Source organism: Gymnoscopelus braueri, assembly GCF_963280865.1.
Source record: "Gymnoscopelus braueri genome assembly, chromosome: 13".
Lineage (NCBI taxonomy): Eukaryota > Metazoa > Chordata > Actinopteri > Myctophiformes > Myctophidae > Gymnoscopelus > Gymnoscopelus braueri.
This window is the reverse complement of record NC_137615.1, coordinates 32,505,727-32,577,454: the sequence shown is the minus strand read 5'-3', so window position 1 is coordinate 32,577,454 and position 71,728 is coordinate 32,505,727. Positions and strand designations below refer to the sequence as shown.

General features: G+C 43.1%; 4 protein-coding genes across 6 annotated transcripts; 1 reads left to right on the top strand and 3 right to left on the bottom strand.

Annotated features, from left to right (window-relative positions):
- Positions 1-25,793: 25,793 nt before the first annotated feature.
- LOC308098480 (uncharacterized protein) lies at positions 25,794-31,220 on the bottom strand. Its single transcript, XM_080446858.1, has 5 exons — positions 30,859-31,220; positions 29,146-29,327; positions 28,314-28,661; positions 27,528-27,645; positions 25,794-27,280 (listed from the first exon to the last, which is right to left on the bottom strand). The coding sequence occupies exons 1-5, from the start codon at positions 31,117-31,119 to the stop codon at positions 26,849-26,851; spliced, it is 1,341 nt and encodes a 446-aa protein (XP_080302984.1). The 5' UTR covers positions 31,120-31,220; the 3' UTR covers positions 25,794-26,848.
- A 3,301-nt stretch (positions 31,221-34,521) lies between these two features.
- Positions 34,522-40,251, top strand: rpl23 (ribosomal protein L23). Its single transcript, XM_080447304.1, has 5 exons — positions 34,522-34,585; positions 36,700-36,783; positions 37,526-37,654; positions 38,333-38,446; positions 40,114-40,251. Exons 1-5 carry the CDS (start codon positions 34,573-34,575, stop codon positions 40,194-40,196), a joined length of 423 nt encoding a protein of 140 aa, XP_080303430.1. The 5' UTR covers positions 34,522-34,572; the 3' UTR covers positions 40,197-40,251.
- A 1,980-nt stretch (positions 40,252-42,231) lies between these two features.
- On the bottom strand, positions 42,232-45,795 carry LOC308099518 (von Willebrand factor C domain-containing protein 2-like; the record flags this gene model as incomplete). The annotated part of the gene is made up of 3 exons (XM_080448261.1): positions 42,232-42,482; positions 43,914-44,043; positions 45,421-45,795. 3 exons carry the CDS (start codon positions 45,793-45,795, stop codon positions 42,232-42,234), a joined length of 756 nt encoding a protein of 251 aa, XP_080304387.1.
- Positions 45,796-56,929: 11,134 nt separating this feature from the next.
- On the bottom strand, positions 56,930-70,149 carry LOC308098478 (SWI/SNF-related matrix-associated actin-dependent regulator of chromatin subfamily E member 1-like). 3 transcript variants are annotated; one of them, XM_080446854.1, is made up of 12 exons: positions 70,090-70,149; positions 67,658-67,709; positions 67,259-67,302; positions 65,676-65,774; positions 62,965-63,057; positions 62,192-62,323; positions 61,360-61,531; positions 60,726-60,898; positions 59,972-60,073; positions 59,218-59,361; positions 59,025-59,178; positions 56,930-58,263 (listed from the first exon to the last, which is right to left on the bottom strand). In XM_080446854.1, the coding sequence occupies exons 2-12, from the start codon at positions 67,662-67,664 to the stop codon at positions 57,740-57,742; spliced, it is 1,644 nt and encodes a 547-aa protein (XP_080302980.1). In that variant the 5' UTR covers positions 67,665-67,709; positions 70,090-70,149; the 3' UTR covers positions 56,930-57,739. The 3 variants fall into 3 exon arrangements, with proteins under 3 accessions (XP_080302980.1, XP_080302978.1, XP_080302979.1); XM_080446852.1 differs by having other exon boundaries at positions 59,025-59,361; XM_080446853.1 differs by having other exon boundaries at positions 59,025-59,361; positions 62,977-63,057.
- Between the last annotated feature and the right edge of the window lie 1,579 nt (positions 70,150-71,728).

Here is a 71,728-nt window from a genome sequence, read left to right as displayed (position 1 = left end):
ACTCTAGCGCAGATGAAAAGAGCGGATCTAGTTCCACCATTCCGTTTGTGTTTACAGGACCATGGCAGCACAGAATGGCATGAAACTTTTCGGAAATGAGGGCAGTGATCCCTAGATTACCTGGTTACATTTCGGGTCATGGTAAAAGTCATAGCTGACCTTGGATCAAATCTAACCTGAGCTATATGTCATCATCTACCTCCCACCTTTCACTGTCCTATTGAAAGCAGAACCCCCAAAACATTTAAGTCTTTTTGCACTTTTTGCAATAAAATTACTGCAAAACATAATAATTGAATCGATTAGTATTCAGTCAGGAACACTCACGTCAAAGTAGATTTAACCATTTATTGCAACAAATGGAATACAGCTAAACTTAATACAGTTAAAATGTAGAAAAGCGTGACTACTTTGGTATTAATGACCAGCAGAGCGGTGATTGGAGAGTAGGAAAGCTAGTCTGATTGTAAACAATCAGCAGAGACTGACAGCTGATTACAGCTGAGGCGTGTATGACTCCTGTGCCCTGCATGAACTAATGTGATGCTTCATTTTCCATGCCGTCTTGCAGGAGCAGCACCGGTTAACCACATTAACCCTTAATGTGGTTATATATTGTGAATTATATATTCATTAATATTGTTTTTTTCCAAAAATAGTTTTTACACTATTCGATGTACGACAATGTATATACATTTAAGGGGTTAATAGACAGGTCAACTAGCCGCACATATCCCCAGCATTGACACTGCAAAGATCTGCTCAGAGGTATATATATGGGTCTGTAGTCACTCTGTCCTCTCAAAGCCTAAATGCTGCCAGGTTGTAAACTAAAGTGAACTTCTTAGTGGATCGTGCTTCAGTATATGGCACTGGTTCCCACCCTTTTCTGGACCAATCATCAGGGCCCACTTGGAAATCTCAAAAGGTGTCCGCGGCCCACCCATCTGACCACTTAACATGCGTGCATTTTCAGAGCATGTTTAATTTGATGATCAATCAGTCGATTGTGTTCCGGCTTGGATCAATTAAACTAAACATAGTGTACTTTAAGTTCCTATTTATTATCGATATTACGATATTAATTTCCAGGTTCTAAAGTACTTGCAATATCCTCACGGCCCACCAGGGGCTAGCCCACAGGTTGCCTCTATCCTACAGGTTGGGAGTCGCTGGTATAGAGGGTGTACATTGTGCAAGCAATCCCTCTTACACTGTATAGCCCTGGGCATGTTAATGCTGTCCATGCATGTTTCTTCAGTAATTAGTACAATGACCTAGACTAGATGTGGTCTCATAATGATTACTATTATGCAGAGTAGCCCTATGATTGACACCGTTTACAGCCTTTGTCTACATTCCTTTTCACCAATTATGGCTGTTGGTAAATATAATTACAATTCATTTGCCAATGGTGGAAACGACATTGGCATATTAATTGTTGTTCATCCATAGGAGGAGTGAATTACTGATGTAAAGGCTGTTTTTATACAGTATGTCTAGCATTAATAATGCATTGTTAGAACATTACTAATAATGTAATACTGTACCTTGTTGGAACATTAGAAATACATTGTTAGAACATTAGTAATACATTATTGTTACATTATTATACTGTACCTTGTTGGAACATTTTTGTTTCACAATAATTCTCTACCCTTATGACTCTTTTCTTGAAACTGCAAAACATTGAGAGCTTGTACTAAAGATATGTTCAGCTTTTACGCCTATAAACTTGTGACGTGACAATGAAGTTGTTGGAACATCTGGAACTTTTGTAATACTTTGTTGGAACATTAGAAATACCTTATTGGAACATTAATAATACCTAGTTGGTCTTAGTCAAAAAAAAAAAAGAAGCTTCAAGCTTCATGCTTGTCAGGGATTATCCTGTTTGGTTCAAATAACACCATCCCCATCAAGCAAACTTATCAACAGGTCATAGAACATACTGGTAAAGGACATAGTCATACCTAATCAGCATTCATCTCCTGCCTGGAAGCACAGCTGAAAGGCTTCAGGGAAGAAGGGTTTGTTTGTCATTTTGAATTGGGCGTGGTTTCCTTTTCATTAGCGGGTGAGTTCAAGGGTTAATGTTGTATTTCAATGACACTCATTACGAGTGCAGATAGAAGCCCTGATGAAAATCCTTTTCATTATACAGTCCCCCACAATTGATGTGTGGGACGGATGATTAGAGCAGGGCACACGGGCGATAATAGAAAAGGACAGTGATGTCAGCGTATAGGGAGCTTTGAATTGGAAGCTGTCAAACACAGAGGCATCTCAAAGTACCAGACAGCGTTACCAAGCACCAATCAGTGGAGAGAAAGGGGACAGGGATGATAGTAATTGGCTTCTCTGAACACAGCAAAGGAAAGGAATGGAAAAAAAAATCTATTCTATAATTTTTATTGAAATAATTAATAGTTTCTCACCAGTGCTGGAGAGACCTATCTATTAACTGCACAGCGTACTGAACTGAATGAAAGCACTAAATCCCTCTCTTAAGGGGTGGGGGGGGGGGGATAATTGAGCCATTTGTTATCTTAGTGAGACCCAAACAAAATATACAGTGCCATTAGGATAACCTTCCCCCTCTCCCTCTCCTTCACCCTCTCCCCAAACATCTGTCTCTCTGTATACCTGTCTCTCTCTCTCTTTTTCTCTCTCTCTCTCGCTGATCGAGCTCTGGTCTGTTGTCACACACAAACTCCCTCCCCCCTAACTCTCTCCCTCCCTTCTGTATGGCATACTGTATGTCCATATGTCTAGAGTCTAGACATGTGGTAGTCCCACTAAGATAGAGAATTACATTTATTTCTACGTATAGTGACTCTTTGGGGGCATAATCCACCTGAAGTTGTGTGTGTGTTGTGTTGTCAGCGCTGAAAGCGCAAAAAAATTGTCATGTCAGTCTATGTGCCTAACGTAAGAAGTTGCAATCGTTTAATTCTTGCAATTCCTACACTATACTGTTATAATGCCAGTATTGTTTTCTGTTTGTCATGTGCATGTTGAATGGGTATTACAGTAATACCCAGAGAGAGGTCGATCTCAGCTGGCTGTAGTATAACTTGGTTACAAAAAGGTTGTGCACCCCTGTTCTAGACAAACTCACAGACAGACAACTTGAACTGTATAGATGTCATTATAATATGATGACATGTCAAGTCATCATCAGCCACAGGGAATTGTGTCCCTTAGCTCTGGCTTCGACAGGCGCTTGTGTAGTGTGGAGGGCTTATTAGGCTATCTTCCCTACAGTGCAGGATTTCAGATTTAATGAAAGTCTGGCACCATCAACAAGATAAACATGATCACTGTTCTCACTGAACAGCTTTTGTCTTTTTCATGGCCTGCTTTTCCTCTCCTGAGCTTTACACTTCATCATATGCCGGTGTCACACAGCGAAAATAGCGTTCTGCAAGCTCACAATGCATCACAACTTGACTGCTGCTACGTCTCATGAGTCAAGGTGGTATGGGTGCTGTCAAGTGTTCATCTCTGCTGGAACTTTCTCTTGGCCAAGGTGATGAATGAACACAGAACACCTGACTGTATTATATATTACAGCGCTTTTACCTTAGCGCTAGGTATACTCTTGGTTGCTTGTTTATGCAGGAAATGCACTTAAGACTTCTGGTGATTAGTAGTTTTGTTCCCTACCTATGTTGAATGCACTTATTGTGCTTTGGATAAAAGCGTCTGCTAAATGACTGTAATACAACATATTTTTACAGAGGATGAAAAAACATAACAAAAACTAAAAACATTCCATTTCATAAGCTGGGGCCTTTCAGATACATTTTCATACATATTTATTTCTAACATACCCAGCTAACATTTATATGAATGTTTATGTTTACTGTTCAATATTGACTAGTGCAGAGCCATTTTGAATTGAACATACTGTATTGCCGGCCACTTCGTTTTTTTCTTATTTCACAGTGAAATGTGTATTGTGTATTTTATTTACAAGTGCAATGCCCGTTCATGTTAGTTCAGAGTGTGGCCAGTTCTGGGGAACCACTGAGCATGTTCATGGGTCTTCCTTGGCTCATCAGCAATACATCTGCCAAGTATGAAGTTGATTGGATGAGTGGTTCTTGAGATATGCAGACAAAGAGATTTCATGAGTTTGTGTGATAAAATAAATTCTTCAAAAGCCAAAGGTGTAAGCTCTCAAGTACTTTTGGAATTTAGTTTCTATCTGCTACAGTGGATGAGAAATATCAATTTTGGGGGGTTATTTTATTTTATAAAAATATTTTTTTATTTTAGGCGTTTCTTCAACCAGACTCAGGTCTAAATGGATTAAGGGAAAAGCAAGTTTACACTATTTCTATTTATTTATGAATTTTGCACAGCCTATATGCTGACTATATGCAATGCTTTGAAACTGAGAATTGACTTTGTTTTCGTAAATGCCCTACTTCGTCATACAAGAGTATTGCACAAAAGTAGTGAATATAGCTATTTTCACCATATATATATTTTTTTAGAATAATACAAAATGAACTGTTTTGGACATACATTGGACATACAAAACTAACATTTTGGGAAAGTGGAAAAAATGGGCTTCCTCATGCATATGCCAATGGTCAAAGCCTGTGTGCAAGTTCAGATCAATTGCTCAACCCACTGAGAAGAACCATGGGGAACAGTGGGACTGACTGACAGGCAGACAGACGGACATAGATTTCCTTATTTATAAGTATGTCGGATACGGAAATGTAATGTGGAGAAAATAAGAGGAATTGATGGAGGAGGAACCAGACACAGAAAATGTTTAAAGCATATTGCCACGGCTTAATAAGCTAGAATGAGTCACTGTTTTGGGCCACACTATAAATTCTATCATTCTACTTACTAAGGACTTAGAAACAACATATCCATCCAGGGCATATGCACACATACAGTACTGATGTACATGAATGCCACTGCCCTTTTTCAAGGAGTCCAAGAGTGTACCTGCCGTTACTTGGCAACCAGCATTTGGGAGTCCCTGAAGAAACGGAAGGCATCGGTGGGAGACTTATCTGTTGAGGAAATGCATCAATGTAGATTCTTGTACCCCTCACTTCTTTAGAAATGGACAAAATGCCTCCATGGAGCCCAAACCTGCCGGTTAGGGCATACATCAAGCACCTATATGTTCCTCTTCACTATACTCGAGAGCGATTGACTCGAGAACGAAGTCGGGAATGATGCAAGTTGGAAATGCATGCCTCAACCAGTTATGCAATAGGCCTACTCGTTGTCAGAGTACCCATTGTACCGTCTGTCTGTCTGTGTCCCTTTTATGCCCATATATGGAAAAATCTGTATCTGTGTGTCTTTTTCCCTTTTATGCCCATATCTGGAGTTCTGTGTCAGAAATAAAACTGCCTATGTTACATCATGCCGGACTCAAGGGCGGACTTTGGACTTTGAGGTGTGTGTGTGTGTGTGTGTGTGTGTGTGTGTGTGTGTGTGTGTGTGTGTGTGTGTGCGTGCGTGTGTGCGTGCGTGCGTGCGTGCGTGCGTGCGTGCGTGCGTGCGTGCGTGCGTGCGTGCGTGCGTGCGTGCGTGCGTGCGTATGCGCGTGTCGATGTAGATATTGCACTTTCCTGTACCCTAATAAGGCATGTCAAGTTGACATCCCCTGAGAAATTCCATCTGGGCTGTCAAAAACAAATTATCACCACTTACAATTATCACCAATTACAATTCTGTTCCAGCAATCTGTAGCGTTTCATGTAATTTGGTTGCTTCTGAAAGAAGAAGAGATCATTACACAGTAAATGTAACTTACTGTGGAAAAACGTGAGAGATAAGATGTTATTAAAACACTGATGGTCGAATCGAGTCATGCAGTTATGTGTCCATTATAAACACATATTGACTTGTTTCAACAGGCAAAGGCATATCAGTGAAAGATGAAAAACTAGAAAAAGTGCTCCTCGGAGCACAGGTCTCGTCAGATAGGTTAGTGTGGGCCAGCAATGTTCGGAATTCGCCAATCAGGCTGGAGTGTGAAAAATCGTATTGAACTGAATGGACTGATCCGTCTTGATCACTTGACTAAAGAGATAATATATATGTACTGCGTAATGTTTGGACAGCATTTGTAGGAGTAATATAAAAAGTAGTAGGCCTAGTATGTGTTTTGCAAAAATCGACCTCCTGGTGGTGCTATAATAGGGCAATGTTGAAAGGGTACTGTAGCATTTGTTCCTCAACGTAGTGCGAATATGCGTGAAATGTTTTACCGCAATCTGAAGTTCATGATTTGCATGAATTTAGATGTTAATTTTAACCAATCAGGATGGAATATGAAAGATCAAACAGATCCGTCTTGATCACATGGCTATAGAGATCATGTGTACCAATTTGCCTAAAATTTGGATAAAATCTGAAGGAGTAATATCCAAAAATGTGGTTTACATAAGTCGGCCTCCTGGTGGCGCTATAAAAGGCAGATGTGAAAAATGCAGGGCAACGGTTTTTCCTTGGCCCCTAGGGAGTGCGCATACAAAGTTTTACACAGATCAGTTATAGGTAAAAACACGAATCGGCCTGTTATAGCGCCACCATGAGGCTGATTTGAAAAAAAATTCATGGACATTGCATGCTGTGTTCATGATTTGAGGCATTTTGTTCAAAACGGAGCACTCCTGCAAACTTTGGAAGCCATTCTTAGCCAATCAGGATGGAATATGAAAAATCTGAAAGACGTCCTTTGTTTAATGACTATAAAGATATTGTGTACCGATTTGCGTGATAGGGCCCTATCTTCTGCCTGCCGCAAAACGGTGCAAAAGGGCAATGCAATTGTCATTGCTATCTTCTGACCTACACAGATGTCATTTTTATGCCTTGTGCCCCCGTTGTCTAGATAGCAAATGATCTTGCGCCTATGGTGTTGTTCTTTAAATGAAGTATGGTCAGGCGCATAAGGGCTCACTGCTATCTAACACACAGAATTTGCGTTCTGCACTAAGACCAGCTTCAAGGTAGTCCTATCTCTCTGCCGGCGCAGTGACAGCACGGTTATTTCCTTATTATTTAGACATCACATTATTGAGATTAAGATGTGCCTAGGTGGGTTCATAAACATAACAATCAAAATCCATGCAATTTCAAGACCCTGTATTGGAGTGACTGGAGTATTTGGTGAGGAGAAAAAAAGTGGTAATTAAAAGTGGTTAATTCTAACACTGTTTACAGTAATGCATCTATATAGTTGGCATTGCTGTGCACATGTGCACATGTCTAGAGTGAATGTGCTTGTGTTTCTTCCGTAATGGGACTGGTAATGTCATAGCCTGAGGTTGCATTTAACCCTGCCACGATAAACAACCTAGTGTATCTGCATGTAATTGGATCTCAGTGGATGTGAATGAATATTTGTATTAGCTCTGCGGTAGTGTCATGTATTTTATGATCTTCTGTCAGTAACTCACTTATTCTCACACTGGATGTTGCGGGTCACTGAAAGGCACGATGAACAAATGTACACGGCAAATTCTGGAGTGATAATCTAACTCTGAGAGAGTAAAAATGGACAGTGTATATTCTATAAGACTGATCCAAGAGCATTACGTTTGGCTTCTGTGTTGGTGTCTTTCTCACCAGAGTCAAAACAACAGGCCATAGCAGATAGGCCATATTACATTTCTTGTTCAACCTTTGACAACTGAAAAATGGCACTCAGTAACAGCTGGAACCAGGACTGGAATTTCATCATTTTAGGGGCATGGCCACTTGGCCTTTGGTGTTGGCAATTTTCTGAGGGCACAAAGGCCAAATGCCAGGGCAGTAAGGCCATCAAATAAAACAGTCCACGGAAATAAGGAATTGAACTTAAGAGTTAACCCATTAAGACCCGATTCTACAAACTTTGGAGCGCTATACCCAGGTCTCTCTGCTTCCATTCTCTCTGGCGTTGTGTATGTGTATACTGTAGCCCAGCTGGAGCTAGGTCCACCCACCGTCCGGCTGGGTTATGGGACCACGGCTGCGACCTGCAACCGTGACAACAGAGCCCATAGCTTGTGGCAAAAATGCAAATAAATTCCAGAAAATGTATATATTCTTGAGAATTGGGACAAAACCTTTAATTTATTTACATTTTTTTCAATTATGCTGGGATTTCTTTTAAAGAGTGTTAACAAAGTGTTGACAGAATCATAAAAACACGGGACGTGATGTTGATACTGTCCATTGTGCCAATAGATGGTGTGCACTCACATGAGATTTGCCTTGATGTTACGAGAGTGGCATGGGAGGTGTCTTTCTTAGACTGGGGTAAGATGTCAATTTTGGGACACATTCTCAGTAGTGTGCCTTTGAATCAGGGGGTGTTTCGGCCTTCAAACACTATACACCCTCATCAAAGGTGGCCAGCTACAGGGTGATCAAGCCTTAGCTTGTGTCCCATGCCCAATCATTAAGATTTGCCTAGTTGTTAAGTGGCAGACATCCCAAGGGACTGTGCAAGGCAGGGGCGTCCTCTTCCCTGAGCCAACCCTACAGCTGACCGCATACCTCATATGCCCTCCTGAAGTTGGAGGGGTTTGAATTGGGTTCTCAGGTGGGGGGGGGGGGGTCATGTTCTTAGAGCCCAGCAAGGGTCCTTCCGTTTGATCCATAGCCACTGGCTGCCTCTTTCAGCTTCTTCAGAAACTGCTCTGATGGTCTGCCGCAGAGCCTGTCCATGGATTCCAAGTTCCTTCAGCAATCTGATGGTGGAAGAAGCCACAAATCCTCTGCATCCCACTTCAACTGGACAGACTTTTGCGTTCCAGCCACGCTGAATTGCGTCTGCTGCCAGCTCTATGTAGCGCAGTTTCTTGCGCTCATAGGCCTCCTCAACAGAGGACTCCCACGGGACTGTGAGTTCTATGATATACACAGACTTTTGTGAAGGGGACCAGAGTACCATGTCTGGCCTAAGATTGGTGGAAGCGATCTCAGGTGGAAAGATTAGCTGCTGGCCAATATCGACCAGCATCTTCCAGTCCCGGGCCATGGCTAGGTGTCCAGTTTCTGGCTTCGTAGGAGGATGCTTGGGCTTTTTCTGTCCCTCCCGGATGAATGTTGTCGTTTTGATGGGATTGCTTGTTCTTGGGGATAAGGAGTTGGTTGCACTCCTCTTGATTTCAAGTGCTGCAGCCAGGCTCTTGAGGACCTGATTGTGCCTCCAGGTGTAGCGGCCTTGTGTGAGACTGGTCTTGCAACCCGACATGATATGTCTGAGAGTCGCTGGAGCTGGGCAGAGGGGGCAGGTTGGGTCCTCGCCATACCACTGGTGTAGGTTTTTTGGTGACGGAAGCACATCATATACAGCTCTTATGATGAAGCTGATATTGCTGGCTTCCATTTGCCATGCCGTTAACAAAGTGTTGACTATTAAACCATGTAATGGGCCAACCTCCCACAGTTTTTTTATTTAAATAAAACTCCATAAGACAGTGTATATTCTATAAGACTGACGGAGTTGACAAAATGTTATATATTTTTTTCATTCAACAGCACAGTCATGTGAGTATACTTAATGCTGATACAATTACACATTTTAAACCATAATTTTCATTTAATTTGGATGTATAAGGACTTACGGAGTTGACATGTTATGGTTGAGACACATCTGATAGAAATATTATTTAATGCATTTATCAAAAAGAAATTAACAAGGAAGTGAGACAGAGGACCTTAGGATTTAGCTAAGCCTGTTTATGCGTGATTAAATTACGTTTTTGTAGAAATCTAACAGAGTTGACAAAGATCAACTTTAAAGGGCCAACATTTTTACAGAAAATATTTTTTTAAACAAAGATGATAATAATAATACATTCTTACACCTATGTTATCAATATACATGGTTAGTTTTTAGTTTTTGTTTAATTTGCTTTTAACAAAAAAAAATGTGTTTGAAGATGTGAATCCGTGTCTGAGACAAGGGTGTATAAAACTCAACAAATATGTGCAGATTCTGTAACCTGAACTCTATGTTTGTTCTGTTCTCATATCCTGCGACAATTCTCTGCCACAGTTCTCATGCTAGACCTCACAATGTGGCTGTAAATACACCTTAGGAATTGGATCAGAGAGCTTGAAATGAATCAATATTTTCAAAGCCGCCTTTCTTCAGTTCAGCTTTGTAAAGGATCACACTTGCTTGAACTTATTCCATTCTTCAAGGTAGATATCAGGGAACACGCAGGGAATAGTGATGTATGTTAGGGTATCCTTTCCAACCACAATTTATTGCATTGTCAAAAACATTTTGTTTCATACAAAGAACAGAAAAACAATGTATCTTTGAAAATGCACACAACAATTTTTTGACCAACGGCTCATGGGTTTTGTCTTTGTATCTGTTATAGACGTCATTACTTCATCTTGATCTTTGTCCCTGTTTACCGTATTAACGTATAAATGCCAAGCGTTTGTGGAATTATTTCAACCACACTCTCTTGGTCTTGCCTGCAGTAATCAAAGGCTTTGTTGAAAAGAAGAAATGGCCATTTCCTTTTCTTCTGTGACTGGATTTGTAATACATAATTACATGCACTTACAAGTCAACAACCTCTCCTTCCTTCCCTTGCCAGCTATTTTCCCCCTGCCTTTTTTCCTTTGCCTCTTTGTTCATTGCTCAATGATGCTTCCTCTCTCCTGTCTGCCTTCCAACTTTTAAGTATTTAGTATGGATTACTGATGGGATCAGTGCTCTATCCAAAGTCCTTGAGCCTATATATCCTGTGCACTGCAGGATTTCAGTCAACAGGCCCTCACTATGGTTAATTCATGAGCACCAAAACCAAATCCTGTTGCTCTCTCTTCTCTGAAGTTTTTTTTTTTTTTTCAAGGAGATCAGGCCAGCAGGGGTGAGACAGAAACGTCTTACCTTTCTGTGTCACCGCTGCTGCCTTTCAGGGTAGAAAAATCCTGTCATATAAGTCAACCACATAGAAATAAAATCTGGATGTCCTTCTCTGGATGTATCACAAGCTAGAGGGCTCAGCCTGTGATCATATGACTACAGATATAATATATAACTTTTGTTTACTTTAACCTTGAAGATAAATCCTGAACAAAATGACAAATCCTACTACTGTGATTTTTAACGTTGTGTAATTTGGTTAACCCATTAAGACCTGGAACGCATCTGTGTAATTTTTTGATTTGAGCTAAAAAGCATTATTTTACACTTTGGCTATTCAAAAGTAGCAGATATACAAGCTCATAGCGCGGCACCGAGTGCCCCGCTATGAGCTTGTAGATCTGCTATTTTTGAAAAAGCAAGAAAATTAGTGCGAATTAATACATTATTATTATTATTATTATTATTATTATTATATTTTTAACTCAAATCTTTGCTTCTGGGGGTCCCTGGAACAAAATATTTTGAGATGGGGGTCCGCGGCCAAATACATATCATTTTGGGGGTCCTTGACATGAAAAAGTTTGAGAACCACTGATATAGACACATACGTTTTTCAGAAAACTGTTAGGATTTAGAAGACATTAGTAAGAATCGGCCTCACAACCAAAACCTGTGGCAAATGAGTAGATGTAACATTTTTGTTTCATTACACATCTAAAGATGGTCTGTAAAGTGCCATTGTGTGTGCAGGGGTGCTCTCCAGGGTGCTGAAACTGGTGGGTGCAGGGAAGTTGGGACTGTCGATGGCAGTGGTTTTCAACCTCTTTCATATCAAGGACCATTATTTAGTTGGCATTAGAGCTACGGACCACCATTTGATGCCATTTAGTCTCTCAGACCCAAAACGTTGTATATTTTGTTATTGTTGGATAAGATTATCTCCACAATTCCATCAATGCTGTATTGATGTGGTAGACAGAGAGATAACAAAGTTACGATTCTTCTATATTCTCTAATTGTATAAACTTCTTAATTAAGTGATGCAGATGTTTAACAATAATTTAACTGTTGAAACCAAATGGACCTTACGGGTCCATTTGGTTTCATTTTACAATCTCATCAGTTACAGATCTATAAGGGTCCATTTGGTTCCCCAACTATCCATCTTTTAGCTGGGGACCACCTGGAACCCCCTCAAGGACCACTGATGGTCCCCGGACCACTGGTTGAAAACCACTGGTCTATGGTACTGGCCGCAGCTCACACAGACCACCAAAGGTAATGTGTAACCGATGACTAAATCTGAATCATTTGTCTGCACCTGTGTTCAACTCATAACTGCCTTTTCAGTTCATGGTTGCTGAATGTTGGACCTTTCACATGTGATTTTCTGACTTCTGTATTCATGAGTGCTGTTAGTTTAATTGAGTTGTTGTTTTATACACAGTTTTAATTATTTTTCTCTCTCTCTCTCTCTCTCTCATATACTGAAGGCATCTTCTTGCAAGAAGCTTTGTGCTCACAGGCAATGCTTTTTGGTTTTCAGCTGTGTCTAAGTAGCCTAAGTGCCGTCCGTTCACAACTCTCTTTCACGGCCTCCTCCATGTGCAGGATTAATTAGTTCTTGGTGTACTGAGCTCCTAGCAGCCATATAATTATGGTGCACAGGCACGGACGATTGGAAATGAGTCACAGACGATTGGAAATGAGTCCATTCCTCAGAATTCTATAAGGCATGTTATTTTTTGTGAAACTGTGAAATATGCCAATGTATTCTAGAAGAGTTTGCCGGGCTTCCATTGAATTTGTTCTTAATGACTTACATGGTTAGATAAATGTTAAATACACACAGACACACGCACACACGCGCGCGCACACACACGCACACGCACACGCACACGCATACACACACATATGTATGTATGTATATATATATACACGCGGCCCTCACACCTACGTCACACTGCCGATCTAACTTACTGACACATAAATGCCCATATATGGAGATCTCTGTAGCTGTCAGCCATGTCCCTTTTATGCCCATATATGGAGATCTCTGTATCTGTCAGTCCTGGTCCCTTCTACGACCATATATGGAGATCCCTGATGTCATCAGTGTATGCCCACATAGTATGGGCATGCCCCCTTTTGTGCCCATATATGGAGCTGACTGATTTGTTTGCTGATGCCATGACGGCACATTGAGGTTAGACAACACACTCCATATTTGGGCGTAGCTGCATTGGGAACTCCTTATATGGTTATGGCCGAGTCTTGATGACATGTCAGAGGTCTGCCCGCCCACCACCGGCCGGCCCGCCGGCCAGTCCTCCCTTACGCCAATTTTAATGTAGGATATATTTGGCCCAGAGGTAATAGCTCTCCAAGGTCAAAATGACCTTGGGGAGCTATTACCTCTGGGCCAAATGAGGGAAAAAGAGGGGTAATATTTTCATACCTGGTTTTTGAAATTGAGGTCTAATTTTGGGTGCAGGCTGTTCTAGTGGAATGGGAATTTATTTTGGAATAGACTTTGTGTTATTTGAACCACTAGTAGATGCTGACTCACAGCCGTGTTCATTATGACCAACAGCAGAGTGTCTGAACAAACAGACTGCCGAGTGGTTTTAATAGCATATTCATTCACTGCTCCACGCCATAGTCTGTCTGGATGCTGCTATCCGATGGAACCACGTCTCCTATACTTCACAGCCTCATTAATCTAAACCTGCTAGCTGTATGGTATGGTGTTGTTGCTTTTGTCTCCGAGATAAATAAACTGAGTGCTCTGGATCTCTCTGGGTCAATAATGTATACTGTGAACCTCTTTTATTTGACTATATAACATTTTTATCTATTCAACTATATTCAAGTTGAATAGATTACGGAGCTTTGTCTTCGTTTCGTTGATGTCAAAATGGCACACAGAGAGCCACGTCTCTGTGTGCCATTTTGACAGTGTTTGAGACAGCAGCTAAATGTCACAAGTGCAGCTCAGCACGTGACTTGTAGAGGAAAACCCAATTAATTCTGATGTATTCATTTTATTTGAACTACCACAGTGAGACCCAATTTGAGAGAGTGTAGTAGAGTGTTTAGTGAGGGCCTTTCATTTACTCAAGCTGAAGTAATTTACTGACAATCTGTTTGACCCTCTTAGGCTTCCATTATAAAATTAATATTTGAAGAAAATATAAAACATATGAGGAAAACAATGCATGGAGTTTCTTCGAAATGCATAGAGGTACTTCCTATACTACTGGCACCATGCACAAGATAATTTGGTATTGATCCGTCCAGCGGTTTGCGGGATTAGATGGACAAACACAAACACAAACACAGACAGAGGTTGTGCAAGCAACACGATGTCAACCCAGTTAATCATCCTTTCATGTAATCTCGACAATGTCAGGCCCATGGCTCTCCACACAAGCCAGCCAAGATGTCTTCATCTTCTCATGATAAACTGTTTTGTCTGGCACCTCTCCTTTATAATTACTTGGTGATGAAACATTGTGGAGAGGATGTGGCAGCGCTATTATCCTGCAATTTCCCTTTGGTTGTTTCTGTCATTTTCTATGACACTACTGTGTGTGTGTGTGTTTCACAAAGCTGAAGAGGAAGCAATCGTTCCAGTTCACAAAAGCCTCTCCATCTCATCTTTATGAAACTGTCGTCATAAATAGTACATGCCAAGTGGGAGGATTTTTCAAGATAGCTGCATAAATACAAATAGAAAAGTACATACATAATAATGTCCCCCGCCATGCTTTTATCTTTTGAAAACGGCCTATGTTAATACAAGACATTTTGTACATCCAACATGTTAAATGATATATAGTATATGTCTGTATGCATGGATGCTGCTTTTACCATTTGAGTATTTTGATCTGCATGTTTGCAAAGAGAATAAAAGTGTGAGAAAATAGCCCTGGGCTCTCATTATATGGTAATTAAACTCTAACTCTAATGGTGAACTGTGCCAGAAGCTGAATATTTCCCTAAACCAGACACCCAATCGTTATTCCCTGGGCAAGATTTAATTTCATTTGTGACGACTTGTTCTGCCTGAGGAGCTCAGTAAAGCTCCAGTTACCGTTGACCTTCTTTGTCCTTTGGTAAGTTTTATTTGTTCTTATCTATGCTTTGAGTTTCTCTGCTATTCCTTGAAGGGGGTAAGAGTTGCTCTGTGATCTGTTACTTTCGTAACATTCCTCTTTTATAAAAAGGCAGTAAGAGCTTATCTTTTCTTGGGTCAAACCTGAAGGCAAGCATATCTATCAGACACTTGGTCATTGTCTCCGCCAGGCCGAAGGCATGGCGAGAGAGTATGTTTTACCCTCCGTCCGTCCGTGTGTGTCCGTGTGTTACCATCAAATCTCCCGCACCGTTGGCCCGGTCGCTGTGAAACTGTGCACACACACTCCCTGGATCCAATTCAGAACCTCTGCCTCAAATTTTTCACATGGGCCTGTTATAGCGCCACCAGGAGGCCGATTTGTGCAAAACCCATTTTTTTACATTACTCCTACAGTTTTTAACCAAACGTCATGCAAATCGGTACACAGTATCTCTATAGTCATGTGATCAACCCTGATCTGTCCGATTTCCCATATTCCATCCTCATTGGTTAAGGTTGCCATCCAAAGCTTGCGATTTCCGTGAAATTTCACACACACATTCCCACTAGTCTGAGGAAGAAATGCCACCCTTTTCACATTGGCCTGTTATAGCGCCACCAGTAGGTCTAATTTAGCAAAACACATTTTTGGAACAAAATGCCTCAAATCATGAATGCTGTGTCTGATTGTCGTGAAAGACCTAAGAATAAATGGCGGCCTAATTTTAGCGCCACCAGGAGGCCACAATAACGTACCTGACCTGGCTGTGGAATAATCTATGATTATGACGGTGGGGTGTTAATGACATGTACCTACTTATGTGGACTTCTAGCTCCATCCAGTGGTGAATGACCGTTTGTTCAGCTAATTGTAGGAGAAGTGACGCACTTCCGGTCTAACGTGAATAATAATAATACTTTCATTAGATTTAGGTAGATTAGCGGCTTAATCCGCACGTAGAAAGTATTGTCCTAGTAGTGGGGTAATTTATGTATTTACTATCTACTTTTCTGTGGGGTATTTAGTTATTTGTTATGCCTGCCAGCGTGACCAAAAGTACTGCGCATGCGTCAACTTCTATAGGACCGGGGTTTCAGAATAGAAGCTTCAGTAACAAAGCAGAGCCGCGGTGGACAGTTGGTATGTAATCTGAGAGCTAATTTTACACGACTTAACGTATTTTCTCACATATATATTATACCTTGTGAAGATGTATTTCATGTCGGTAATAATTGTTATGTTCTATGTTTTTATCTCCAGGTTTATAACCTAACTACCGTTGTAACAACCAGTATAGTGTTTAGATAAGAGTGTGATTGTTTGCGTGTGAATGAAACAGAAATAAAACACCAGAAAAGACACTTGTTTTGAGTTGTATCCACTGACCACGGCGCTACTACCTTTCCAAAGGGAAATCTACGATTATACAGGGTGTGATTGATTAGATATTTGGACAGTTATAAACCACTCGTCGTCTCCGGAGGAGAACGAAAGTGTGGAACAGACGGACGAGGGGAAAGAGGACGCGACGGTCGGACCACTTTCACTCGACGCTGCACGGCGGAGAAGCTGTTAAAGGGAAGTACAATTGTGTTCCTATTGACTACCAGTAGTAAAGAAGGCTGTGAGGGCCAAAAGAAGAGAAAAGCTGTAAGCTAAAAGAAGTAAAAGTGACTGTTTCTGTGGAAGGATCGCTGTGCACTGATGCTAGCCGTGCTAAAGCTAACCAACAGCTGTTGCTTGCTGAAAGAACAGCTGCTGAGCCACTGTTGCTAACAGGATGCTATGCTACAAGCTACATGCTATCATTCTATTGTCTCTTGTTGATGCTACGATACACTGCTACGTGCTAGAGAGGATTGTCTCTTGGATGTTTGCTAGAAGGCTATGCTGAGGATGCTATGCTACACTGCTGCATACTAAGGGAGCCCTATCATTCTATTGTCTCTTGTTGATGCTACGATACACTGCTACGTGCTAGAGAGGATTGTCTCTTGGATGTTTTGCTAGAAGGCTATGCTGAGGATGCTATGCTACACTGCTACATACTAAGGGAGCCCTATCGTGCTATTTTCTCTTGTTGAGATACAACAACACACTGCTGTATGCTAAGGAGGCTGCAGTAGCGCTCGATTGTCTATTGGATGCTTTGCTAGAAGGCTATGCTGAGGATGCTATGCTACAAAGCTACATGCTATCATTCTATTGTCTCGTGTTGATGCAACAACACACTGCTGTATGCTAAGGAGGCTGCAGTAGCTCTCTATTGACTGATGCTATTGACTTTGCTGCTATTTAACTCTTTGCTTCGGGCTGCTAGCTAGTAAACCGTAATCAAGCTATTCCGGGTCCCTATATCTGCGCTGAAAGCTAGTAAAGGGGAGCCATAAGACGGAAAGCAATATGGAGACAATTGAGGAGTTAAAGAAGAAGCTAACTGGTGCATTGGCCTACTGTGAGGAAATAGCAGACCGGATAGATGATGCAATTGATCGTAAGCCAGCCGGGGAACTGGAGAGAGACAGAAGAGCACTCCTGAGTGAGGATGATAGAGTCTTTACGTACCTGAATCAGTATGTGAGGGCCTTAAAAGAGGACGATGAGACTAGAAATGCAACAGCGATTGTTGACACCAAGGCGAAGAGGAAAGCCTGTAACGAAAGATCCTTGGACACGGATCGGAGGGTCCGGGAAAAGCTATGGTCCCGCTTTGCAGGACGGCATATGGACGACCTAAGGGGGGAGTTCGAGGATGCTTTGGGGAAAGTCAAGCTACTTAGCTTGCAGTCAGCATCCAGGGAGGATCGAGAGAGAGAGAGAGATAGACTAAATAGGAGACTAGATGACTATGCTCTAGGAGTAAATGAATGGAAGTACATTGTCCCTGAGCTCAACGTAGCCGAGATTCAGGGAAGGTACAAGATCCAGAAGGAACAAATAGAGGTGCTACTGGTAGACTGGGCCAGGGAAGTTAATGAAGGAAAGAACCATGGCCAAGAGGTCATTGGGAAAGAGGAATCGTTAGTGGTGGTAGACGAGGATCACGACGACCCGTTAAAGCATACCACAACCCCAGCCAGCCCGCAAGTGCTCAGCTTTAAGGACCGACCTGCCAGATCCAGTGTCAGTGCCCGTGCCCTCCCTAGCCGCGGATATATGGGGCCACCCGCTCCGACCTCCACACCAGTAAGAGAGGGTGGGTCTCCGCGCTTGTCATTTCCAACCACAGGCATACCACCACAGCAGAGTGGCCGCACTGGCGCCACTGATGCATCGCAGGTAGTTTCTGAATCCCACGGCGTGTCAGGCATGGCATATGGAGGAGATGGCAGCGCCCAGTACAGGCCTAAAGTAAAGCTGAGGGCCATGAGTCTGCCTAAGTTCTCCGGGGACCGAAGAAGCTATTGGTACTGGCGGGACAATTGGGAGAAAGTCCAGGAGTTGGCAGAACCCTCTGGATTAGAGGTGTGCAAAAAGGCTCACCTACTTGACAGCCTGGATGGGGCACTGAAGACAGAGCTTCGATTAGATACATGCAGAACGTCAATTGATATCTTTCGACTCCTGGATAACCGGTTTGGGAACAAGGGAATAACTGCTCAGATGATCCTGGGGGAACTAGAGGAAATGCCTGCGGTAAAGAACCACCAGCCTAGGAAGGCCATAACCTTAATCCAGACAGTGGAGAGGGCACTGGTGGACCTAGAAGACCTGGGAATGGTGGATAACATGAAGAATCCATTGATGATCAACAAGATAGTAGGGAAGCTTCCCGGGGATATCAAAGAGAGATGGATCACCCTGGAGCAGGATGCCATGAATGGTGTCAACGCAGGGGATCATTTCGATAGTCTCTTGGAGTTTCTGAAAAAGCAGGAGGCGGTCCTCGAAAGGCTAGCAGAGCTGGATCTTGGAACCACCTATACTAATGAGAGGACATCCCAACGAGAGAAGCCGAGAGAGAGACGGCAGGAAAAGCAGTCATTCACCAAGACAGCAGTGAGTGAGATTAAGAGGGAGTTCCGGCGAGAAGCGTGCACTATGTGTGGAGATGAGAAACATGGAGGGCAACTCTACTTCTGCCCAGCCTTCCGGAGGGCTAACCCGTCAGCAAGGAAAGCCCATGTGAGAAAAGTAAATGCGTGTTACAGGTGCCTGGGCGTTCACGGAGCTGACGGAGCATGTGTACAGGATGCACAGAAGTTCCTCTGCCGAAAGGAAGAGTGTGTAGGGAACGACGCTCCTGCAAGCCATCATGTCTACCTCTGCCTAGCAAGGAGAGGGGCATCAACCAGAAGGGAAACCCGAGTTGAAAAGAAGGGAGGGCCTCGTGGCCTGACAGAGGAACAGGAAGCCTTCAGAGCCGAGTTGGATCCGAAAATGATGGAGAAGTTCAAGAAAGCCTTCACTAACAAAGTAACCTCAAAGGTATGCTCCAGGAACAGTCTGGTGGAGAAAAGTGGCTTAAAGGAGCTACCAGTCCTCATGATGCTTGTGGATGTCACAACAAGAGGAGGAGACTATATCGGAGCCCTGATTGACCTCGCCTCTGACACAAACTATATCACGCACCGAGCCGCTAAAAGACTCGGACTGACTGGAGAACCAATCACGCTGGTGGTTTATGGAGTTGGGAAGATGGAGGCAAGGGTCGACACGAGGAGATATCTCGTGGCAATCAAAGTATGGACCCCAAGAGGAACCTTAAAATCCCACGAGATGATCTGCTACGGCTTAGATGACATCGCCAAAGTGGATCGAGTGGTTGAATCAAAAGAACTGGAGCAGTTCTTCCCAGGGGTCAGGCCAGGAGAATTGGCCCGTCCCGAGAAGATTGAACTTCTCATCAGCACTCACGAAGGCCGACTAGCACCGCAGAGACTGCATAGAATCGGTGATCTAGTGCTGTGGGATGGTCCACTGGGCAAGACCGTGAGCGGTGTACATCCGGACCTCTTTGAAGAGGTGGAGGTGACAACACGCTATTCATTAACACACTTTGCTCGTTCCATGAGGACGGCAGCCATTAAGGTGGAGGAACACCTTTTAAACGTCCTGAAGCCTGTGGACAATGTGAAGGAACACCCTTTGAACGTCCCAAAGCCTGTGGACAATGTGAAGGAACACCCTTTAAATGTCCCAAAGCCTGTGGACAATGTGAGAAAGGCAAATACCGCTACAAGTACTACCGATGCCCTAAGCTGGTGGAAGATGGACAGCATTGGAGCAGCATGTAACCCTGCATGCGGAGGCTGTCTTTGCGGGAAGTGCTCTCCGGGAGGAAAGGAGATGACGCTGGTTGAAGAAAGGGAGATGGAGCGTATCAAAGCAGGCTTGACCTTCAAGGAGAGGGATGAGCACAGTGGAGAGCCCCACTGGGATGCAAAGTACCCCTGGAAGGAGGATCCGGCATCACTCCCCAACAACCGCAAAGTAGTGGAAGCAACGTTCCTAAGAACAGAGAAGCGCCTCGGAAAAGATCCCAAGTGGAAAGAAGCCTACACCAGGCAGATCCACGAAATGATTGAAAGAGGAGCAGCGGTGAAGTTGACAAAGTCCATGATGGAAGAGTGGCCTGGAGCAGTGTGGTGGGTGAGTCATCTGACAGCCCCCAATCCCCATTCAGTTACCACACCAGTGCGTATCGTCTGGGACAGCAGCCAAGAATACAGGGGAGTGAGCCTGAACAACATCCTGATAAAGGGTCCAGACGTGCTAAACCCCATCCGGGCAGTATTACTCAGATTCCGGGAGGGAGAGTTTGCTGCTATCGGCGACATCAAAAAGATGTACAATTCAGTGTGGCTGGAAGAGCAAGAAGTCCATCTTCACCGATTCCTGTGGAGAGACTCACCACAGGACAAGATTGAAGACTATGCCATTGTACGGGTGAACATGGGAGATAAGCCGGCCGGATGCATAGCGCAAGTGGCTATGAGGGAGACTGCTAATCTTCCTCAGTTCTCCCACCTTGCGGATGAAAGAAGTGTCATTCAGGAGAACAGCTACGTGGATGACATCTTTGCATCACACAATGACCCAAGCAGGCTTGAAGAGATCCTGAAGGGGGTCAAAACTATACTGACAACAGGAGGCTTCCACCTAAAGCCCTGGATCCGGTCTGGGCAAAGTGGGAGGATTGATGCTTCAGAATCCAAGCCTGAGACACTGATCCTGCCTAACCAGCTCAAAGAAGAAGACAACAAGGCATTGGGAGTTGGTTACCTCGTCCGTGACGACAAGCTCTTTGTCATGGTATCCATCAACTTCTCTAGGAGAAAGGGGAAGATGAGGACTGGAGAAGACCTGAGCGAAGAGGAAGTTGTGGAGATGACGCCAAACCCATTGTCACGTCGGGTGCTACTAAGCCAAGTTGCTGGACTGTACGACCCTCTAGGTCTCGCAACCCCAATGAAGCAAAAGGGAGTGATTCTTGTGAGGAGAGCCTTCCAGGAGGCCGGCAACCTGACAAAAGACACCTGGGATGAACCACTATCTGATGACCTCCGTGGAAAAGCAGTGGAGCTATTCAAGGAGTATACAAGACTGAGCAGCATCACGTTTCACAGGAGCATCACGCCCTCCGGCTGGAGGGGAAAGCCATGGGGTATCACGTTTTCGGATGGAAGCAGTGAGTCCTATGGAGCTGTCCTGTACCTAAGGTGGAGGACATCTGATGGTGTAGTCACCCGACTGGTAGAGTCAAAGGCGAAACTAGCCCCTCTTGACCAGAAGGGCGACGCGGTCAAGGCCGAGATCTGTGGAGCTGTGTTCGCCTCTCGTCTAAAGGGCTACGTGCTGAAGCATGGAAGATTGGAAGTGGAGAGATGGTTCCATTTTGTGGATAGCCAGACGGTGCTAGGGGCCATCCAAAGAGAAAGCTACGGGTTCCAGACGTTCTTTGCTAATCGAGTCGGGGAGATCCAGAAGGCTGGCCCCGTGGAAGACTGGTGGTGGATACCTGGAACACTAAACGTCGCTGACTTAGTGACAAGGAGCGGCTGCACCCCTGAACTGCTCAAAGAGAGCTCTGTATGGCAAAATGGTCCTGACTTCCTGGCCGATCCTGAAGAAGAATGGCCCATGAAATCCGCCTCCGAAGTAGTGGCTGCTGCTAGAGACGTCGTGAGCAAGCTCCAAAGAAAGTCCTTCTCAGCTGTAACTACAAGAGCACAGGCCAAGCTGATGGCTCCCCCTGTAAGTCATGAGAAGAAAAAGACAGAAGATGGAGTGCCACAAAAATCTTCAGACACAACAGCCTTTCCCTCGGAGGAGAGCAAAGTCCCCCAAAAGCTCTGGGGCGCTGCGCTTGTGGACCAAGTCGACCCAAGAAAATACAGCACGCTGATCAAACTCTGCAATGTGATCGGCTTCGTCAGAAGGGCTGTGAAGTTCTGGTTGCAGCGGAAGAAGAAAACCTGCACACCAGTAAAGTGGGAGGCCTTGACAGTGACTGAACGTCAAGCCGCTTTCGAAGAACTAAGCCTGGCAGCTCAAAAAGGAGTGAAGTTTCCTGAAACTACTCTGAACAGGCTTGTAGTCCGTGAGGAGAAAACTTCTAAACTGTTACTGTGCCACGGCCGAGTCCAGACCATGACTGAAGGACGGACCGGCGTGCCCTTAATTCCCTACGGGGAGTGGGTTAGCATTCTTCTGGCAGAAGAAGCCCACCGGGCCAACCATGAGGGAGTAGCTGGAACCCTCTTACGAATGAGGAAGAAGGCTTGGATTGTGCAAGGACCAAGAGTTGCTCGGAAAGTGATCGACTCCTGCATTCACTGCCGGAAGAACAGGGCAAAGATGTGCCAGCAAGTTATGAGCGACCTCCCGCCGGAGCGCACAACGCCAGCTGCACCATTTGAATACACAACGTTGGATCTCTTCGGCCCTTACACCATCAGAGATGCAGTGAAGAAGAGGACTAGCAAGAAAGCCTGGGGCATTGTCTACTGCTGCATGGCATCAAGAGCGGTGCATGCCGACATCGTAGAAGACCTATCAACAGAAGGTTTCCTGAAAGCATTTCAACGCTTCACTGCCCTGAGGGGCCATCCTAAGAAGCTCTGGTCTGACCAGGGGACCAATTTTGTTGGAGCTAAGCCAGTACTGGAAGAACTTTACAAGTTCCTGGCAAGTGTCGACAAAGAGAAAGTCCAAAAGAGAGCTGCCGAGAGTGGGACAGATTGGACTTGGGTATTCCACCCAGCTGACTCGCCACACCGGAATGGCGCAGCAGAAGCCGCTGTTCATGTGATGAAAAGAGCAATGAGCAGCGTGGGAGAAGAAGGAAACATGACAGCACTAGAGTTCCAAACCCTTCTGTACCTGGCCGCCAACCTGGCAAATGAGAGGCCTATCGGCGCTTTGACCCAGCTGCAAGACGGGAGCGTTGAGGTCATCTCCCCCAACTCCCTCCTGCTGGGGCGTGCGGGACCCAGTGGCGACCCCGGAGGGTTCGAATCCACTGTCTACCCATTCGTCCGTCTGAGAGCGATCCAGATCGAGGTGGACAAGTTCTGGAAGCGGTGGAGCCAGCTGGCGGGTCCAGGACTCTTCATCCGGAAGAAGTGGCACACCCCTGCCAGGGACGTCGCCGTCGGAGATCTGGTATGGCTCGCTGACCAGAACGCACTCAGGGGCCGTTTCAGACTGGGTCGGGTCGTGGAGGCGTTTCCTGATGAGAAAGGTGTCGTCCGAGACGTGAAGGTGAGGACCTGCCACAGCCTTCCTGCCTGCACCAGCCCTTCCAAGAGTGACCAGCTCGTCGCAAGTTGCCCATCCACCATCCTCCACCGGGACGTTAGGAGGCTGGTGGTTCTTCTACCAGTGGAAGAGCAGTAAAAGAAGAAAAGATTCCCCACCGCCATCCTCCCTGGAGGTTGGCGGTGTGTTTCGGTAAGGCCAGTTCCATGCCGGTGCAACTTGGTACAGCTGTGACTGGACATGGCCGGGATCTAAGCCCACCTCTGAGTGGGCTTGGACCCTTGTCTGTATGTTTAGTTGGCAGTTGTGCTTTGTTGCATCTGTAAGGGCTGCGCTTAAAGGATTGTATGCAGCATCAAGGACCACGAGAGGGAACCTACCATTTCGTAACGTATTTTACACCTTTTACAGACAATGTTTTGCGTATTTTGCGCTTTTTACAGACAATGTTTTGCGCCTTTTTACGAACAATGTTGACGGCCTAGTGCCCATTTTTTCTTGCCGAAAGACCTTTCAAACGCAAAGACTTTAAGTGGGTAGTGGGTGGTGGTCCTCTTGGGTCTTAAAGCCAGAGGACCAAGTGGGAGGTGTGGAATAATCTATGATTATGACGGTGGGGTGTTAATGACATGTACCTACTTATGTGGACTTCTAGCTCCATCCAGTGGTGAATGACCGTTTGTTCAGCTAATTGTAGGAGAAGTGACGCACTTCCGGTCTAACGTGAATAATAATAATACTTTCATTAGATTTAGGTAGATTAGCGGCTTAATCCGCACGTAGAAAGTATTGTCCTAGTAGTGGGGTAATTTATGTATTTACTATCTACTTTTCTGTGGGGTATTTAGTTATTTGTTATGCCTGCCAGCGTGACCAAAAGTACTGCGCATGCGTCAACTTCTATAGGACCGGGGTTTCAGAATAGAAGCTTCAGTAACAAAGCAGAGCCGCGGTGGACAGTTGGTATGTAATCTGAGAGCTAATTTTACACGACTTAACGTATTTTCTCACATATATATTATACCTTGTGAAGATGTATTTCATGTCGGTAATAATTGTTATGTTCTATGTTTTTATCTCCAGGTTTATAACCTAACTACCGTTGTAACAACCAGTATAGTGTTTAGATAAGAGTGTGATTGTTTGCGTGTGAATGAAACAGAAATAAAACACCAGAAAAGACACTTGTTTTGAGTTGTATCCACTGACCACGGCGCTACTACCTTTCCAAAGGGAAATCTACGATTATACAGGGTGTGATTGATTAGATATTTGGACACTGGCGGAGACCTGTGCTCCGAGGAGCACTTTTTCTAGTTTAATATCTTTTCCCCAGTTGGGGAAGTCAGATATTTTTTTTAAAGCCATCTAGATGTGTCTGGAGAGGGGGTTGTTTGCTCTATTCACTATACAGGGAGCTTGATCATTAAGCACGTAGAAATCCTTCACTTGCAATCTAATAATGGTGACAGTAATGCTATCACCATCAATTAAACACAATTCATCTTAGAAATTATGTTTTCATTACCATGACTATGAATCTGACATATAAAACCGTATATGGGCAGACAAATTAAGTTTGCTTAATGTTCCTACTCGGTTCATCTTCAAACCTGCCCTGGTAATTTGTATTCCATTAAAGGGCAGACTGTCATTACCAACTATGATTTTGACTATGATGTTCGGTTCCCTTGGCACCACTGTATGCCATCTCTATGGGCATGTGTCAGCTTTGTAATTACCTGGCTGACTGTACACATAAATGCCAGCCACAAAGGGAGTCTGTAAAGGCAGGCCATTAAAAATGTAACACTGCTGCTCATTAATAGCTTCCATTGAATACCACAGACTTGACCTGTAGCACTCCTCTTTCCCTGTGGAACGACCGATAAGAAACACTTTATAGAGGCATCTCCCCAGCTATGCCAGGGAGATGCATTTATAAATACTTCATAAACACTCCCTGGAATATCATCCAGTTCTGCGTTCGTGTTTGATGTATTGTAGATGCATGTGTGTGTAAAATAGTGAGATGTACTGTACCAATTGATCTTAGAAAAGCCAGTCTTCAACTCTAGTTTTATTGATCACTGCTTGAAAGATTGAAATCCAAGCCTGAGAGAAAGTACTTTGCAATAAATAATTAACTGCAACCAAACATAGCTAGCCTGGCATTGCTTGCCCCATCATTGAAATTCATTACGCAAATAGGAGGGTGAAATGCAAAGGGGAAAGTGACTGCGGCTGTAGCCGTCTGACTTAGATCAATCCTGAGTGGCGAGCAGTGACACTAATGGCAGTGGAACATACACCGTAAATCTTCAGTATTAATTTATCCATTTGTAACCCTGAGTGTACGAATGGAACCAAATGGAACCTTGCAGGTCCATTTGGTTACATTTATCCACTCTTAAGTTAACACCGATGATTTTACAGTGTCGAAAAACTAGATGTTGCTCTCAGAGAAATGCCACAGGCTGTGTTAGTAAACGAGACCCCGGTGTCACTGTAGACAAAAGACACAATGCTGATTGATGTCTCTTAATGGCTGCCAGTGAATCAACTAAATTAGCCACAGGTGTGGCACATTCCCCACATGTACTGTATGTATCTGGCTGCACCACTGCACCTCATGGCCCGACCCCAGCAAGTCATAACAAACCACCCCACTGTCGCCGTGACTCACGTACAGTATAAGAATAGGGCTAAACTTTTACCTTGACCGTTGTCTTGTTTGGGGTTGTTACCTTGTTTCAATAGTGAATAGGAATGACATATATTGCCTAATAAATTCGTCAACATCTAAATCACGTGGGTAACATCAGATACAATACAAATATGAACATTTAGGGTGGAATACCTCTTTAACATTTTTGTTATATATACATTATATAACACAATGTCAATATGACACAATGTCAATCTACTCAAGGGAGATTTAAATACAAAACTTGGACCCTACCAAATGGGAACTCATGTTCAAAATCACTAAGGACTGACACTTTTGCAGATCGGCCTTAACTTCGTCAATGCTATGATTTAAAATATACATAAAAGTAGAAATATTCACAACAAATATTCACATTATAAAATATTTCCATTTTTAAGATCCAGGAAAGGCACTACGGTGTATCATTGTAAGCAACAGCATTTACAGTAGCATTGATGATAGGTTGGCTGTAATGGTGTTACGGATAAGTTGGGCACCGTTGAGACCCTCTCCCTCATAAGGGACTGCATTTGGTTGTGTCGGGTTATTGTCTGCGACTTTCCACTCTGGCAAGAAATGCTCTTTCTGTATTTCACAAACATTATGTAAAATGCAACAAGCGGTAACAATATCCGGCATAAACCTTGGCTGAAGGGCAGTCCTCTTGAGTAAACAATGCCATCGTCCTTTCAGACGTCCAATGGCATTCTCAACCACCATTCTGGCTGAACTAAGGGTGTGGGTGAAGAGACTTTGATCTGCAGAGAGTTGACGATGCTCACTGAATCCTGGCATTAACCACTGCTTCAGAGGGTATGCAGCATCACCAATAATGTGTACAGGGATCTCCACTCCATCAACAATCTTTGATTTCTGTAAGGAACGAGAAGAGCAGTAATATAGGGTTTTAATTTGAAGTCATACGTGGCAAGAGTAGAGCAAAATCCCACTCAAGTCGATCACTTTAGAGGAGATTTCTGTGAGTTCATGTTACAAACAGAGGTTTACATACAGGTACAGGTGTAGCCCAAGTGTCAAGAAATAAGCAGCTTGTATGAGTATTCACAATGAGTTACTTTACTACTTTGTTCAAAGGTTATAGCTAATATACTGTAGTTACCTCTCTTGGGAAAAGATAGCCCCCTTGATGCCTCTCTGCATTAAGGAAAATGTCTGAACTTTCTAGAACAGTAGTGTCATGGGCACTGCCGGGCCAGCCTACATAGACGTCTGTAAAACTGAAACAGATAACAAAGATATTTGCATTGTTTTTCATTAATGTCACCGTAATGAAAAGACTAATTCAACACAAAAAAGTTAAATATAGTAATAAATAAATAAAAGTAGGTCATACAAGTTTGTAGTCCATTTGTAACTAACTGAGATCCATTTCAAATGTGTACAAATGTGACCAAACAGACGCTTATAAGTCCATTTGGTCACATTTGAACACTGTTTATTATCATTATTATTGACTAGGGCTAGGCTATGCATTGCAATTTTTAATTAAAAAAAAGTGTGACACTAGGCCTGTCACAATTATTACATAACCGCCTAATCGCAATTATTTTCGCGTAATCGTTTCAATGTTCCATGTTCCAACATTTTCCAAAAATAGCAGACATAGCAGATCTACAAGCTTACAACACGTGACGTGTTGTAAGCTTGTAGATCTGCTATTTCCGCTATTTTAAAAAATATATAAGTATGAACTAATTAATAAAACATTTGTTTTGTCAATTCTGCCCAGTGCAATTTGTGATTATGAAGCCTAAAAACCAAACATACATTTTAATTGTATTTATATGTTCAATGCCAAAAACACAATTAAATCGTTAATCGCAATTATTTGTGTGACAATTAATCGTCAACTTAAATTTGTAATCGTGACAGCCCTGACACTTACCATAATTTGTGATCAACTACAACCTGCAGGATAATTGAATGCCAGCCCGTCCTGTTCAGGTAGTCTGTAGAGGGTCTGTCTCTGGGGCTGGACCAGGGGTTTATCGGGATGTGTGTGCCTGCTATGGCTCCAGCGCATTGAGGGTAATCCCGTTCCAGCTGGAACCCTCTGATTGTCTCATCAAGGCGCTGTCCGCGCGGCAGGGAGATGAAACGCCGGCGCAGGGTCAACAACGCCCTGGTGACCTGTCGCACCAGTGTGCACACCGTCGACACCCCGACTCCGAACAAGCACGCCACCGTGCGGTACTCTCCGGGGGTGGCGAACCACCACAGCACCACGGCCAGCCTGCGGCCAGTGTGTTGCCAGATTGTGTGAGAGAAACAAGAAATCGGCTCTGTGAAAACAAGCCCAAAAGAAGCGACTACATAGGCCACATGAGCATAAATCTATATTCATAAGCTATTTGAAAATAGCCGATCTACAAGCTCACAGCGCGTCATGATGTGTGCGTTTGTGTGCTTGTAAATCTGCTATTTTAAAAAGAAATCTTGGGAGAAAAAGTGAAAAACAAATCTGGTACGGGGCTCCCCTGGCACAAAACATTTTCAGATGGGGGTTTTATAGGGATAAATACATCCTAATTTGGAGGTCCTTGACATGAAGATTTTGATAACCACTGGTTCAATTAAAAAAATGGAAACAAGCCCAAATAAGCAACTACACTTTAGAAACAAGCCCCCCCCCCAAAAAAAACACTAACATTTACAAGCAAATTTACAGAAAAACAAGCCCAAAGTCGCTTAGAATAAGCGGACATGGCAACACTGACCTGCGGCGAGGCTCAATGGGCGCCCGCGTGGTGGTCTGTTTGGACAGGGACGGCGAGATGAGCCCGAGCATATAGTCGAACGTTGCCCGCGACATGCGGAAGTGCGCCCTCCACTGGTCGTCGTCGAAGCGTTCCACGATGGACCAGAACTCTCTACTGTTGGATGTCGGTTGTCGTCGGATCTAGGGATGGGCCGATATGAAAATTACACATCACGATTATTGTGGCAAAATGAATTGCGATTAACGATAATCAAAATAATGCTTAAAACTTAAAATGGCACTTTTGTTAACCCCCAGCATCCCTATTCTAGGGGGTACTTTCGCCCAAAAATAGCAGATCTACAAGCTCACAACGCGTTGTGAGAGTAGATCTGAATTAGAGCTTGTATTAGAGCTTGTAGATCTGAATTGATTTGTTTATGCACAAGCATCACTTTTCCACCGGGAAAGTTGTTGGAAATCACTCAACGGTCCTGCGTTGTGTACCTCCTGTTTCTAAATTGCTCATAATGCAGGAGGCAGCAGGACGTTATTGAAAACGAGCGCTTCCAAACTCTGACACACAAATTATCACCTGCATGGAATGTATCGACAGAAAGTAGCTCATAACATGTCTATGGTGGATTGTCATGAAACAAAAACTATAGAAAGAGGATAAACCAAGTCTACGGACTTCCGATGACTTGTATCTTATGTGTGGATGCACCCATAGCCTCTATCCACAAGTTTCCTAGGGCATTATGGGCATCACTTCCTGTCGATTTGATCCCTGATACCTGATCAAATCGACAGGAAGTGATGCCCATAATGCCCAAGGAAACTTGTGGATAGAGTGTACCAGGTGTGCTCTTTACGGGTCCATTTTATTGCAGCTCAACAAAAGCTAATTCATCCTAGTGTGTGACGGAAGACAATTTCACTCTAAATGTAAATCTCTGCGATACGCTTATTGTGAGCGTTTTTGTATCACGATAAACGATAATAACGATTATCGTCCCATTCCTAGTTGGGCCCACATCAGTGTTGCCATGTCTGCTTATTACAAGCGACTTTGGGCTTGTTTTTCTGTGAAGTTGCTTGTAAATATTGGTGGTTGGGGTTTTTAGGGCTTGTTTCTAAAGTGTAGTTGCGTACCGGTATTTAAGCTTGTTTCCCAATGTTGTTTATAAACCAGTGGTTCTCAAACATTTTCATATCAAGGACCCCCCTTCATATCATATTCATTGGACCCCCCAATATTCAAAGATACATTGTTTCCTCCCCAAGATTTCTTTGATGAAAATAGCCATAGCCTAGGGGTCTTCAACAGGGGGTCCGGGACCCCTAGGGGGTACTCAAGAGTTACTACAGGGGGGCCGCCAAATCTTTGTGTGATATGACTTTTTCACCACTTGAAGCTAGCATCCCTTTTCTGAGGAGAACTTTAACCAAAAATACCAGATCTACAAGCTCACAACACCTCGCAGTGAGCTATTTTTGGCAAAGAGGTATAGGTGTAGAGGGGAAAAAGAGCAGGCTGAGTAAAAAAATAAGTTTAATCAGAAACACAATTTTATACATTATAGTGGGGGTCTCTGCTTCATCTCCCTCTCAGCTAGGGGGTCCTCCTTGGCCTGAAGAACGTTGAAGACCCCTGGCCAAGTCGCTTCTTTTGGGATTGTTTTCATAGAACTAGTTGCTTATTTCTCTCTCAGAATCTGGCAACACTGACCCACATGCTCTTCCTGGTGGTCGTGCCGAGGCTCACTAGCGCCGCCACGGAGGACAGCAGGAAGGCTCTCCTCCTGCGGCGGTACCGACGGCGACTTCTGGCCAGCTCCGCCGTGAAACGCGCTCTCCTGGCCCGCAGAGAGGCCTGGACGTGCTTGCAGAGCGTCGTTAGGTGCGTGACGCTTGCGTCGGATGGCCGGCTGAAGAGGAGAAACGCTATTACATCGAGGAAGACTGGGCTGAACAACACGTCGTCCGCCATGTTGAATCCTCCTCCCCGTGTAAACAAATAAACAAACTTTAGAAAGTAGTGTTGCCAGGTTGTGTGAGAGAAGCAAGCAACCAGGCATATGAAAACATGCCCAAAAGAAGCGAATATGTGCTACATGAGCCCTTTAAACCTATTTGAAAATAGCAGATCTACAAGCTGTGCGCTTGTAGATCGGCTCCCTGGCATAAAATATTTTCAGATGGGGGTCCGCAGACAAATACATTAAGCAACTAGGCTACACTTTAGAAACAAGCCCAAAAAACGCAACCCGCCGCAACTACCAATATTTACAGGCGACTTTACAGAAAAACAAGCCCAACATCGCTTATAATAAGCAGACCTGGCAACACGACTTTGAAACGTCCACTTTTAATGACGTCAGAATTCTTCCTCGCCCTCAGCAATGACGTTACGGAAGGAAGCCACATTTGTGATTTTTTATAGTGGTAAAAAAAAACGTATACATTAATCAGAGATAACAAAGCCAAAAAAAAATCATTTCATTTCAAGTTAGGGAATAAGATGGATAAGGATAAAGCTGGGCCATAGCAGCCTATTTTCTCCATGAACCAGAGAGAGAGAGAGAGAGAGAGAGAGATGCACGCTTCAATAAACCATTCAAATAAGATTTGTCAACCCTGGGTTTTGTGACTGTGTGAATGTGGTATAATAAGTGTCAGCCATTAAACCCGAACAATACTTTTGTGATGATAATACACTACTACTACAAGAAGAGAGAGACCGATTAGGTTTAATTTATGTCCATCCACAAAATTAGACCATATTCTACCAGGATTTACACCTACCTAACTGTATTTTTGTTTTAAATCCAAGTGAAATGTCAGAGCAGGTTCCAGAACATTTGACGGTTATTTACTGATATCTAGTGGTTGAATCAGGAAGTTTTCCAGCCACATCCAGCTGTTTCTACTCTCTTGAGGGATGTTATAGACAAGTTATGCTTTGTTGTCTGTTCTGTTTTCCAACAGAAAGGCCACTGTTACTTTCCATCTTTCTATACATTTTAGCAGAGTCCTATGTGTTGTCTCCCTGAACTGTAATTTGTGTTACATCAAACTATAGTTGCATAAAACATGGAATTAATGTTAAGAGGGAGCTGCTGCTTTAATAATTTTTGTGTTATTAAAGGGATAGTTGACCCCAAAATGACTTTTTTCCTAGCGATTAGTCACCCCATGGAGACTTGAGTTCATGGATATTTTTTGTTTTTGTCGCATTCCTAAGCCAATAATTTGATGACCGAGAGCGGTTCCAGTAGGAGACACAAAGAGTCTCCTTTTGTGTCTCCTACCGGAACCGCTGCCCACTGGTCATCAAATTATTGGCTTAGGAATGTGACAAAAACAAAAAATATCCATGAACTCAAGTCTCCATGGGTGACTAATCGATAGGAAAAAAGATTGTGTGGGGGTGAACTATCCCTTTAACATGTGCAGTTAGATATTGTGGGAAGTTTTTGGTGAAGAGCGCTGCATCACCTAACGTCATAATCAAAGTAATCTATGTATTATTTATGCAGGTGCTTCACCTATATGTGTAGGGGATGGCTCCGAGCTCTGCATGGACCCTGCTGGCATTTCCTCCTCTGAGACTTGGCTGATCTCTCTGGATGACTCACAGTACACTGTTGCAGAGGTCAAACTCAACCTCTGTTCTTCCCCAACAGGGGTGTTGCTTTACACCAGAAGGTGCTGGATAACCATAATGATTGCTCTCCCTCTCCCCTCCCCCCTCTTCTTTTCTTTTCTCTTTCTGAAAATAACAAAAACGATGGAGCTAGCACAAAAACAAATTTCACCCACTTCTTTAAACCTGTGATGTGACAATAAGGTTCATTCTGATTCTGATGATTGACTAATTACTTGCTCGACCCAGGACTATGAATGGACTGTTAAATGGTAAGTGGTGCATTAATATAGCGCGCCTTTATTCACATTCACACACCAACGGCAGAGGAAACCATGCAAGGCACCAACCAGTTCACGGGTAACAGGAATATACCCATGTACCTGTCCGACTACTTCAATAACGTGAAAGACACACACAGGCACAACACCAGAGAGAGCTCCACTGATCTCAGCTCCACTGATCTCATCAAAAAGTGTAACTCCTTAATCTCCTTCAAAACCGCCATAAAAGAGCACCTGTCTGCAATTTGTAACTAGTCCTAGAAAAGTCCTCTAAGCTTAAGACCCCCCCCCTGTACATATACGTTCATTGCTACTAGTGTTGATTATGTCTTGTTTATTATTGTATGTTTTTAAATGTCTTGATGAATTGAATACACTGGACCGCAATGAAAACAAGCGCCTAGGGCTTGTTTCCATTGTTATCTTTTTAACAATCATTGTAAAATCGTATCTCTGTTATTAAAGTATTCAATCAATCAATCAAAAACCAGTTGCAGTTAGGTTTCAGTGTCTTGCTCTTCAGTGCTAACACAGTGGGAGCCTGGGATCAAACCTCCTGAGTCAGGTAGAGGAGGTAGAGCTTTGCACAATTAGGCCTACTGCATTTTTTTCCCTTTCACTAGTCCCTCTCCTTTAAACATGTGAAATATCAACTTGTTTGAATACTTGAATTTGTTTCTAAATATATATTCTTTGGTTTATTCTTTCCATTTTAGAATAATCAACAGAATCAAGAGGGGTTTATTTGTCACTCACTAAGCACCAAAATGTTGATGTGGCATATTCAGCATGATTGTGCTAACAACAATGAAATACAACAATATAATAATAGAGATTAATACTGGGTTGCAATGAAATAAAAAATAACAAAAATGAGAAGATGAACTATGGTTACAAAGTACATGTAAGACACACACTAACTCTATAAACAGCAGCAGCGTTTAATAACAATGATTGATTGATTGATTGAATACTTTATTAGTCAAACTTTTAAACAGCACGGAGGTACAGTAAAACATTTAGGCTAAATGGATAACACAAAAAAGTCCTGGGGACTTGTTTCCATTGTGGTCCTATGATTTGTTCCTTCTTCATTTCTGCATATATCATAATTACAGTTTTCTGTACATGCTAGACATGGCCACCAGTACACACACGTACTCTTTCACTGCTTACTTACAGTTGAGTGAGTCAAATAAAGTCTTTAAATATTTTAATCTAGAACAGGGGTCTCCAATAGGGGGTCTGTGACCCCTAGGGGGTCTGATCACACAAATCTTTGTGTGATAGGGAACATTGTAGCCGAAAATCATATGGGTCTTTAGTAACAGAGACCAGGCTTTCCTCCGAGGTGGAAAGACTGGTGATGCGAGGTTAGACTGGCGCTATCGGATTGCCTCTAGGGGGCAGTGTGAGCACACAGAGAACGTCAACGGTGTGACCCGGATGATATACCTCACATCTTTATATCCCACAATTTCTTTTTCCGTCTTCCTCTTTCCCCTCGGCAGCAATGTCTAAGAGAGGTATGAAAAACATACTCAAAAAATCCTTCTTCATCTACTTGTTTAACCCCGGCATCCGAGTTTCAAACCATTTCTATATTTGACAAGACATGTTAGAAAACATTTCTGTGTGCATATTGTTGAGTTTGCTAAAATGATAATGTATATAAATGATCATGTTGGACGCTAGTTGTGGAGGAAGCCATGTTGGCTAGTTTGGATAGCAAAGTCCGGTGGTAGCCGCTAAATATTCACTTTTTGCTTCATAATAACCGAAGTCATTGTAATATGCAAACAACAGCAATGTTTTAACATCTATTGAATTATGTGAGGATCAAATGTAGAGTATGTATACGATTACAGGCTGATTTCGCCGCTGGGCTAGCTAGACAGGGCTTGTTTCTGTGAATCGTGGTTGTGAGCCGTAGTGGCTGACATTAAATTGACAGTGCGTGTAGATCATTTTACAGCTATTTGTATGAAAACGTACTTAGAGATTTGAATTGACGGTGTTTTATGTACTAGTTTGCTGACAGATAGATGGGCTAACGCGTGCAGGTCTGCGTAATTATTGGAACTGACAAAAGTTTTGGTGTACATAACTTAATGTTACATACCGGTATACCATTTCAGAAAACCATAGCATTAATATTATACAGTGGGCGTCTGACTAGCATTAATATTATAAAGTAGTGGGTGTCTGACTAATTACAAAGGGAGTGACGTGATTTATTTATTTTCACAGGACACTTTCAAGCATAATCTCACATACAGTAGTTTTTGGACAGTATAGTGTGTGGAGGTTATGTTGGTGTCAGTTCAATAGATCAGATCATTTGCACTTTTTGGCCTAGTTTGGTACCAATCACTTATTGCTGAAGGGTTACTAGGCCAGTGGTTCTCAAACTTAAATTTCAATGTCTCCCCTTAACTCTTGACTGTATGATTGGAACCAAATGGGTCCATTTGGTTCCATTGTAAGGGTCAATTTAGACCCTCCTAAAGGAACCCCAAGAGTCTCTGGAATCCACTTTGAGAACCACTGATCCAGGCAATTTATGTGATGTAATTTAAATTAATAGTTACACCCCTTCAACATGCACTTGCTTTGTTTGATCAGTGGCTGAGTGAGTTTCTTAAAGGAAGAGTGAAACATCACTTGACGAGCGATGGCAGTCGATACCATGACTTAACTTATCTAAGCCTTTGATGTGCCACTGAGAAGATACTTGGGGTTTAGATGGCACTGGCAGGAGGTGCTCATCAGTGGAAAATGAAGGCATCTGTGGTATTTTAATCATGGCTGAATTGGTAGTCGTTAACAATGCTTTACAATATGCATGTTTTTTGCTGGATAAATTCAGAAATTAAAGAGGCTCAGACTGAAAGGGCAAGAGCACGATTCCGATTAATCAAAATTGTGAATTATATTCAATGCACTCCGCCGTGCATAAAAAACAGGATGCTTGATTTCAAAGATAATCTCATGCAGTTTATTATTGCATGATTGACAGTGAATATAACTACTTCAGAATATCTGGAAGACACTTAATATGTAATGTGATAGAAATGATTAATTATTCCCCTTCAAAAAAGCACTTGCTTTGTCTGGTCAGTGACTGGGTGAGTTGTCGATGAAGGGAAGAGTGAGACATGACTGTGGGTGAGATGGCAGTGAGTAGCCATGATTGACCAATCTCAATCAGTGATGAGAGACAATGATAAAATCTAATGATGGAAGCGAAGTTGCTGGAGTTTAGATGGCAGGAGGTGCCGATCAGTAGAAAAAACATACCGTTTGGTTCAATTGTTTAGAAATTAAAGAGGCTCAGACTTAAAGGGCAAGAGCACGATTCCGATTAATCAAAATTGTGAATTATATTCAATGCACTCCGCCGTGCATAAAAAACAGGATGCTTGATTTCAAAGATAATCTCATGCAGTTTATTATTGCATGATTGACAGTCTTTCAAAGTTATACCCAGGTGTACAGTTGTGTCAGCCCAATAGATCAGTACATAATGAAGCTTAGCTAACCATGGTTTACTATTACTGAACAGCTATTTCCCAATTATATTATTGCTTTGAGTATAATATTGATCCATTTCCGTTCTCCCCTCTTCTGTGTGCTGCAGGACGTGGTGGGTCTTCTGGAGCCAAATTCCGCATCTCACTGGGTCTCCCAGTGGGAGCGGTAATCAACTGCGCCGACAACACAGGTTCGCTTTGCACACATTTACATTTACAACATCACTGTGGGTGAGATGGCAGTGAGTAGCCATGATTGACCAATCTCAAAACACTGGTTTCTTTGTACAGTGTTAAATGGAAGCTATAAAATGTATTTTAATGGAAACCATTCCTAGCAGTTATTTGTTAATGTAGTTGTCTACAACTTTTATATAATTTTGCTTTTAATTGTCATGTTAGACATAAGTTTACACTGAATATAGTGAAACCTCATCTTGAATAAAGCCACTCCAATATTTTTAGAAGACACTCAAATGAATTGTTATTCCCCTTCAAAAAAGCACTTGCCTTGTCTGGTCAATGGCTGGGTGAGTTGTCGTAGAAGGGAAGAGTGAAACATAACTGTGGGTGAGATGGCAGTGAGTAGCCATGACTGACTAATCTCAATCAGTGATGTGACAAATGACAATTATAAAATGCTATATGGAGAAATGGTAGCTAGAGTTGAGATGGCAGTAGGGCTGTGCTCATAAGTGAAAAATGCCATTTGGCTCCCTAAAAGTTAAGTAATTGTGCTTTTTATATTTGGCAGTCCAGCATTGATCATCATCAGTGTGCCACTAATGTTTTATGTATGCACATCATACTTGAATTGGGAATTTCAGAAAATCGTCAGAATCAACATGTTAATTTGACTATTGCCTCTGAGATTTCATGCCGTCCTCTCTTTCTCCTCTCCCTCCAACCTTTTTCCGTTATTTGTCCCTCCAGGTGGTAAGAACCTGTACATCATCTCCGTGAAGGGCATCAAGGGTCGTCTGAACCGTCTGCCTGCTGCAGGAGTCGGTGACATGGTCATGGCCACAGTCAAGAAAGGCAAGCCAGAGCTCAGGAAGAAGGGTGAGTCCAAGAACTGTCTGCAACTGGTCATACTGTGGCTGCCACTCAACTTCGTATTTATCGAGCATTTGCCCATTCGTTTAAGAGTAAGACTGAGTGTAGTACCTAAAATAATCGCTATGTTTGTATGAGCCAGAATGCAAGGAGTAAACAAAGTAAAGACAAAACATGCATCCCATGAGCTTTGATTCTTAACTTGTGACGGTTAACTATATTTTGAAGCTTCATCTTGAATATAACTACTTCAGAATATCTGGAAGACACTTAATATGTAATGTGATAGAAATGATTAATTATTCCCCTTCAAAAAAGCACTTGCTTTGTCTGGTCAGTGACTGGGTGAGTTGTCGATGAAGGGAAGAGTGAGACATGACTGTGGGTGAGATGGCAGTGAGTAGCCATGATTGACCAATCTCAATCAGTGATGAGACAATGATAAAATCTAATGATGGAAGCAAAGTTGCTGAAGTTTAGATGGCAGGAGGTGCCGATCAGTAGAAAAACATACCGTTTGGTTCAATTGGTTAACATTTTAGCATTGTTCTTTTGGGTTGTCTGTCTGTGCATCAGTGAACCGTTCCCCTCTGTTACGACTGAGTGTAGCACCAAGACTAAACATGCATCCCATGAGCATTGATTCTTAACTTAACTTGCTTTCTTTCTGGTGTGTGTGTGCAGTGCATCCTGCGGTGGTGATACGGCAGCGGAAGTCGTATCGGCGAAAGGATGGCATGTTTCTCTACTTTGAAGACAATGCAGGCGTCATAGTGAACAATAAAGGAGAAATGAAAGGTGGGTTAGTTTGCGCTCTGCTTGTTTCTTATTTATTCTCAGACATTAGCCTGCATTAAGTTACATTTATTCTTGTTTGGAAAAGAAAGGAAAACTCAAAACGTTTGGTGTGTATATAATTTAATTAATCAAGCCAGACTATCTGGAAGACTCTTACTTTTAATTGTCATGTTAGACATGAGTATATACTGAATATAGTGAAGCCTCATCTTGATTAAAGCCGCTCCAATATATCTAGAAGACACTAAAAAATAGTTGTTATTCCCCTTCAAAAAAGCACTTGCTTTGTCTGGTCAGTGGCTGGGTGAGTTGTCGATGAAGGGAAGAGTAAGACATCACTGTGGGTGAGATGGCAGTGAGTAGCCATGATTGACCAATCTCAATCAGTGATGTGACAATGATAAAATCTAATATGTAAGCAAGAGTGGTGGAGTTTAGATGGCAGGAGGTGTTGATCAGTGGAAAAACGCTCACATGATTCACATTTTGGAGTAGTGTTCTTTTGCTTTGTCCTTAGCAACAAACAAACCTTTTCCACCCAGCTATTTAAAATGGTAGTCTCCTAATGTGTCATTCAGTCCTTCTGGCCCAAAACACAAGGGATAATACACAGGGTCCCCACGGTCATGAAATTCCTGGAAATATTTTGAAATAAAAATTTAAAAAATCCAGTACTGGAAAAGGTTTGAAATTGATCAAAGGTCCTGGAATTTATCAAGGGTCCTGGAAAAATATTTGGCTATGCATTGTTTTTGGCTATTGATTTTTTTTAATACAAAACATTTTCATAAACATGTATAACATTACACAAAATATGTAACATAAGTAGTTTTTCGCCGAACGGGCTGTGTAACACCCCATCCGCACTGCCAGCGATGCGACGTGACGTGAAGCGAGCGGGCGATGAAATCTCATTAAAATACATGTTTTTTAATGAGACCGTCCTGACCTACCGCGAGCGACAACGAACCGTGCAACGACGTCGTCCACCCCTCCTATTTTCGCTCGCAGGGTCACTATGCCCTAATTTTGCACGAAATGTTGAATGAAATTGTACTATTTTATATTCTATGCTTTATTTTTGCTACACTGCCTATCTTTGGGCATTGTACATAGGAGTAAGAGACACATTATTGCGCTGAATGATTGTTTTATAGGCCTGGAAATTGGGCTAAATATTCTGGAAAAGTTTTGGAAAAGTTTTGGAAATTCATTGCTAAAAATGTGTGGGGACCCTGAATACAGAACATGATTATTCCCAGTGCTGATCAGTGTGTCTGAGCTTTGTATGTTAGGCATCTTATTTGAAATGATTTGGTTGTCAATTGCCATGTTTCTCTTATGTCCATACCCTGTACACATTTTGTCCAGATTTCTTTTTTGCATCAGCAGTATTGTATCAGTGAGAGGCTACTGTTCCTCTGCATAGGGTCCACAACGTTTTAGTTTCCACTCACAGATGGAATCGGAATCAGCTTTATTGTCACATCACAGGTGTAAAACCATGGGTGATAAAGGTTTTTGTGGAGAATGCAAAGAAAGTTGTAGCTTATTCGTTCGCCATGCCCCATACTTTGAAATGTTTTTTTAAGGACGTTTACAACAAATCAACCATCAGTTGTTTTAATACTAATGGTCTTTTTTATTTCTGTTTTCTCCCATCTCAGGTTCAGCTATCACAGGCCCAGTGGCCAAGGAGTGTGCGGACCTGTGGCCCAGGATCGCTTCCAATGCTGGCAGCATTGCCTAGTCTGGACCTGCGTTTGTTTGTTTTCAAATAAAAAAACTGTTGTAAAGCCAGCCAATTATGTCTTACAGTGTTTTTTTTTTATGGCCACTACCAGGCTTTCTTATGATTCGGTGTGTATCTCCTCAGATGTGCCACTACATCAGTACATTTGTCTTGACGAACATCAGTGGTTCCCAACAATGTTAGTCAGAACCCCTTGTACTGCTGATTTTCCGAGGTTACTTTCACCTGGTGTCCTTGCAGCCTGGTACCCCTGTCCTGAGGACTGCAGTTGTGAGCTACTAGGAAGATCAGGGGTGCGTTCGGAAATACAGCACTGAGCGCACTGGCAACACAAACTAATAGGCGAGTGCTTTCCGGTGTGCAATTTCCGAACGCACCCCAAGATGCTAAGAAAATGTAATTAAAATAGTGTACATTAACTACCCTAACTAAACGCTGCCCCTCGCTGGTATCAACAGCAGACTGGTTTAGCCAACCGATCTGCTCCATTAACAAGATGATAAATAGTGGGGGGCTGTGGATTTGTCATTTTGTTTCCATTTCAAATTCATGCGACAGTTTTGATTTCACTATCAATTTGAAGGTAGAACCATTTTGGTTGCACTCAGATAAGCCTCTAGGGGTGTCAGCAGTTGCCCCCGTAACCTCTATCAGAATAAGGTAACTAGCTTTTGATTGGATTATCCAATATGTATAGATTCAGGATCAGGAGTAACATTTGGTACTTAAAGCATATTACCCATAGATAAGATTGTATATACCAGTATTGGTGTATATCCACAAAAATGTTTGATGCCTGCCTGTCTGAAGGCTACTTGGAGGGCAAATACCATACCTCTGGGAAAATACAGGATGGCCTACTGCTGATTTTCCATGGGGTTGCTTTCACCTGGTGTCCTTGCAGCATCATGGAACAAATGGTGTGTTAGAAACTAGAACAGATGGACGTGTGCACACGGGATGTCTTGTATATTATATTTGATGTGTATCAGAGAGAAGAGGTCTAACCTTTCAAAATGTGGGTAATTCACATTTTTCACACAAAGGGTTATTTACATATTACATCAGTACATGTCGCTGTTCTAAAATTAAATTGCATACAGTTGCACTACTCTCATCAGTAGGTAAACTACAAAATGCTACTACAACATTACCATGCTGGGAATTATTTAAGGAATAGTTCACCCAAAAAATTACTTAATTTCTATCAATTACACACCCCATGAAGCATTGAATTCATGGAGATTCTTTTGTTTTTGTCACATTCCTGAGCCAATAATTTGATGAAAATAAAGATGCTAATGTATCCGGTAGTGTAATGTATCCGACTCTGTCTCCTACCGGAGAGACCGCCCGTTGTCAAATTATTGGCGTAGGAATGCGATAAAAACAAAGAAATCTCCATGAATTCAAGGCTTCATGGGTTGTGTAATAGATTTTTGGGGTGAACTACTCCTCCTCCTTTAAGCTGCTAGTTCAGCTACTTTGTAACTGCTTCTCCCCAACGCCTAACATTACATTAATAAAACAAAAACGTATGCAGTTCAACGCTGTGACATCATGTACATAAAGTTGACTGCTCTAGTTATGTAAAGTGTGCAAGTCACCTTTTCTGCTTACACAGTGTTCACGTGGTCACGTGGGTCATCGCTGGCCCTCGCTCTACCTCACACACGGAGACCAGCGGGGCGACGGAAAAGATCCTAGCCACCATCTGCCCCGACACTTGGCACCCGTTCCTCTTCCTCACCCCGACCAACATATCCACACCATCTCGCCCATCCATTCATTCATCCTTTTTATCGCCATCCCACCCTTCCCAACCTGACTCGTCTTCCCACCATGACTCAGACTGAGGGGGGATTGTAGTGGCAGGCTGGCAGCACATTTGTTTATGTAATGTTATTGTTTTCGGTATTTATGCTTTACTGTGAGGACAGTGAGAAGAGACTGGGAGTTCAGTTCAGCCTATCTAGTAGTACACAACCCACCTAACTTTGTTTAACTCGATGTCCCTCTCCCCGAACTCCCATCATGGTATCAGATCCAGTCTGGGACTGAACTCCCTCCCTTCCCTCCCCCCCATCTCCTCATCCCTGTAGGGGGGCTGGGTGCCGGGGCTGGGGCCAGACGTCAGGCTGGGCTTGGTACTCTGCTCGCAGGTGGCCTGGGGGTGTGTGTGCCAGCTTCCATCGCGGTACGTACAGTAGCACACGGTCTGCTCATCAATGTCCACGTGCTCCCCAGCTGAGATCACCTGGTTCCCGGCAAAACAGTTTGGACCTGGAGAAGACGGGTAGAGGGAGACTAAATGACACATAGGGCTGCTGCAATATTGTTTATCAAGACTTTTGTTTGGCCACACAGAATGGGCTTATGCTTATTCATTGTTCGTGTGGACGCCACTTAAGTGGCCCTCAACCAGGCAAACGGGAACATTAAGACTGCCCTGATAATGAGAAACAAAGACACTGCATGTCTTTGTAATGTAGTATGCTTTACTCATATAACTTATAATCCATTGTTTCACTCAGGTATTTAGGTAGCGTTTATTCTTTAGTTTGGCATATTCTTTACTCAGCAGTATAAATAAATGAAGAGTTCCTCTGAAAAGAATCCTAGAGCTTTACTTCGTAGAAGTGACAGTGTTCAGTTTGGCAGACATGGAAAACTGAGGGAACAGAGCGGCTCAGCACAGTGCCGTGTCCAACCATCTGTGTGCTGTTTTATCCCTCTGTCTGTCTGTCTGGCAGAGAAATCATAATGACTGCTAGCAGAGCACATTGTGGATTACAGGGGACAATGATAGACACAAGACTGGTAGACAACAGAATGGAAAGTGAAGCGCTGCATGTGGATGGATTGCCTAGGAGTTTAAACAGCATGCGGGTCCCTTTATTATAGCTGCCGGTTTTTGTTTATGCAATCTGTTCATTTGATGGTGGCTAGCCTATTTTTGCATACTTTACAGAACTCTGTCGCTTTGTTAGTCACTCTAGCCTTATACCTTTGTACTTGAAAGGCCCTACAGTGTAAAGGCAGTGAGTAGAAAGAAACTACTACAAAAGTTCAGCAGAGTAAATACTACCCATACAAAAAAGAAAATTGAAATATTTAAGTGGGAAAAAGTAATGTAAGAATGAGCATAACGTCTTCACAATGCTGGATTGGTATGAAAGGACATGGTAAATGCCCAGTGCCTTTGTACGTATTATGGCATGAAGAGTGTTGAGTGTTTGAAGCCACAGGGTGTGTTAGATGACATAACAGTAATGGTTGTGGCCGCTGCAGGGTGAATACCACTCACACTGGGATCCTGCTAATTATAGAACCAACGTGACACAGGGGGACACAGGGATGTAGAATATACTGTAGTGTGTGTGTGTGTGTGTGTGTGTGTGTGTGTGTGTGTGTGTGTGTGTGTGTGTGTGTGTGTGTGTGTGAGTGTGTGACGTGAGGCAAGATGTAACAAGATGTTGCCGATGTGACATACCAGCTCCCTGTAGACACATTGGTGATCTGTTAGTCGTGGGTCACTGGACACTGAAGAACAACAATAACCTTCGGCTATAAGTGTGTGTGTGTGTGTGTGTGTGTGTGTGTGCGTGCGTGTGCGTGTGCATGTGTGTGTTTGAAGGAATTAGTGAGGACAGAGCAGGAATGGAGGACAAAGTGAGTGAATGACTGACAGAATGGGACAGACATGTGTCCTACCTGTCTTGCAGACCGGGCAGCAGTGGTTGGGTTCATAAGTAGGGTTGACACAGTGGGGTGCGGGGCAGTCTGAGATGGTACAGTACACCTCTCTGTTCGACTCACAACGACACCTCTCACACCGTGATAACTGGAACAAACACACGCACGCACGCACACAGAAACACACACACACACACACACACACACACACACACACACACACACACACACACACACACACACACACACACACACACACACACACACAGTCACACAGGGCTGATCTGTTGCAAACTTTGTTATACATGACAGGACCTGCTGTGAATGTGCATTGAATGCCCCATACATAATATAGACTATAGTGTGTTGATATGATGACTCACTATTCATTGATTTCTAATGGCCTATTAAAAAACACTTTGTCAGTACTGTGGCAGTCAGCCACTTTACTAGCAGAATAGACTGCTTACATGCAAAATAGACTAGACCTACTATCTGTCTGTCTTCTAGTAATTTGTGGCAGCTCACTTTAGCACCTGAAAATCTATTGTCCACTGGCTGTGTCCGCCAGGCCCGAAGGCATGGCCGAGACTATGTTTTGCACCCTGTCCGTCCGTGTATGTGTGTGTGTGTCCGTCTGTGAACAGCTAATCTCCGGCACTGTTGGCTTGATCGCAGCGAAACTGTGCACACACACTCCCTGGATGCCAGAGCAGAACCTCTGCCTCAAATTTTTCACATTGGCCTGCTCATGTTGAATACACTTATTGTAAGTCGCTTTGGATAAAAGCGTCTGCTAAATGACTGTAATGTTATAACGCCACCAAGAGGCCGATATTTGCAAAACATTTTTTGACAGTAGGCTACTCCTACTGTAGATTAGATTGACATCTAAAGTTTGCAAGAGTGGCCAGTGCAAATCATGAACGCAGCGTCCGATTGCTGTGAAACTTTGCACGCACATTTGCACTACGTTGAGGAACAAATTCCACCCTTTTCACATTGCCCTATTATAGCGCCACCAGGAGGCAAATTTTTGCTAAACATTTTTTTAATATTACTGCTACACATTTTGTCCAAACATCATACAAATTGGTACACGTTATCTCTATAGTCAAATGATCAAGACAGATCTGTCCGATTTTTCATATTCCATCCTGATTGGCAAATGCCGAACATTGCTGGCCCACAATAACCTACCTGACCTGGCGGGAGACCTGTGCTCCGAGGAGCACCTTTTCTAGTTATTATGATGATATTGACTTAACTAAGCAAATGAATAATGACAACAACTGTCCTCTGATGGAAAGAACTGCTGTTTGAGATTCTAGACACAAATAAACATTTGTGCAAATCTTTGAATATATATATTTTAAAGCGAACAATTGTAACTCAAATCTTTGCTTCTGGGGGTCCCTGGAACAAAGTATTTTTGAGATGGGGGTCTGCGGCCAAATACATATCATTTTGGGGGTCCTTGACATGAAACAGTTTGAGAACCACTATAAGGTCTTTACATTCTCACCCTGAATTCCTCGAGGAGCCGGTACGTCCTGCCGCCGTAGACGCACACCTTGGCCACCGCCTCGCACACCGGGCAGCACGCCTTGTACCTGATGCGGGTGCACCGCGGGTGGACGCGCGGACACTTGGGTCGGACGCACACGGGTCCGTCCTCGGTGCACGTGCAGGGGCATCCCGAGGGGCTCGGGTAGTACACCTCCCCGATGCCGTAGACGAAGCCGTGGTCGTCGATGCACCACTTCCCCCGGTAGTCGCCGAACTCGTACTCCTGCAGGTCCGTCTTGGAGTTGGAGGAGGAGGAGGAGGAGTACTCCGCCTCGACCCGGACCTCCAGACCGCGCAGGAGGAGCAGCAGCGAGATGGAGAGGCAGCTCATCGTTAATAATAATTGTTATTATTATTATAATAATACCGTAGTTAAAATAATAATAATTTAAAAAAATAAAATAATAATAATTAAAAAATAATAATAATAATAATAAAAAGAAATAAAAGGTTCGTCACAAAAAATATATACCGTAGTTATGATAGTAAAAACTTCATGTTAACTTGTGTGGCATATCGTTCACGAGGTTCCCAACAACACTGACCATCTGTCCGTTTGTTTGTTGTGACGCACGCTGTGCGCTCTGGTGCGCTTTTTAAGCCCGGTTTACACGTCGTGGTACGACGGCATTGCGCGCCCAAAATAGCGGATCTACAAACTCACAAAGCTGCTATTTTTGGCGTGCTACAGCCTGTAGCCTACAGGCGACACGTTGTATGACCGAGTATAAATTAATTTATTGTCATAAGTAGTAGGCTATTGTGTCAGTATGGTCATCAGTATCATGGTCAGTGCATGTCATCGCGGGGGGCTTCAGTGGTGCGCTCCCCCACTTCCAAAATTAGCACTACAACACTGTTTGTGGGTAATGACAAACATCTAAAAGCCTTTGGACAGAGACTACAAGGAGTGGAGCAGTCCACATGTCCCATAGCCTTTTTGAACGGAACTCAATTCAAAGGGCTTTATTGGCATGAGAAAACATACGTTTACATTGCCAAAGCAGAAAGCACAATACAACAATACAGCAATACAATCAAAACAAAAAATATGTACATTTGAAAGTCAGAATCTTCAATAGATCAATTTCTATGTACTACCAAGATCACTGGGTGCAGGTATAGTGCAGGAATATACACAATGATTAGTCTTTAGGGTGGTTGTGTTCCGTTTGATATCCTTCTCCTATCACAGCAACTCACGAATCTTGCTGCTGTGTTTGCACATTGTTGTACTTCGCCCAGCAGATATGGGAGTTTTTTGTCATTGGTCATGTTTTCAAAATCTCCGTGTGTGGTTGTAATCTGTGGGAAGTATGTGTCTCTGATGTCTTGATACAATGGACAGACGATTAGGAAGTGTAGCTCGGTTTCCACTTCATTATGTGTGCAGTGGGTGCATAGTCTGTCTTCTCTCGGGATACAGGTCTGCCTGTGACGACCTTTCTCGATCGCAAGACTGTGCTCACTGAGTCTGTACCTAGTTAAGATTTTTCTTTATTATGGGTCGGTCACGGTGCTCAGGTATTCTGCCACTGCGTATTCTCTGTTTAGGGCCAGATAGCATTCTAGTTTACTCTGCTTTTGTGTTGCTTCTTTCCAATGTGTCAGGTAGTTTTCCTTTTGCTGTTTTATAATTTGGTTTAGTCCAATGAGTTTTCTATCTCGTGGCTCTGTTTGTGTTTGTGGCCGAAGTTCCAGCTAGCTGGCTGAGGGGGCATCTCTCTAGAGTTTCGCTGTGTGTGAGTGCCTTATGTCCCAGTCATCCCCACCCTAGCTTCGATCTCCAGGCTTTTATTATTGCTAAGAAAAAAAAACATCCCGGTCTGTGCCACTTGAATCTCCTGGCTTCAGACACACACACACACACACACACACACACACACACACACACACACACACACACACACACACACACACACACACACACACACACACACACACACACACACACACACACACACACACACACACACACACACACACACACACACACACACACATACATACACACACAGGTTACAGAAGCTGTCACTGATCATCAACTTCATGTTCAAATGTGTTGTAGTCTACAGGTAAACACATGATCTACACGCTGTAGGCTAGTTCATATGTCACACTAAACAAAAATGGTGCTAAATAATGCTAAAAGTGGTTCTTTGAATCGTGATTATGTTCTACTAGACTCAGGTTCTGGCCGCTACGCTACCCTCACACCTACGTGGCACCGCATATGTATAAAATCTTCATGAATTCAAGGCTTCATGGAGTGTGAGTGTATAAAATAAGTATTTCTTGGGTGAACTATTCTGTGTCTTGTTCAGGGACACTTTGCTGAGGACTGGGATCGACCTTGGGATTTATGGCTTGTCAGGCAGGCTCTCTAACCAAACCATTCAGCTATGGCCACATCATCAACAGAGATTCTAAGGCAGTTCTACGCTGTAACAGTAAAGGGGAAACCAGCAAAATGAGGAATAATATAATAAAAGACGGTCTTGCTAATAAAGCGTCATGTCTCTAATTTTTTACAATGTATTTGGTATTACCTTTATATTATGGCGAAAAAAGATAGTAGATCCATAAGAGCCAGATAGTTCAGATGCCGAAATTCCTGTGCCGATCGAGGTTCGATCCCATGACCTTCTGGTCTGAAGTCAAGAGCTTTTCCAACTGAGCTATGGGTGGAGCAGACGCATGACATGCAGAAAGTGATATGTTCAACTCCCACCCTCGCCAGGGTCAAAAACTTCAAATTTGAAATCCGAACGTTTATGTAGATGAACGGGTCAAAAATGGAGAAAGTGCAAACACAAGGTTGAAGTTCATCCATTACGGTCATGACAGATCCAGACTGCACCAGCGGTTTGTTTACATTCGACCGCATGGCTCATTTGCATAAGATGTTACCATATTGATTTTATCCCACTGTTGGGTTATGTTTTATATATTTTGTTTAAGACTTACAGTAGGCTGCCTTGCCCCACTGGAATACAGTGACTGATTGATTGATTGATTGATTGAAATTAGGCAAAAGAATGTAAAACAACACAGTTACATTTATAATACTTTTGTCTAAAAGGTCCGACCAAAAAAGTCCTTGCGGACTTGTTTCTGTTGGGGTCCTTGAATTAATTTCATAGACATATATAGTAGAAGTAGAGTATGAATTAATGAAAGTAGAGTATGAATTAATAATACTAGACCATACCCGGTGAAGGGCGCAGGCGAAAGTAGTTGCAAACTTGAAGAGCGTGTAGACGTTGCTTGTTTCTCGCACATGATTTGGCAACGCGCAAAACAAAAGCGAAACCTAACTGCAGCATGCAAACCGAAAGCGAAACCTAACTGACAGACCACGACCCACGACCCAAGACAGACAGAGGTTACTCGGATTATAGGAAGATATATACTGGACCATACGTAAAATGAAGAATACCTTGTGATAGCAAAAGTTGCAGACGGGGCGGAGCTGATGGTGGGCGGAGTTAAACCTTCAACCCCTCCCATTGTGGGCAGGGTCGAACTAGCTACTGTTTTAAGTGCCCAAGGCACCCCGATCCTGGGTATGGGGCTGGTGGAGGGGACCCCCCTCCGCAGAGACCTGGTGGTACTTTGAAAAAATGAACCAGGGGACCAATGAACCAGGGGACCAACCCCCTTTGGGGGTCCCTCTCTACCCAGCCCAAGGCACCCCGATCCTGGGTACGGGGCTGGGTGGAGGGGACCCCCCTCCGCAGGGACCTGGTGGTACTTTGCACTTAAAATATTTTTTGTATTTTTCAAAATGAACCAGGGGACCAACCCCCTTTGGGGGTCACTCTTAACCCAGCCCAAGGCACCCCGATCCTGGGTACGGGGCTGGGTGGAGGGGACCCCCCTCCGCAGAGACCTGGTGGTACTTTGCACTTAGAATCATTTTTGTATTTTTACAAAATGAACCCCTCTATACCCAGCCCAAGGCACCCCGATCCTGGGTACGGGGCTGGGTGGAGGGTACCCCCCTCCGCAGTGACCTGGTGGTACTTTGCACTTAGAAGAATTTTTGGATTTTTCAAAAAGAACCAGGGGACCCCTCTCTACCCAGCCCAAGGCACCCCGATCCTGGGTACGGGGCTGGGTGGAGGGGACCCCCCCTCCGCAGGGACCTGGTGGTACTTTGCACTATTTGGAATTTTTGGATTTTTCAAAAAGAATCATATATTAATATTATAGAGACACAAATATATTATATTATATATTATATATTATTGCGAACACATATTATTAACATTCTGTTAAAACAAACAAATTATCCATAATTCACTAAATAATCACCATTAAGCCTCTTCAAACTTATTTAATAAAACGTTCTGTTAAAACAAACTAATTATCCATAATTCACTAAATAATCACCATGAAGTCTCTTCAAACTTATTTAATAAAATGTTCTGTTTGTATTAATGGGGGAGGGGGGGGGTACCATGAAACAGTTTCGGGGGGAACTTAAAACAGTAGCTAGTTCGACCCTGCCCACAATGGGAGGGGTTGAAGGTTTAACTCCGCCCACCATCAGCTCCGCCCCGTCTGCAACGCTGCAGTCAGGGGTACTTGGGACCCCCAGCGTGGTCAAGAGCCCCCCCTGGGAAAAAATCTCCTGTTATCGAACGGTCTGAGGTTGGCAGGTATGCAAGAGAGTGAGGTTCCATTAACTACCATAAAGAACATAAAGTAAAGCAGGCTAAAATGATTATGTCAACCATAGAGTTAAAAAATAAGGATGTCAACAGGGGCAGGGACATTAGCTGGTATTATTATTATTATTATTATTATTATTTTTATATAAATGCATTTGACTACAAAAGGCAAAAAGTCACGTGACGATCAAGTATTTTGGTCTCATGTTGTTGCCGCGACACCTGCTGGCTGAAAAAAGTCAATGCAGGGCTTTGGCACTGACAACATAATTATTCATAGCATATTTTTATTGTGTGTATATATATTATGTAGATAAATTACTGATAGCATTCTTTCTATGTTGATGGGGAAATGTAAGGTTTGTGCGTGATGAATCTAAAACTTGCCGTACATTTATAGGAAGGGGGGAAACAATAATTGACAATTATGAATTATGAATTCCACTTAATAAACTTACAATATCACTGGTATTCACCGTTCACTTTAGGCTACGGGGTTGGGGAAAGCCATCTAAAACTTAAAATGCAATCAAAAATCCATAATTCAAGTTGCACAAAGACGTGCCTTTTCAACAGACGTCTCTACCCACTGGGCGCACAATACAACAACGCCCAAACGCCGTGCATACGACGTCCGTACGACGTCCGAGTCAGACGTGTGTCGACGTCGTTTCAACGTATTTTTTGCAAAACAGCTGCTGACTGAGGTCTGACTCGGACGTCGTATGCACGGCGTATGCACGGCGTATGGGCGTTGTATTGTGTGTGCCCAGTGGGTAAAGAGATATCTGTTGAGAAGACATGTCTTTTACAACTAATGTGTTTTTTTATACTTATTATATTATATTATATTATATTATATTATATTATATTATATTATATTATATTATATTATATTATATTATATTATATTATTATAAATGATATCACCTCATACAAATGTTAATGTATTATTAATTAACGGGAACAGTTAGGGGTTGGGTGTCTTGCTCAGGGACACCTTTAAATTACAATAACCCTGTGTGTCTGCTTTAATTGGCTGATAAAGCTAATACTAATTAATTAGTAAAACTTTAGCTGGGAAGAGTTCTTTCAGTCATAACCCCCCACCTTTAAATATCAGGTAACAGGGGAAGGACGCAGTCCCCCCCGATGGACCTCCATGTACATTGATGGCATGGGACTTGAACCTGCGAACTGTCTGTAGCAGAGGCAACCAATCAAGCACACCACACCACTGTGCCAACACCTTTGGGCCCTCAGCAGGTGTCTTCTAGTGGTTTTAACTTGCTTTTTTGTATTTTGGCCTTGAAAATGTCAAAGTTCTACAACATTATAATATGGGACAACTGGGATTTTAACATGGAACCCCTGTGTTGAGAGTCTGATCACTGTCCCATTACACCATCTCTCACTGTCTCTCCGCAGAAGTCAGTTAGTAAAGTTGAAATACTCCAGCATTTAAAGCTTCATTATGTAACTTTCCTGCTCGACCCTGCTTTTGCCTTTGAACGCTCTTGAGTTGTTCTTTTGTAGTTTAGCTAGTACAGAGGTTCCAAGTTCAAATCCCAGTCTTTCATTACATACAAAAGAGCGCTTCAACAGTACGAAGAGACATATGATGGGAGTGGCTGAGAGATGGTGTAGTGGTCTAAAGATCAGACTCTCAGCATGGAGATGCCATGTTCAAATCCTAGTCCTTCTATGGTTCATTGCTTTTCACCTTTACTAACTGACTGAAGGCTGACATATAAAAGGACACTTCAACAGTACTAAGAAACATCTGCTTAGAGCCAGTGAGAGATGGGATAGTGATCAGACTCTCAGCACAGAGGCTCCGTGTTCAAATCCCAGTCGTCCCATATTTCAATGTTGTAGTACTTTGACATTTTCAAGGCCAAAATACAAAAAAGCAAGTCAAAAGCACTAGTAGACACCTGCTATGGGCCCAAAGGTGCGTTGGCGCAGTGGTGTGGTGCGCTTGATCTATTGCCTCTGCTACAGACAGTTCGCAGGTTCAAGTCCCATGCCATCAATGTACACAGAGGACCATCGTGGGGACTGCGTCCCTCCCCTGTTTCCTGATAGTTAAAGGTGGGGGGTTATGTCTGAAAGAACTCTTCCCAGCTAGCGTGTTACTAATTAATTAGTATTAGCTTCATCAGCTAATTAAAGCAGACACACAGGGTTATTGAAATTTAAAGGTGTCCCTGAGCAAGACACCCAACCCCCAACTGCTCCTGTCAATTAATAATACGTTAACACTTTTATGAGGTCATATCATTTATAATAATATAATATAATATAATATAATAAGTATAAAAAACTAATTTGCATTTCAACATTCACTAGTAAAGACCACGCCATCAAACCAAACATCGTTTAACGTTCTTTATTTAGAAAAGGAGATGGACCTGTCAGGAAAAGGGATTGGTTATGCATGGATTAGATGATGAAGGGAAGGAGGGGAGGGAAGGAGGGTAGGGAGGAAGGGAGGTAGGAGTGAAGATGAAGGGGGCGATGATGTGTGGACAGGGAGGTGATGATGAAAGGGGTGAGGATGGGGGAGTGATGACGAGGGGCACAAATTATTAAGTGAGGAGGGTAAGTGAAGGATGTAAGGTGTGAGGATGGTGTATGGATGACTAGGATGAGGTGAGCTGAAGGGAGTGAGGAAGGGGAGGAGTGAGGATGATGGTGGCGCATGGGAGATAAGGGGCTCCAGGGGGGTGGAGACCCTGAGTATTTGGCTTGGAGTCTGAAGAGATAGGCGTCCGTCTTGGCAGTAATCTGTGGACACACCATCACTCGAGACCCCCGTCTGGAACCTGAAGACTAGGACAGATCGGAGAGTACAGAAGAAGGGAGGGGAGGGAGGGAGGGGTGCGAAGAACAATGCACGAGTGGCGTGCGGACCTGGCAGGTTTAAATACTCTACGCCTATGGTAGAAGGAGTGGAGTTCAGGGCGGAGAGCGATTCGTTTTTTTTTGCTTTTAGAAGTGTGACTGAGTGGCCCTGTAGTTGAAGAGACAGGTTTTTAAATGTATAAGAAATCTTTAGAAAATGCATATCTACAAGCATATTCTACAACATATTATATGAAGTATATATGGGGCTGAAGTGGTTAATGTACTTGAACTAGAAGTAAATGTATTGAAAATACTCCATTAAAGAAAAATTGCTAAACATTTTAAGTACAGTATTTTAGTTGTACTTAGTTACTTTCCACCACTGCCTGGTGATGCAAGATAATCTTAAAAACGGAACTATGTTGCATTGAGAAATGCATTCATGACATGCATATCACACTAAGTATTAATACCAATCTTGAGATACGTGAAGACAGATAATTCATCTTTATTTGGGTAGAGAATACATCTTGACGGTACAAAAAGAAAGATGCAAAAAACGTAGAGGCATTATTACTAAAAACAGTCCGATTCAAGTATGAAAACAGTCGGTTTTTAAATGCATAAGTTACCGAGGTTAGGTTTCAATAAGGGCACAATGGCCACTTCTAGAGGTGATGCCAATAATAGTCTAAGGGGTGGTGGAGGTAAGTAGTCTGAGCTTTTCTAAAAAATAGCCAATATGCATCTTTTTTATAGTGTAATTTTTAATTAAATAATGTCTTGTAGCAACTTTCATTCTACTGCAACAAGCAAATGGAATGGAATGCACTTTTAAAAGGTATTTTTCGCAAACATATTCCTGTCTGGGATAAGGGACAGCATGTTATGTGCTATGGTCAACAAATGTTAAGGGTCATGCACACCAAGCACTAAAACTATATAAAAACAAGTATACGAGCAGCCACACCGATATTGTTATATTTGTGGTATGGTCTCTGCCATCCAAAATAATATGATTTTCCATATATATATATATATATATAGTGCTTGCCTGGTGTGGACGGCCCATTATTGATAGCAATACTTGGTTGGCCTTCAGACAGGTGCCTGAGAACTAATTGGATTTGACTATGGCGATAGGTGTGATGTAATATACTGAACCATTCTACAGCCAAACATGTCACAAGATATGGGTCTCAGATGACATATGCTTAAACCCATTAAGACCTGGAACGCATCTGTGTCACTTCTTTAATTTGAGCTAAAAAGCATTATTTTACACTTTGGCTATTAAAAAAAATGCAGATATACAAGCTCAGAGCGCGGCACCGAGTGCCGCGCTACAAGCTTGTAGATCTGCTATTTTTAAAAAATCTTGAAAATGTGTGCAAATCTTTGAATAAATATATATTTAAAGCGAACATTTTTAACCCAAATCTTTGCTTCTGGGACCCCCTGGAACAAAATACGGCCAAATACGTATCATTTTGGGGAGCCTTGACATGAAAAAGATTGAGCACCACTGATATAGAAACATACGTTTTTTTTTAGAATACTGTTGGGATTCAGAAGCCATTTGTAGAATCGTCTTCAGGTCTTAATGGGTTAATGTGTGTATCGTGACATGTTCCCTACACTTTTCAAGCTTTGTGAACTAGCAGTCAAACACACACATTCTTATAGCTGTAGGAACCAAGTAGAAACCCTGACCACAGGATGTGTTGTCCCTGAACTGACAGACATGTTCCAAACAACACAGCCTTTTTAGCAGTGCATGTTTAATAGGAGAGCTGATATATTATTAACCTACCAGACTATTGGATTACCTATACAAAATAAAAAATAAAGTAACAAAACTGTAGAGGTGACATAAGTAGTATCATAAAAAGCACACAGAGATAACTACAGGGTTATGAGGTTTTAGAATGGGTGAGGTGTTCAAGGTCTTTCCGTGCCAGGCTGGCTGTATAGTGACATACACATTACTCCAAGGCCATTAAGAATTAAAAGGTCAGTTTCACAGACTCAACTGGCATGGCAAACATGCATGGCAATTTCCATTTTAAGTGGGAAAGAGATAATGTGAAAGTGTGTTTAACCCATTAAAACCAGGAAAGCATCTGTGTCATTTTTCTAGTCAAAAACAGCAGTTCTACAAACTCGCACATCTGCTATTTTGTGAACATTTATTTTGAAAAATCTTGAGAGAACTACTCATTTAGAAGGTCTTAATGGGTTAATGTGGAGGCCTGTTTTAAAATTCAATTCAAATGTAGCAGGATGGTGACCTGGGTCTGTAGTTTTTAGGCTCATCCCCAACTGTCTGCATTGCCTCAGACTGAAGATCTTCACTTTGTGGATGTACAAGACAAGTCATAGTACTTTCTGAGGTTTGTCTGCGTTGCCATGAATTCGGCTTATAACCTGGCGTCCTTAGCCCAGTAAGACCTGGAACGCATCTGTGTCACTTTAGATTACTTGGGCTATTCAAAAATAGCAGATATACAAGCTCATAGCGCGGCACCGAGTGCCACGCTATGAGCTTGTAGATCTGCTATTTTTGAAAAATATTGAAAACATTATTTTTTTTTAAATAAACTGCTAGGATTTAGAAAACATTTTTAAGAATCGCCTCGGGTCTTAATGGGTTAGTCGAGTGATCAGGAAGCAAGCTTGGATAGTGGGGGGACTCTGCGAAGGCCAAGCGGCCGGAGCAGCTGAAGCCCTGGGTCGGCTCGAGGCTCGAGCACCGACAAAGCACCGGCGATGCCCAAGCGGAGACGGCGGTGGCGAGGAGGATGAGCCGGAGGGCCGTAAACAGCGGTCGGCGGCCAGGAGGGGACCAGTCTGCTGCCGACGGAGAAGAACCCACTGGGACCGAGCGGGCATCTCTCCCAAGAGACGGAGAAAAAGTGAGGTTGGACAGAGCTGCTGAGTTCCTGAAAGAAGCCAGGGAGACCAACAAGAATAACACAGGTGACGAGGATGGCATTAGAGATCATCAACTGTGCCAACGCCGATGGCATCGCTGCTCTTCATCAGGCTTGTATAGATGGCAGTATGGAGATGGTGTCGTTTCTTTTGGGGCAAGGTGCCAACGTGAACCAGGTGGACAGTGAGTGATGGACGCCACTGCACGCTGCAGCCCTCCTGCGGAAACCTGGACATTTACAGATTTCCATTCGCAGCAGGGTGCATCTCTCTCTCTCCGGACGAGCACTGAATCCCTCCTTCAGGAATATACACTTAGACTGCGATGGTTGGACGCCCGTTGCATACCGGCTGAACTGTGCAACATGGAAGCCCGCATAACCTGTTAGATAGAGAGCCTACACGGGCTGAATGTATGTTCATTTTTACGTATCTACGACGTAAATGACCCGCTCGACAGGTTGAGCCACAGGACCAGGCATAATGCACATCTGTAAAAACTTTAGGAAAACTGATCAGAGACCTCTGGTCAAGTCATAGGACCACACAAGCAGAGTCAAAAGGTCAGCATTCACATTATGGAATACTGTACTTCACGCCCCGGTTCTGTGTTAAAGTGTAAATGTATCAGACTAATGGAAAGGGGGGGGGGGGGGGGTCAACTGACTTTAAAATTGCCCTCCCAGCACTGGGACTTGTATGAGAAGTCCAATTTGTCAACATGGGGCAACCACAGGCAACACTTTATGGGTCCCAAGACTAATGTTTAGAATTTATCACAGTGAAGGGCTCGACAATGACATCATAGAGAATACTGAAGGAGGAGTGGCTTATTGATGTCCTCAGAGGGGGTGAAAGACATTGGTCTGGCCTCAGCATACGTTTGGTACCCTGCTATCACAGTGTGTGCATGTCACTGTCCACTTCTTCCTTCTCTGTCCCAAGACTGTATCTAGCAGACATTTCATGAGCAATTGCCTAAAGTAAATGTACCCTCAAACCAGGTCGAATGATCGTCTTTGGTGACTTTTTTTTAATAAACCAACTGATAGCATCAAAATCAGGCAAGCTCGCATAATTTTAAAACAAAAAAACTAGAATTAACTTAATTACTGAAACAGGGAACCGATTTAACCTCCAAATGTTTCCTCCAATAGTTTTGTGTGGACCAACTGTTGAATTTGACATTGAATGTGACTTGAATTTCATTCAAATCCCCATAACCTGATTCAATCATATTTCAAATACAGAATGTTGACAACAGAATGCAATTTCGCCTCAATCCCCACCCCAAAAAAAAAACAAAAACAAAAAAAGAAACTGCTACTTCTCCTTCCCACATTCGCTACAGACATAGCTATCATAGAAGTCCTGTCTTTAAAAAAAAAAGCTTGCTGCACTGCTGCTCCACCCTTCAGTGGAATAGTTTGGAAAACAAAACAAAAAAAAACCTGCAGTACAGAATACAGATGCAGGATAGTGACAACAGTGTGAGTTTTGGGGCTTGAGTGGGGGACTTCTATAATAGCTATCACTATACAGCTCTACCTGACTTGGGGTTTAAAAATGGCCAGCTACTATATTATGCCAGTGGTTCTCAAAGTGGGGTTCAAGGACCCCCAGGGGGTCCTTGAGGAGTTAAGAGGTCTGTAACACCGAGTGTACAAATGGAACCACAAATGGACCCATTTTCCATTTGCACACTCTCAAGAGTTAAATGAGGACTTTACAGTCTAGATTGGGGTCCCAGAGATGGACGTCGTGTTGAACTGGGGGTCCTTGAAATAAAAAAAAACGTTTGAGAAACACTGTTTATTATGCCATAGGCTGTGCTGGCTGGCTGGGTGGCGGGGGAGGTGGCGGGGGAGGCGGCGGTGGCGGTTGCGCCGGAGGCGGTGGGGCTGGTTCTTCTGGTGCAGGGGCAGGGGGAGGTGGAGGGGGGGCCGCGGGCGGGCTAGGACTCACCACCACCGAGCTGGGCTCCTTGGCCACCGGGGGGTCCGGGAGAGGGACCGGAGGAGGAGGAGGAGGAGGTACGGATACGGAGGTGTTGCTGTTGTCGGAGGAGGAGGAGGAGGAGGAGGAAGGGGTCCCCGTGCTGCTGCTGCTGTTGTCGTTGCTGGGGGCGTCGCCCATAGTGGTGGTCTCCCTGCTGGGGGGGTTGCTGGGGGGCGGGGCCGGTTTGTCAGAGGGGGAGGAGGAAGAATGGGGGGGTTCGGACGGAGGGCCAGTGGGTGGTGGTGGCGGCGGTTGTTGTTGTTGTGGTGGTGGTGGTGGTGGAGGTGGTGGAGGAGCAGCAGCCTGGGGTGTGGTGGAGGGCTCTGCAGGCACTGCCTCATCTGTGAGAGGACAGAAATGGAAGGAGGAAGAAGAAGTAGTAGAGAGGAGGAAGGAGACACAGGGTGTGTCAGTTTCTTTCAACATCACTGGATTTCAAGCGTACTGATTACCATGGTGATTATAGTCGGGAGTTTTTTCACTAGATTTTATTTGGTTCCCATTCAAATGTAATTAGTGTTTTAATCCTGAAACATTGTTTAACCCATTAAGACCTGAGGCCGCTTCTAAAACATTTCTAAATCCTAACAGTTTTTCGGGAAATCTTTAAAAAAAAATCATTTTCACGATTTTTCAAAAATAGCAGATCTACAAGCTCATAGCGCGGCACTCGGTGCCGCGCTATGAGCTTGTATATCTGCTATTTTTGAATAGCCAAAGAAATCTAAAATGACACAGATGCGTTCCCGGTCTTAATGGGTTAAAAAAAAGGATGCCTTTGTTTCTCCTTGATAGCTACTGCTAGTCGACTGCTCGACTCTAGATGGGGATGGGACGTGAACAGCACCATCTAGTGGCTTAAGGAGTTACCTCCCGCAGAACAATCTGAAAACACCATTCGCCATTCTATACTTTTTACTTTTTTCAGTTATATATATAATTTTCATATTTCAGACAGTTATTTGTTTATAAATATATTTCATTGCTGGTTAACATTTTTGTTTACCTTGCCAATTACATATAAATATGTCATTTGTTTATTTACAATACATATACACAGTATGTACTGTATGCATGCACGTGTTTGTGCATATATATCCACCTGTCTCCATTGGTGTTGGCATGTCCTCCTCTTTGCTCCCTGAGGTTGAGTTGGCTGCAGCACTAGCGTTAGCGATGCTCTGTTCTAGGCTGCTGCTGCTGTTAGCAGCAGCCTTGTTCGCAACCTCCTGATGTTGCTGCTGCTGCTGCTGCTGCTGCTGCTGCTGCTGCTGTTGCTGCTGCTGCTGCTGCTGTTCCTGAGCCTGCTGGGCAGCTTTCTCAGCCTGTTCGGCCGCCTCGCGCTCCCTCTCCTCCGCCCGGCGCCTGGCTGCCTCCTCTGCAGCAGCCATCTCTGCAGCCAGCTTCTCCATGTCCACCTCCACCTTCTGGCTGCAAAGCTGGACACGGATTAGATTGGATAGGATTAGAGTAGATCTCACTTTTTGTCGTCCCAGTGGAGAAATGCAACAGTAGCCTAGATCAGTGGTTCTCAAACTTTTTCATGTCAAGGACCCCCAACTTGACACTTGTTAGCCCGCGGACCCCCATTTGAAAAGATATGCCAGGGACCCGCATAAGAGAAGGTTTTTACAGCTCTAGCAGTGATTCGAAAACCATTTTAATTTCAAGGACCCCAAGTTGGACAGGCATTAGGCTACGGACCCCCATTTAATGGCATTTCTATCTCTGGGACCCCAATGTTAATTTAACTCTGAGAGTGTACAAATGGAACCATTTGGTTCCATTTGTACACTCTCACTGTTACAGACCCATAAGGTGTCCATTTGGTTCCCAACTGCCCATAATTTAGCTGGGGACCCCCTGGAACTCCCTCAAGGACCCATGGGGGTCCCTGGACCCCACTTTTGGCCTAAACAATACAAACTAAATAACTAATGCATGCATCAAACCAAAATAACAATCTCACAGGAAACGCATCCTCCTTTAGCTGTGCCTGTGTTCAACTGACATCTCAATTTAGAACGTACAATAGGGAGTAAATTGTACCCGTTTGAGTTCAGTGTTGAAGGAGTCTGTGGTCTCCAGGAAACGTCTCTTCTTGTCCTGGTGACGATCTTCAATCTGCAGCAACTCTGCCTCTAGCTTCCTCTGAAATATCAGGCACAAGTGAGAAACGGCGTTTCTTCAAACTAGAGGCAAGGGAGTTAAAAAGGTTAAATGCGCTATTGGTAGGGGTGTGCCGATATATCGTCCCGCGATATATCGCGATACGTTTTCGTGACGATATGTATCGTTTTGGAGAAAAAAAAATCGTAAAAAAAAAAATTTTTTTTTTTTTTTTTTTACAATAATAATAATCAGGCATGCAAACAGAGGTGAAAACGGTGACAACATGTTGTTTTTTTTCGGGTCAGGTGTCACAATATTGCCCTATTTGGATTCAAAACGGCTATTGTAGCTGAAAAGCTACAAGTTTGCGTCTGAATAATGCAAAAACTGAATATTTGTTTGCATTTTTTCTCCCCCATATATTTTCATAATAAAAAAGTGCGTATCGTATCGTATCGAAATCGTATCGAAGTTGTGAGCCAAATATCGTATCGTATCGTTTGGTGAAATTAGTGTATCGGCACACCCCTAGCTATTGGGCCACATCTTTCCACTAGGTTCACCTGGTCAGTCTATGTCATGCAAAGGGCAGGTCTTCCTGATATACTACTACAACAAGGTGGGTATTATGCTCTAAGTAGGCGTTATAAGGGTGTGTGTGTGTGTGTATGCCTGTCTGCTGGGGACCTACCTGGTGAACCATGAGTGACTGGACCTGTCTCTTGAGAACCTGCATGCGAGCAGTGGTGACCACAGAGCGCACGTCTGGAACCACAATCTCACTCAGGATGTCGCTGATGAGTCGGTGGTTCCTCTGGAAACGAGCCGCAGCCGTGTGCTTCACCGAGAAACCATCATCATAGTCTGTACAGGGGAGGGGAAGGGAAAGGGAAATAAAGAGAGGACATGGGGTGGTTGGCTCAATTATGAAGATTTGTTTTTGTCAGACTTGATAAGAGTTTTTTTTTATCCAACTTACTAATACTGATTAAGCAATACAAGGTCTTACGGCCATTCCACACCAAGCACAATAACTGTAACTATAAAGAAAATGATGTGAGCATCAGCATGTTGTCATTATAGTGTGACTCCACTTAAGTAAAAAAAAAAGATACATTTACAGTCATAGTTTCCGTGCTTTGTGTGGCCGGCCCAATATTCTACGGCTGGACAATATTCTTCACCAAGTATTGAAAGTAATTTACATAGTGTATGTGATGTTCCACAAAATACTGCATATGTATCAAAGGAAGAGAAACTCACTCCAGGTGGTTAAGTAAGTACTATTGTGCGGGACATGAAGAAAGTGAACCATTATTATGTACCATCAGGGTCTTCAGCCGGCTGGATGCTCATGTAGGGCTCTCCCTTGTCCATGCGAGTCTGTCTCTGTCTGCTCTCCTCCTCCATGGCCGCCTCGGCTCGATTCTTGGCGTTGACGTAGGCCAGGTAGGCTGGGGAGTTGTGGTAGGCCTTCAGGTTGTCATTGTACTCAATCTGAACGATGGAAGGAAACGCACAGATCAGTGTTATGGGAGGTGGACAGGGTTGCCAGATCTGCTTATTATAACTTCCCCGCAAGATTTTATTTGAAAATAGCCGATCTACAAGCTCACGACACGTCGTGAGCTTGTAGATCTGCTATTTTCAAATAGCTGATGTATATGTTAAAGTGCTCATGTGGCCCATAGTCGCTTCTTTTGGGCTGGTTTTCCTAGACCTGGTTGCTTGTTTCTCTCATAGAATCTGGCAACACTGGAGGTGGATGAGATCAATAAAGGGAGATTCTAGTTTTAAAGTGTTCAGACTTTACTGGACCATTGTCAACATGGTAACATTCTAATTATGAACCATTGTTAAAAATACCTTTTTATAATGCAAAGTTTATATACAGTATACCCACTTAAGCTGTGTGTATCAGAGACCTGTAAAGTAAGGGGGGGGGAAGCCCTAACCGCTTTTAGCTTGTCCTGTTGTCAAGTTGGGACATTAGAATTAATTCACTCCATATATTTGGAGTCACTCCTATTGGTCGGTGGAGCTCTGAAGTAACACTACATTAAGATATGGTTGAAATTGTTCCCAACGTGATAAAGAGAGGTCCCTGAAACTGTTACTTTAACTGGTTTCTGGTCAGGGCCACAACTTGCAGCTCACCTTCTCAGCCTCATATTCGTTCAGGTAGTCCTGCTTCTCTTCGTCCGTCAGGTCCCTCCACATCCCTCCGATGATCTTTCCGATCTCCCACAACTTCAGGTCTGGGTTGGATGCCTTCACCTGGTCCCATACCTGACGTACACACGCACACAAAGATAGCACACGGACAGGTCAATACAGGAGCCTTGAAACCAAACGAAAATCTAAGTTGTGGTCACTACAGGAGAAAGAAGAGGAAAACTGGGAAAATGGTCAGATTTATAGACCAGTAAAAGGAAGGAAGCACGAAAAGGAGGTACACATACAAGGGAGTGGGCTAAGAACAAGGAGAGGTCAGCAGTTCAAAAGAACGGGAGGGGGAGGGGGGGGGGGGGCACTGAGAATTCACTTCAAACTAGCCATCACAACAGAGAGGAAGATGAGATAAACAGGAGAACAGAGAAGGAGGAACGATGTGTTCCGGTTGAGGACGGCGGCGGTGGTGTCGCGAGACAGCTGTCTCCCAACCTCTAACCCTATGACCCTTCACCTCAGGGCCAGAGTCACAGACAGGGGCTGTGAAACCTTGGGGATCCGAGGCCAAGGGCATTTTCTTTTGGGGAGGGGGTTGTTAACAGGGGGGGGGCCTCCCCCTACAAACCTACAACTCGTTTGAGGGGGTTCTGGGTAGTTGGGAGCTAGGTTGGGTGGGTAGGTAGGTGGTTGGTTGGTTGGATGGAGTAACTCCACCTGAGACAAGCAGTAAAAGCAGACACCGTGGGTGGGTGTCTTACCTTCCTGCTTACCTTCCGGCTGTACCGCATGTAAGGCATCAGGGGCTTGTCTGGAGGTTTGGGGGGCTTTGGCACAGTGACGCCCGTGGCGTTCTGTAGAGAGAGACAGAGAGAGAGAGAGAGAGAGCGTTTGAGTAAGGTAAGATGAGAACAGGGAAAGAAGAGCGAGAGGGGAATGGAGAACAGGGGAGAAAACAGGGGTTATAAACAAAAACAACACACATACGCATATGCAGCATTTATTTCCATTGATTAAATAAAAATACTAGCACTCAAAATGTAACTAAAAAGTTTCATGGAAACAGAAGGGGACATTTGAGACATTGACAGTACAACGCAGTGCCATGGCTTGACCTACTTTCGGGAACAGTTACACGAACACTAGAACGGGCCAAAAGACCAGATCTCCCCAGTTTTGTTGGTGCTGGCTCAGACGGAGAGAACACAGACAGGTACTGTGGCGGGCAGCCGTGCCAAGTCACAAGCCTTGGATGACAGAAGGCAAGGGCACACCAACAGCCATCGTGTCCTTCCAAATGGTTAAGGCCGAACCATACTAGATATATGGACACACTTGTATTTGATGAAGAAAGTTCAGGAGCCCCACACAATAAGGAGCTCTATTTCTAGAGTGCAGATTTTTTTTTTCTCCCTCAAATACCAAAATATACCCAACAACTTCATTATTTTGCCATGCGGGTCAGGGGTCCTGAGTAGACAGCTCCTCTCATTTGCATCTCAACACTGAAAAGCAGTTTCCTCACAGACACAAGATGCCAGGTAGACGAAGAGGATCCGTGGCTTATTGAGACACAGCTGGAGGAGGGGGTGCATGGGGGGGGGACTGATGAAAAACTTCTGTCAACAATTGCAGCATTAAGGTTAGAACTGGCCATGCAGTGTGGCTACAGCTTACTATTGACATGCCGTTCTGCTTCCAGTCCAAATGACATTACCTGCTTGCTAAATCACTTTTAACATTCAAGCAAGTTGCAGCCAATCTTTTATCAATTAATATGATAATATGACAAGGCCCGAATTGCTGGCCTAGCGGTCCGGGCCCTTAAGACCCTAATGTAGCCTGGCGGCGAATTGCGGGTTCGAGTCCCGTTTCCGACGATCTTTGCTGCATGTCTCTCCCCATCTCTCTCCCCGTTTCCTGTCCATCTCTACTATAGACTATAAATAAAGGCAGAAAAGGCCCAAAAGAAATCTTGAAAGACAAAACAAAAAAAGCTAAAGAATAAATATGACATGTGATAAACACCAGCCAATGGCAAATATATTTTGGGTTGCTAATGTAACAACCCAAGTATTTTTATATTTTATTCATGTTATAATAATCGCGTTAATCAACGCAGTGCATGACATAAAATCAAAGAACTAATAATTGGTTGTTTGATAATCATGACAACCACTTATAGAGCAATATTTCACTGCAAAATGTTCCATGTTATATCTTCCATGGAACATGTACATGAAACAGTGTGAATGGACGTGAAGTGGAGCAGAAGGCCACAACAAAGCTACCAGGGTGGTGCATTCAGCGTCAAACTTTGTGCTGACTTTGACCTGGGAAGCTGAAGGTGACTCTTTCCACATAAGTTCATGGGGGCAGCTGATGCCCTGATCATTAAGTGAAATTCAGTTCTCTCGTTTTGGCAAGGTACTGATGGTAACTAAAGCCAAATCCACCACCTACAGTCTCCCATCTCATTACTGTGACTACTACCACTTTTGCTGCTCTGAAGCATCATGACATCTTTACTCTATATCCTATTTTCCCATTTTATCCTGGTATTTAACTACCATCGACCCCTCACCGTTTTCTTTTTCTCCCTCTTCCTTCTTCACACCATCCCATCATCTCATCACCCCGCTTTAACCTTTCCGACCATTATTCATGAGCCATCTATTCCCACATCATCTCATCTCCTTGCATACCACTCCATTTGTAATTCAGAGTATTATTACACTGCATACAGCTCTAACTATTTTAATCCAGCGTTTAAAAAGGTCCATTCCACTGGCAAAAGTGCAAATGTGGCATTTGGGTGGAATACTAGGCTAACAGTACACATAATGATTATTGAAGATAGGGGTCTACCTTCACCGCCAATTATTTCATAGACCTAAAACTTGGATTCACATGCATTGTTGGATTCAGGCATGATATCAAGCCTAAATTAGAATTAATATAATTGTGGTTTCATTATTTTGTCGCACCTTCCTTGCAGCACCCAACTGTTCACCCAAACACAAACATGTACTGTACAGGGAGATTGCAGACTAGCTAGCCAGCAGCAAGAAGCTAATTTGATTCTGTACAAAATCCACAAGCTGAACTTTCACGACAAGTGTATCTTTTATTGGGAAAGCATCGAACTGCTCCATTTGATCCAGATTTAATTAACTATTTAATGAACTAGGTGAGCCAATGTTAATCAAGCAATCAAGCTGACAATCAACTCCCAGTTGTGAATGACACCCTTATCAATGTGCTTGGTGAAGCAGAAATGTCTAACAAAATGTGTTTGTTTTTTTTGTGTGAATATTAAGCCAAAAAATATTTTGATAGAATTGATGCACTCGACATACTGGATTTTAAGCCAATGGAATGGGTCTTTAAGAACCACCCACTCCACTCCCCACTACCACATTTTCCTCTTTCCCCTCCCTCTGCTTTTTCCATCCCTCCTTCCATTCATTACCCTGCTGGAACCTGGAGCGGTCCCTCCCAGCCGGAGGTTGTTGTAGGCCAGATGGCTGTAAGGGTTGTAGCCCACAAACCCTGGGGTGGAAGGCATTTGCTGATGGAAGACAAATGAGACAAAACACGAATGAGAAATGGCTCACAAACAAGAGGAGGGAAGAGGAATAAACATGTAAATAAAAGAAAACAAAACAAAAAAAATAAACATGAAAAATAAAGTTGTTTTTTTTCCTTCTTGTTTGTAATGGTTTGCATAATGTCATGTCATCATGCAAGGCAAAATAAGCAGGCGGCTGGCTGGCTGGCATTCAGGATGAGTGCACAACAGAGTGAACATTGCAGCTAGGACAGGGTCATGCAGAAAGCTTGAAAATGAACGAGGGTTTTTTGGTTTGACAAAAGGCGAGGTTTGGAGCCAACCCTGCGGCATTGCATTTCCATGTCAAAGTTTCACTGTGTTGTGCCCTGCTGCTGAATGCAAGGCCGCTGGAAGTAAAAACGTAACACGTCGAGCATGTTTTCTTGCCTATTAACATTATAAAAGGAAATATTTGAAATCAAAAGATTTAACCCATTCAATCCGGAAACGCATCTGTGTCATTTTAGATTTTAGCTATGGCCATTATTTTATACTTTGACTATTCAAAAATAGCAGATATACAAGCAGATATAGAGCTTGTAGATCTATTTTTGAAAAATCATGAACATTTGTGCAAATCTTTGAATATATATATATTTTTTTAAAGCAATTTTTTTAAACTCAAATCTTTGCTTCTGGGGGCGGTCCTTGGAACTAAATATTTTGAGATGGGGGTCCGCGACCAAATACATATCATTTTGGGGGTCCTTGACCTGAAAAGGTTTGAGCACCACTGATATATATATAGCAACATACGTCATACAGAAAACTGTTTTCGAAGACATTTGTAGATGCGTTCCCAGAATGAATGGGTTAACCTCATCCATGACTGGAACGGTTTTGAAGTGGTGATATGACAGGAAATGGAAGGAATACAAAGACGTGAAAGTCTCATGGTCGGGGGGGGCTGAAAGAGATTTGTGGCTCACTATATGAGGAAAGATGTGGAGGACTAACATGGCTTTTAGCCATTATACCACACATGGGCAACTGGTGGCCCCCACCTTCACTTAACTCTTTCAGTGCCATTCTTATTTATGGCAGTTTGGTTCTGAGTGCCACAGCCAAAATGCATTGTAAAAAAAAAAGTGCTTAGGAGCCGAGATACAGCCTTTTTCAGTAAGAAGTTAAACAAGAAGTGAATGGAGCAGCAAATCTTCAAATCATCATATCTTGGGTTCTGAACCTTTTTTATGTATTTTTTTAAATTATTTTTTTATCATTTTTATGACGTCTTAGACGTCATGTGGCGCTCAAGGCCATGACGTCTTAGACGTCATGTGGCACTGAATGAGCTGTTACAATTCCAAACGTGTGACGCGTTTTGAGCTTGCAGATCTGCTATTTTTGCTACTTTTGTGTGACATGTGGAAATAGTTGCCCACCCCTGCATTATACCCAAGAAGTGCTAAGATTCCTGAAAAGCAGTGTGGTGTACTTACTGTTGTGGGGGCAGGGGGAGGGGGAGGGGCATATGATGGCCGTTCTGCAGGAGAACAAAAAAACAACAAAACAAAACATTTAGTGTCAACTGTCAAAAGGTTGTTTTATTTCTGCTTGGTTTAGGGACAGTTCAGAACACATTGTATTGGCTTACAAAAACAGATCTCGATCTCCCATTTAGCCCTAAGTAAAGTAGAGAATAGGTTGACGATCAACTTGATGAGTTCAAGTAATGATCATTCATATTTCCTCATATAAAACACATAACTAAAAATTTAGATAAAAAAGGACTAGGTGATTCATAAAATCCTAATGTTTCAGCCTTTTTAATATTTGCAACACTTAGAATTAAGGATGATTCTTTTTACATTATACGTAGCATTTGCACATTTACTTACTTGACATCTTGGAAGATGGATATGCAGTTTAAGCTATTTCCATCACAGGAATCTGGAACAAAACACAATAATAAAAGGTTACATATATCGGACACAGAAAAAGATAACCTCCAGCCACTTTACACGTGTCATAATCACTTGGATAATTCCAAAGGACACAGGAAAGGTGGGCACTAGGGACATCTGGGCACCTCGATGTAAAATTGTCTATTTGGTCCAAAATGTTAAAAAATAATATTTGAAAATTTGTCTTAAGTAATGTAAAGTATACACATGATGTGAACATGCACGGTACATCATTATCATACTTAATTGTATCCTTCAACTTATTGTTTATGGCCCAAAATAATTGATATACAGGTTTTGTAGCAATTGTAGAATTATTAGACTTTAATTGTCGAATGTTTAAGCATGTTCCAATTATGTATTGTATCCTTTATAAACATTTTCCAAATATTTTATTTAACATTTTGGACAAAATAGCCAATTTTACATGGAGGTGCCCAGATGTCCCTAGTGCCCACCTATCCTGTTACCATTCCGGATAGACAAATTAATATGTAACCCTTGACAGCATACAAGGGAACCAAATGGACCCTTACCAGTGTTGCCATGTCCACTTATTACAAGCGACTTTGGGCTTGTTTTTCTGTTAAGTTGCTTACCGGTAATTTGGGCTTGTTTCCTAATGTTGTTTATAACCCAGTAGCCCTAGAATGTCTGTGATCTTACATACATTTCAAGTATTCCAAATACACAGTCATAGATCTCTCTCGGTCCCCCACTGTGTAGTGCCCATCTGCGCGGCCATAAAAGTGCTCTAAACTCCGTCTGTACTCACCCAATAATTAATTCCTAAGACGTGGAGTCATATTTTGTCCTCTAGTTTCATATCCATGTGAAAGTTCTGCCAGAAAACGTGTGTTTAGTCAAATATCTCCACTTATTCACGAGCTGCACACGGACGAGTTCTGTGCGACGCGAGGGGCCAGGAATGATTGCAGCACTGAATATACGTAACTTCCTTAAGGACGCACAAATGTTTGGGACACACAATTGACAGGTGCTTGTGATTGGTGCGGGGTAATGAATCATCACCTGCCAATTGTGTGTCCCAAACATTTGTGCGTCCTTAAGGAAGTTACGTATATTCAGTGCTGCAATCATTCCTGGCCCCTCGCGTCGCACAGAACTCGTCCGTGTGCAGCTCGTGAATAAGTGGAGATATTTGACTAAACACACGTTTTCTGGCAGAACTTTCACATGGATATGAAACTAGAGGACAAAATATGACTCCACGTCTTAGGAATTAATTATTGGGTGAGTACATACGGAGTTTAGAGCACTTTTATGGCCGCGCAGATGGGCACTACACAGTGGGGGACCGAGAGAGATCTATGACTGTGTATTTGGAATACTTGAAATGTATGTAAGATCACAGACATTCTAGGGCTAATAACCCAGTGGTTCTCAAACATTTTCATGGCAAGGACCCCAATATTCAAAAATCATCTTTTTTTCCTACCCAAGATTATCCCCCATTTTTCTTTGATGAATATAGCAGATCTTTAAGCTCACAATGCGACGCGTTGTGATCTTGTAGATCGGCTATTTTCAAATAGCCATAGCCTAGTCGCTTCTTTTGGGCTGGTTATCATAGACCTGGTGGCTTATTTCTCTCTCAAAATCTGGCAACACTGACCCTTACAGGTCCATTTGGTTCCCTTTGAACACAGTCGAGAGATTCGTTAAATCACTCATTGTACAGCGTGTATAAATGAATGAAGTGAGTGAGTATCCTCCAGCATGGCCTACTAGCTAGTTATAACAAAAGGGGCTTAAGCCGGCGTTGAACTTCCATCTAATTGTTTAACAGGAATGCATTAAAATCTTTTATTTCCAAACAGATAAGTAACGTAAGTGTCATTTCCACGACGTGGTCCGTCGACATAACAGATTTAACGTTAAATGGTGGTGTGTGTGTTTGGGACAACGGTATAAGTGCAGCAGCTGCTACCAAGGCTAGCCTCGCTTCATCAGGCTTTCCGCAGAACCTGTGGGAAACCTGGTTTCTATTGTGAGTCAACCATTGAGATCCGGTCTAGAGCCCGCCTACTGTATCCGGTTATTTACACGCGCACACACATGCAAGAAACGTTTCCGTATCCGGTACAGAACACAGACCGGATCAGCAATGTGCAAAGCAACTTCATCCCACCAGTCTCCTGCTAGGCTAAATGAACGGCTGCTTTGGCTTCCTTGCATGAGCAGCGTTAGCTGGTCAACGTTAACCTTGCTTAGAACCGAACCTGACGGCAAAAACACACTTATTCTCATATAGTAGTAGGTGTTAAAATCTGCGCGCTGAGACGGCAGGCGGATGCAATAATAAATACATTAATATTGTAAATGAAATGTGACTGTACACCTACTTTAACCCTCCTTTGTTCCCACGACGCGCCTGTTTGCGCTCTGCACTCTATACTGACGGGTTGCCAGATTCTGTGAGAGAAATAAGCAACCAGGTCTATGAAAACAAGCCCAAAACAAGCGACTAGGCTACGGCTATTTGAGAATAGTAGATCTTCTATTTTCAACAAAAGAATAGATAATTTTGGAACATTTTTAAGCATTTTAACAACACAAATCTTGTATGGGGCGGAGGGGGTCTCTGGCACAAACATATTTTCAGATGGGGGGTCTGTGGAGGAATACATATTAATTTGGGGGTCCTTGACATGGAAATGTTTGAGAACCACTGGTTTAAAGAACAGGAAACAAGCCCAAATAAGCAACTACACTGTAGAAACAAGACCAAAAAACCGCAACCCACAACTACCAATATTTACAAGCAACTTTACAGAAAAGCAAGCCCAAAGTCGCTTATAATAAGCGGACATGGCAACACTGGCTCTGCACTCAATACTGACGGGTTGCCAGGTCCTGGTGTCATTATCGCCCCAGATCATACTTCACTTTCTCCCGCCGACAGTATCCATTAGAGATGCGCGGATGGGTTTTTTTGTCACCCAAATCCGCGTTAACAAGTTCATTATCCATCCGCCATCCACCCGCGGTACTTATATCATCCTATTTATAGATCCGCACCAACCGCACCAAATAATTGTTATTTTCCTGATGTTAGTTTTCTTATAAACAGTGTTACTCACCACTGTCGCGATGCAGTGACTGTATACAATCCACAACCATGGTAACAACAAGCGAACGTCTTCATTAAGTTACTTTCGCTTTCAACCACTTTGTTGCCATGTCGGCTTTTTATAAGCTTTTTATAAGCGACTTTTAATATAATAAACTTTATTTATATAGCACCTTTCATGACATAAATGCAGCTCAAAGTGCTTTACAGAAAAAGAAAGAAAAAGTGAAAACAAAACACAGAGCAAAAACAATGCTCTGTGTTGCGACTTTTGGGCTTGTTTGGCACTTGTTTTGGGCTTGTTTTCATAGACCTGGCTACTTATTTCTCTCGCAACCTGGCAACACTGGCTGCCTTCAAAGCAACATGTCGTGAGCGGCTATTTTGTGCCTGGTGTAAAATGACGTAATATTAAAATACTACAAACGCACACACGGTGAAATGTAGTGCTTTTTAAAAGCTATTATAGGCCTATAGATTGATATCATTAATTTAATTCCCGCATTATTTCACCCGCGGTTTATCCAATATGAATTAATAATTATATTTGATTGACCCAAATCCACCCAAACTGCGGTTAACTGCGGCAACCGCGGCTAAAACCGCGATCCGCGCATCTCTAGTATCCATCAATATCATCAGTTAGTAAACAACAAACATGTGAGGTTTAATTAAATAAATCTCTTCCAATACCATAGCACCATTAAACTGATTTCCCTCGATGTAGTATAGTATATAATAGATATATGTTTCCATTACCCTTTCACACCAACCTGGCAACCAAACGCAGAATAAAATGTGAAAGAAATTCACTCCTGATTTTGTAAATAAAATACCCCCCCCCCCCTCCCCCGGAATTGTTTACTGTACATATTTTTATTTTTGATTACTTCTCGTATATGTTGTTTTCA

What these genes read in the sequence shown, in the direction of transcription:
- LOC308098478 (XM_080446852.1), bottom strand. An exon ending in AGTCACTCATGGTTCACCAG is followed by an intron (nt 60,074 to 60,725) that starts GTAGGTCCCCAG and finishes CTGATATTTCAG; the next exon opens with AGGAAGCTAGAGGCAGAGTT. An exon ending in TCAACACTGAACTCAAACGG is followed by an intron (nt 59,362 to 59,971) that starts GTACAATTTACT and finishes ATCCGTGTCCAG; the next exon opens with CTTTGCAGCCAGAAGGTGGA.
- rpl23 (XM_080447304.1), top strand. An exon ending in GCCAGAGCTCAGGAAGAAGG is followed by an intron (nt 37,655 to 38,332) that starts GTGAGTCCAAGA and finishes GTGTGTGTGCAG; the next exon opens with TGCATCCTGCGGTGGTGATA. An exon ending in CAATAAAGGAGAAATGAAAG is followed by an intron (nt 38,447 to 40,113) that starts GTGGGTTAGTTT and finishes CTCCCATCTCAG; the next exon opens with GTTCAGCTATCACAGGCCCA.
- LOC308098480 (XM_080446858.1), bottom strand. Translation starts at nt 31,119, where the DNA reads ATGGCGGACGACGTGTTGTTCAGCCCAGTCTTCCTCGATGTAATAGCG. An exon ending in CCACCAGGAAGAGCATGTGG is followed by an intron (nt 29,328 to 30,858) that starts GTCAGTGTTGCC and finishes GCCCATCCCTAG; the next exon opens with ATCCGACGACAACCGACATC. An exon ending in CCCATTGAGCCTCGCCGCAG is followed by an intron (nt 28,662 to 29,145) that starts GTCAGTGTTGCC and finishes CACTGGCCGCAG; the next exon opens with GCTGGCCGTGGTGCTGTGGT.